The sequence below is a fragment of the Prionailurus viverrinus genome, chromosome A3, assembly GCF_022837055.1.
Source record: "Prionailurus viverrinus isolate Anna chromosome A3, UM_Priviv_1.0, whole genome shotgun sequence".
Lineage (NCBI taxonomy): Eukaryota > Metazoa > Chordata > Mammalia > Carnivora > Felidae > Prionailurus > Prionailurus viverrinus.
Window position 1 is genome coordinate 28272676 of NC_062563.1, and position 70830 is coordinate 28343505.

The following is a 70830-nucleotide window of genomic DNA, read 5'->3' on the forward strand; positions in this document are numbered from 1 at the left end:
TTTCAGATTCCCAGGAATATGTCAGATTTTCACAGCCATCTGTGGACAGTCCATTCTCCAGTTTGTCCTTTTGGTTAGCCCATGGAAGCCTATTGTTTTCTGCCAAATGTTATTTACCACCTCAGGCTGCCCCAAGGTTAAACAATTGCCTCTGAATGGTTTTGACAAATGGCCCCAGGGGAAAAACTTTTTGCACTGGGTGAGCTCCAGGTCATGTCAAATAAAGATAGCCTTGCAAGTGAGGTATTCCAGGGAACCACCCGACAGGCCAAATAATGACAGTTCTCTGGGAATGAGGCTTTCAAGGAGCTACAACCCTATTTGTCACCTCTGGTGACAATCCTTTGCATACCAAGCACCTCTGGTGGCAAATCCAGGCTGCTGGATTCTAAGTCTGTCATGGAGTTGGTGAGGGGCTGGGGGGTGGGAAGGGGATAACTCAAGTTAAAATGCCACAAAGGTCACTATTCCGAACAAGGTTAAGCCCTGTTCTTTAAATAAATGCTCCCTCGATTGATGCACGCTTTTGATTAATTCCAAGAATTCTGAAAACATTGATTCTGACCATTTTTGCGCATTTTGTCATTGCTTTTATAGAAGAAAGAATTTTCCGGGTGCCTGAGTGGCTCAGTTGGTTAAGCATCCAACTTCAGCTCGGGTCATGACCTCACGGTTCATGGGTTCGAGCCCCACATTGGGCTTTCTGCTGACAGCTCAGAGCCTGGAACCCGCTTCCGATTCTAGGTCTCCCTCTCTCTCTGCCCCTCCCCAGCTCGCACTCTGTCTCTCTCCGTCCCTTAAAAATAAATAAGCATTAACAAGGGGCGCCTGGGTGGCGCAGTCGGTTAAGCGTCCAACTTCAGCCAGGTCACCATCTCGCACTCCGTGAGTTCGAGCCCCGCGTCAGGCTCTGGGCTGATGGCTCAGAGCCTGGAGCCTGTTTCCGATTCTGTGTCTCCCTCTCTCTCTGCCCCTCCCCCGTTCATGCTCTGTCTCTCTCTGTCCCAAAAATAAATAAACGTTGAAAAAAAAATTAAAAAAAAAAAAAAGCATTAACAAAAAAAAATTTTTTTAATGAAAACATTTTTTCAAAAGAAAAGAATTTTCAGAAGGCTGACACTACCATTTTTACTTTTCTAAACCTTTTGCAGATATCGCCTAATATATTTTTGGCCACAACTACAAGGCAGGTATTGTTACCATCATTACTATTATCTGACAGATGAGGAATCTGAGGCGCAGAGGGGTGACGTGACTTGCTCAAGGTCACAGAGCCAAAAAACTGGAGAAGCCAGGATTCGTACGTAGAGACGAACTCCAGGGCTGGCATGCCCTCTAGGCTCTTTGGTCTCCCCAGGCTTGAAAAAGGAGCACTGGAATCAGAGAGTCTGAATCCAAGTCCCAGCTTTGCTGTTATCCCATTGTGTGACCCTGGGTGCACCAGTGCCTTGCCCTCTGCCTCAGTTTCCCCATATATAAAATTGAGCAGTTGGCTGTTATCTCCTATTCCTGCTCAAGATTTTGAATTTGTTCAGAACCTGGAGTGCCCACCAGACACTCCCCCATGAAGTTATGACCCTTGGATGGGGGCCAGGTCTGGGCACCCCCCCCCCCCGCCCCCCATAGAGACTGTTCCCTGCACCAGAGCTCATCCCTGGTGGGTCAGCTGTCACACACAGCTCTGGCCCAGCCCAGTTGCCCGGAGGCTTTAGGTGACTCCAGAGTAGGCTTTGTCTGCTGGGGCTGTCACTGATGATAGGACCCCTTATCAGCTGTATTGTGGAGCTAGGTCACTAATTCTCCTTCTGGCTCCTAGTCTGAGCCTCCCAAGGCCAAGGAGGGCCAGGCTTGGAAGGGGTGGCCCTTGCCTCACCCCACTCTTCCCCTTCTTCTCCTCCCACCTCAACCACCATCCCCACCAAAGCCTGCAGGAACCAGACTCTGAGTTTCAGGCCACAGGATAAAGAGCTTTCTTTAAAAAGATTTTTTTTTTTTTTTTGGTCCAAGACTTTTCCTAATATTTGGTATCAGGTGACCCTTCTGACCTCAACTCTCACTTCTCCCTTCCCTTCCAAAGCTCTGGACACACACATGGTAGGCACACCCCTACCCCAGGGCCTTTGCACCCGCTGTTCCACCTGTCTGGGACTTCCACCTGGCTCTCTTCCTCACCTCCTTCAGGTCTTGGCTCAAATGGCCCTTGTCAGTGAGACCTTCCACGTCCTCCCTAGGTAAAATATGCCTGCCTCACTCCTACCACCCCTTTCTCCTCCTCATTTCACTTGTTTCCTTAGGACAGACAATTTTGTTACATAAGCCAATAAATTGCTTTCTTTGCCCAAACCGGTTTGAGTTGCGTTTTCCTTCCTTTGCATACCAAGCATCCTAAGCATTGCATCCCCTCGGGAGACTTAACGGCCAAACCCTCTGAAGCCAGGGGCCCCTCCCTTAGTTCCCCCAAAGGACTTGACACAGAGCTGGGTGCATGGGAGGCCCTGACCCAAAGAAGGGCAACCTGCCTTGAACTGCGGTGCCACAGGGATTCTCCAAGATGACGGCTGTGTGCAGGACGACAGCTAGGCCGTGGGCAAAGGGAAAATATTGATTCAGATGAGCTGGCCTGGGCCTCATCCTTCCCATTCTCGCCAACCTGGGTTTGACCCAGCAATTGGGAAACATCTTTTTTTCTTTTCTTTTTTTTTTTTCCCTTTGTTCAAGTCCAGCCAGGGCCGGCCCTTTCTACCAGGCTTGTGAGCAAGGTGGAAAATATGGTGGTTCTGGACAGGCTGAGGTTTGCGTGCTGGAGGCTGGACTCCCTGGCAGTCAGTCTCCCCGACTGCCATACCCGCGACACCTGCTCACCAGGCCACTTACCACAGTTGTTCTGGCCTGGCCGGCTGGGCAGCCACGGAGCGCCCCACAGAGCAGAGGGACCAGGAGATGTCATTCAGAAGTCGGCTGACCCAACCCACCTGGGGAGATGGGCTGATGAGGCCAGAGAGGGAAGGAGACCTGCCTAAGGTCACACAGGCATTCGACAGAATCGCTGGGCTTGTGAGACCAGACCGACCTGGGTCTTAACCCAGTTTAGGCTCCCTGGGCAAGCGCCACCACCTTTGTGAGCCTTGGTCTCTCATCGGAGGTTATAATGGTCTCTCCCTCTCCTGTATCGAGTTGTGGGGCGGATGACAGGAAGAGACACACAACATGGGGCCTGGTCCACACCGGGTGGGGGGCCCTCATCTACACACTTGACACCACCAGCTTGTGTCGTCTTCACAACAACCCTGGGAGGCCAGACAGTTAGTGACCCCATTTTACAGATGAGGACACTGATCCCAGGAGAGCTGAGAAGCCCTGGACTTGCCAGGATGAGAATCTGGGCCTGGAATCTCTGGAATCAACATGGGCCGTAGAGAAAAGAACACCCTTCCGCTGTCTGATTCTGGCCCTGTTCATTGTCTTTGAGCTATTCTGTACCTCTTTGGTAAGTAACTGATAGGTATGCAAACTCCATCTTTTAGAATTCCTCCCCCCACCCCTGCTTTTGTGGAGAAACTAGCTTTGTCTCCGTTTTTTCCAGATGAATTTGTGCCTTTTTCACTTTTTCTTCGAACCGGTCATAACATCTGTCTGATTCCCCCGTTTAACAAGGCAAATAAAATCTTTAACACGTGTTCGCGTCTAGATTTGTAAGAGAATCATGATTTTACCTTTTTGTATGAGAATCATGATTTTGCCTTGCTCTGAAAAATGACCCCTTAACAGGGTCGTAGAAATCGATGCCAGATCCTTCTGGCAGTGGTCCTGTAACTCAGCCTCCCCATCGCCCCTTGCTTACCTCCAGTGCTCAGGACTCAGCGATTCTATGTGTATTTTCTAGATGATCTTCATACGGGATGCCACGTATCACCGTTCAGTTTACACATGAGGAAACAAGGGTTTAGAGGCCGAGCAACTTAGCCCAGGTGACACAGCTAAAGCCAGCACTGTCTTCCTCTGAAGCTGTGCGTGGATGTGTGTGTCCTGCCTCCTTGACTAGGTTGTGAATCGGCTGCAGGTGGCGTCCAAAGAATGCATTTGGAAATGGCCTAGTGGGGGAGGGGGGTCCAGGTGGTGCTGTGGTTAACGAGCAGGTTCCAGAGGCCCCGGTAGGTTGCTCAACCTCAACGGAGTGAAGCTACATTGTTAACAGTTGGTGGTGTCTTTGACCCCTCCAAATCCTGAAGAATGATCCAGGCCTATGGAGTGGCCCGCCCATTTCCACCCCTTCCCCTATCTCCCCGCCGAGAAACGTGCCCAAAGTCAAACCACTTGTAAGTGATAGAAAGGCCTTGAACTTCAGAAGGCTGACGTTGCAACGCTGCGGTCTTCAACACTTGGACATAAACCCAAGTTTGTGCTTTTCAGCTGTGTGACCCTGGGCCAGTTATTTAACCCCTGTGAGCTCCTCAACCTCTCACAAAGTCGTTCAGAAAATGGAACCCGGAGAACGTAAGCCCAGTGCCAGACACATGGTAAATCCTCCGTAAATAGAAGCTGCTTTCCAAGGCCCCATTACCTCCAATAAGGAGCCACTGCTTGGGAGCCCCTGCCATGTGCCAGGTGCTGTGGGAGGCACTTGAGCGACATCATCTCCAGGAATCTTCTTGACAACCCTGCCGGACACACCATTATAATCCTTATTTAACAATTTGATAAGTCACCTGCCCCAAGTTGCACAGAGACTAAGCGCTGGACGGAGACGTAAACCCAGGTTGCCTGCCTCCAAGCCCTAGACGCTTTTCCACTCTAGGCATGTGTTCATTTTTGAAATGTTTATTTGTTTTTGAAAGAGAGTGCGACGCCCGACTGAGTCCAAGCATGGGAGAGGCAGGGAGAGAGAGAGGGAGACCCCGAATCCAAAGCAGGCTCCAGGCTCTGAGCTGTCAGCACGGGGCCTGATGCGGGGCTCGAACTCACGAACCATGTGATCATGGCCTGAGCTGAAGTCAGATGCTTAACTGACTGAGCCACCCAGGTGCCCCTTGTTCATTCATTCAATAATTCAACAAGTATTTATCGGGAACCTACAATATATGCCAAGCACTGTTGTAGTAGCTAGAGGGGCAGCAATGAACCGAACAGACACAATCCCAGTGCTCACGAAGCTGATGTCCTAGTTAGGGGAGCAACAGGCAAAACTTCTGGCTTTTCAAGGTGAGGCTGGTCACCCATGCCACCTGCCAGGCCAGGTGGGGCAAGTGTCTGATGCAATTTTGGGGCCAGGGCTAGACTTGGCTGAGATGGGGGGCAGGGGAAAGGATCAGGACTAAGTCATTGAAAAGATGGGTATATGAAGATGTCTGCTGAGGGAAGCGGAGGATTCTGGGAGGAGAATGGTCTCAGAAGGGGCAGAGCAGACCCTCTGGGACCACTGGGACTGGAGTTTCCTGAGGACTGTCTCCCCTTGGGGTCAACAACACAGAGTTACAAGCAGGTATTTCCATAAGTGATGATTCTGACTGCACTGAGGACACAGCCTGCTGTGGGGTCCCCAGTCTAGGGCTCCCCTGAACCTTCCAGCACAGGACAAGGGAGATCTGCACCTCACCCTGTACAGCTGCCCTGGGTGGGCACTTGGGTGGGCCCGGGCGCCCTCTTGTGGCTTCTCTTGTCTCTGCAGGGACCCCGTGCGTCCCTGCGTTTGGAGGGGCTTCCCATGCTTAGACCATTTCTCTGTCCCCAGCCTATACCTTAATGGGGCACCTGGGTGGCTCAGTCGGTTGGGCATCCGATTTTGGCTCAGGGCATGATCTCGCGGTTCGTGAGTTCGAGCCCCGCATCGAGTTCTGCGCTGACAGCTCAGAGCCTGGAGCCTGCTTCGGATTCTGTGTCTCCCTCTCCCTCTGCCCCTTCCCCGCTCACGCTCTGTCTCTCAAAAATGAATAAACGTTAAAAAAAATTTTTAACGAGACTAAATAAGACAATACTGGACAATTTGTCTGTTAAAGCCTCTCTCCTATCCCCATCCTGCCTGCCATTTTTCAGAATGACTTGCCAGCAACATTCCGGGTTAGATTCAGCCAATGGGAGGCAGCGGAAGCACCTTATTGCTTCTCCAGTAGCAGCGGATTCAGTTTCAGTTCAGTTTTGCAGCCACCTTTGCAGATTTTTCTCTGAATACTGCCTCAGGACAAGAGGCAGCTGTGATCATTGCTGGTGCTCTCCTGCACTTCCTGCAACTTCCAGACTCTCTGAAAGCTGGAGGCAACTTTCCCTAATCTTTATATTCCAACCCATCCAGCGGGTTCCAATACTGAATATTATTAATCTGGGAGGGCTTCTTGGAGGAGGTGAGGGTGTTGGAATGATGCTAGGCCACAAAAGCAGAAGGCTTCCAGTGTTGAATAATTCCACCGCAGTGCCCATTTGGGCCCTGCCCTTCAGCTCACCTCTTCACAGTTTCCAGGGAGACAGTTTCCAGGGAGCTTGGAATCCTCATATTGATGTCACTTGGTAACCAGGAGCTGGTGGCTGCAGCCACCTCTCACGTTCTTTCCATCATCCTGGGCCCTCATCTCTGGCATGGGCTCTGCACGGCCCAGGTAGCGGGGGCCCAGCTGGGGAAGCACCTTCTCCCTGCTTCCCTTCTCAGCCAATCACAGTCCTCACAGGGACCACCGAGACTCTTGTTGATGGCGGTAAGTCCACAGAAAGTGCCAGATGGACCAGGGGCGGGGCACCCTCAACCTCCAGACCCAGAGGATCCTCCCGTTTGTTCTCATCCATGGAGTACCCTGGGGTTCAGCGTGGATGGAACATAGTCCTGGCCCGAAGGGCTCCCAGCCTAGTGCAAGAGACAGAGCGTACCTCATTGTTGCAACACGCAGATATTAACTAACATCTGTTACATGCTGCCGGCTGGGCCGCAGACTAGCAAAGGTGTGGCTCATCCTTGCGTGGGGAGGATAGCAGATGCCGTGGTATCCAACTCACTCCTTAGCAGTCACCTCTAAGCACCAAAGGCTACTTCCTCTAAACTCTGCAGTTCTCTACCTGAAGGCTTTTCATGCCCCCAGAAGCGGCCCTCAACCGCAGGGAGTGAGTGAAAAAAAATCAATTTAATTCTCTCACCCTCCTTTGGGACAAGTCTAGGATGTGTGTCTCCCAGAGAAGCTGGACGGGACGGAGCTCAGGTGCCCAGAGGTAAAGGGCTCCAACACCTAACACCTCCTGGCCACTTCCCAGTCTCTTATCCCCACCCTTTTGCTGCTATTTCCTGGAAGCAGCTCCCAAATAAGCCATTCAAATCCCTGTCTCAGGTTGGCTTCTGAGGGAACCCAGACTGGCACAGGGAGGATGATTTATTACAGGGAAACAAAGTTCTGCGAAACTCGCGTTATACCTAATCGTATGCAAAGCAGTGGCTGACCCAAGGGATGGGTAGGGGAGCTGTCTGCCCGGGTACAAGCAATGAGGGGGGCTGTTGTCTGTAAAAAAGTTAAAAGCAGTAATTTAGCTGACCAAAGGCCCGTCTGCTTTTTATTATCACTATAAACCGGCCATTATAATAAGCTTCAATGATAAAATTCTCCTCCCCCGTGAGACTGATGGCTCTTGCTGTCCCATGTCCCCTCCTTGGCACCCCACTGATGCCAACTGCACTGAGGACAGAGAAATTGATTGTGGGCCGAGGAGATGGGGGAAGGCCTCAGGCAGGAGGCAGCATCGATGCCCTAAGCACACAGCACTACCTGCATTTCACACCTCCATGCTTTGCATATGCCATTCCCTTTTACTGGGACGCCTTTTGTGCCTCAGTTCTCTCCCAATCGTCCATTATGATGCAGTGCAGTTGGGTATCTCCTCCTCCAAGAAGCCCTCCCTGACCCCCAGCCTGAATTAGATTGCCTCCTCTGGGCTTGCACAGACCTCCAAGTGCCCCTATGTCATGGCAGTCTTCACACTGGGTTACCTTTGTGAGTTTTTTGTTTTTTGTTTTTTGTTTTTTAATCACCAGACTGTGGGCTCCAAAGTGTCAGGAACTACAGCCTGTTCATCTGGGGCCTGGCTTACAGTTGACACTTAGGAATGGGTCTGCCCCTGGGGTACCTCTGTGCAGTCCGCGGTCTGCATCCCCATCCATGGCAACACAGCCTATGGAGGTTTAGTGAACGAATGAATGGGTGCATGGGTGGAATTTTCAATAACCGGGGAAGACATTTATTTTTTTTTTATTAAAAAAAAATTTTTTTTTAACATTTATTTATTTTTGAGACAGAGAGAGACACAGCATGAACGGGGGAGGGGCAGAGAGAGAGAGAGAGAGAGAGACACAGAATCGGAAGCAGGCTCCAGGCTCTGAGCCATCAGCCCAGAGCCCGATGCGGGGCTCGAACTCGCGGACCGCGAGATCGTGACCTGAGCTGAAGTCGGACGTTCAACCGACTGAGCCACCCAGGTGCCCCTTTGTCAGCATGTTTAAATTTTTTTTTTCAACGTTTTTTTATTTTTGGGACAGAGAGACAGAGCATGAACGGGGGAGGGGCAGAGAGAGAGGGAGCCACAGAATCGGAAAAAGGCTCCAGGCTCTGAGCCATCAGCGCAGAGCCCGACGCGGGGCTCGAACTCGCGGACCACGAGATCGTGACCTGAGCTGAAGTCGGACGCTTAACCGACTGAGCCACCCAGGCGCCCCCCGGGGAAGACATTTAAAGCAGAAGAGACAGAGCAAGTAAAAGCAGGGAGGCTTGAAAAGTGCAGAGCTTCTCAGTGGAAGGGGTGAACGGTCTTAGGCCGCAGGCAACATAGCTCAGGAGTCCATCACCTTCAGCACCACCCACGGTGCGGTCAACATACCTGCAATCTACCTCAGACACTTAGCTGGAATCCCTGCCGATGGGGTTCGAGAATCTGGGTGTCCCAGAGAAATCCTGGGAACAAAAACATGTGGAGTGGCATGGGGCCAGCTAACAAAGTGAGGGGTGAACAAAAAGGTGAGACCGGCCCCATTAAGTTGAGCCCACACCAATAATTCATTCACGTAGCATTCATTCATCCATTCATTCATTCAATTAGTGTGTATTAAGCCAGGAAGGCACTCAGATATACCTGTGCACAAGACAGATATGATCTCTGCTCCCTTTTTCACGGTCTAGTGGGAAGAGAGTCATGAAATTAACAAGCAAGCAAATAAATACCTGATATAAGGTCAGGTTATGATTAACACTTTGCAGGAAAGAAAGCAGGGTAAGGAAGGGACTAAAGAACAGAAGACATGGGGTGCCTGGGTGGTTCAGTCTGTGAAGTTTCTGACTCTAGATTTTGGCTCAGGTCATGATCTCATGGTTCGTAGGATTGAGCCCTGCGTGGGGCTCAGCACGGACAATGCGCAGCCTGCTTGGGGTTCTCGGTCTCCCTCTCTCTCTGCCCCTCCCTCACTCGCACGCACACGTGCACCCTCCTGCTGTCTCTCTCAAAATAAATAAACTTTAAAAAAAAAATAGAAGAGGTTATCTTGGATGTAGCGTCAGGGAAGCCAGGGAAGTGAGAGAAAGAGTCACTTAAAATGAAGGAGCAAACCACGCAGATGTTTGAGGAAAGAACATTCCGGGCAGAGAGAGCAGCACATGCAAAGACCTGGAGAACAGAACGTGTGGGAGAGGAAACCTGGTTAGGTAGCTACTGCAGTAGTCCAAGTATGGGATGCTAGAAGATCAGATCGGGGTGTAGACCGTGGAGGCGGTAGGAAGTGGTCAGATTCAGAATACATTTTGAGGGTAAAGTTGACTAGCTTTGCTTTTGAATCAGATGTGGGTGTGAGAGGATGGAAGTCAACGTTATTGTAGCCAAGAGTGCAGGGAATGAGAAGAGAGTTAGAGGGGATGATGTCAGAGAGAGGTATGGGGTGTGTGTGTGGGGGGGGGGGGCGCAGACCATATGCAGGTTTCCAGAGATCATAGGGAGGACATGACTCTCCCTGAGTGTGTTAGGAGCCCTGGGAGAGTTTTAAGCAGAGGAGGAATGTGACTTGGCGTGTGTCCTAACAGAATCTCCAGTTGCAGAGTGTAGAACAGACTTTGGGAGACAAGAGATGAACTCGGGCAGTTCAGAGGTTGGTGCAGACATCCAAGTCAGAGGTGATGGTGGCTTGCTATAGGGTGCTGACTAGAATGGGAAAACTGAATTTACTTGAGCAAAAACAGTAAGCGGATTTCGAGAATCTTGTTGAAGAAATAGCAGGTGGCAAAAATCATAGAGGCGCAACTGCATCTTCTTGGAGGAAGCGGCTTCAATTCTCTGGGCTGGTTTTGTCATCTGCAAAACGGGGACGATAATGGAACACACCTCACAGAGTTGTCAATAAGGTGATGTAGAGGGGCGCCTGGGTGGCGCAGTCGGTTGAGCGTCCGACTTTAGCCAGGTCACGATCTCGCACTCCGTGAGTTCGAGCCCCGCGTCGGGCTCTGGGCTGATGGCTCGGAGTCTGGAGCCTGTTTCCGATTCTGTGTCTCCCTCTCTCTCTGCCCCTCCCCCGTTCATGCTTTGTCTCTCTCTGTCCCCCCAAAAAAATAAATAAAACGTTGAAAAAAAAATTAAAAAAAAAATAGGGTGATGTAGAGGTTTGGGCACAGGATCCAGCACACAATAAACATTTAATAAACTTTATCCTGGGAGCCAGACTGCTGGGTCCCGGGACCATCTCTGCCCCCTCATTGTCTGGCTGAGTCATCTCGGGTCAAAATCACCCCTCTGTAAAACGGGGCTACCGTTAACGCTAACTGTATAGGGTTGGGTCGTGACGCTTAAATTAATGAATACACGTAAGGCATTTAGAATAATGGGGCACGTAGCAAGCATTGCATAAGTGCCAACTATTATTATTAATATATTTTATTTATTTTTTTTTTTTAAATTTTTTTTTTTTTCAACGTTTATTTATTTTTGGGACAGAGAGAGACAGAGCATGAACGGGCGAGGGGCAGAGAGAGAGGGAGACACAGAATCAGAAACAGGCTCCAGGCTCTGAGCCATCAGCCCAGAGCCTGACGCGGGGCTCGAACTCCCGGACCGCGAGATCGTGACCTGGCTGAAGTCGGACGCTTAACTGACTACGCCACCCAGGCGCCCCTATTATTAATATATTTTAGTCATATTTCATAAACTCTTCCTCCACCAGCATATGCCCACCCTATTCTGAGGATGGGAAGTCGGTGGCTCAGAACAAGGTAGCCTCTCCTCGAGGACCTAACCTAGGATCCCGCGTGTGTGGCGATCTCTCCAACTCCCTGGAGAAAGGAGATTCCTGTTTTAAAGGACCGCGCCCCGCCCCGCCCCGCCCCGCCCCGCCCCGCCCCGCCCCTCCTGCGAGCTGCATGGCGGAACGTTTAAGCGCTGCGCTCGGGTTTCCAGTCGGCGCGCTGGCGCAACGGGTCAGGCGCTTGGAGTTACTTCCGGCGGCCGTGTTCGGCCCTCGGGCGTCTCCATTTTGGCCGCAAGTGGGGCTAGGCCAGGGCGGGCGGAGCAGCGGAGCGGAGCCCTCCGCGCTCTCAGGGCCGAGTCGGCTTACGGCACTCCCTCCCTTCCTTCCTCCCTCCGCCTGCAGAAGCCGGGGGAGCGCATGGCGGGCTTGGAGGTACTGTTCGCGTCGGCGGCGCCGGCCATCACTTGCGCGCAGGACGCTCTCGTCTGTTTCTTGCACTGGGAGGTGGTGACGCACGGCTACTACGGCTTGGGAGTCGGCGACCAGGTACTCCAGAGAGGCAGCCCGGGGTCAGGGTGGTGGTGGTATGGTGGTGGATCCAAGGTCCGGAGTTCTGGTCCAGAGCTCCTGGCCCTCCCCCCGCCGGAGTCCGGGCCTTGGGGCTCCTGGAACCTTCGGTATAGACAGCGGGTCGAGGAGCTCCTCTGCTATCCCAGCCCAGCGCCCCTGAACACAGCTGGGACAACATGATTTTGGAACCCAAGGACCAGAAGCTCGCTTCAGCATAGCCTGGCAGTCTCCCAGGCCAGGATCGTGTGGACCTGACGCCGAGACAGGGACGTAGCTCCCCTGAGCACTCCTCACCTGCCTGAACTCCGCCAAGCTCCTTCCCTCATAGCGGCGGGGGTGGGGGGGGGGTGCTGTTCCTAATATTGCACTCGAACCTCCACCAGATATCTGAGTCCGAGCACGTTTATGGGGGCCCAGAGAACACACACACCCTTACCGTTTTACTGAAGGGTCCCGTGCAGTCTGCTCACCGCTGTCATCCCCAGCTCAGGTTCTGGGAAACAGCCCCCCCCCCCCCCCCACAGGTACACACCTGCACCCTGCATGTGAGGGCCAGGTAAGGTTACCTCCTCAACAGCTGCCCTACAGGGTCAGCCCCTCCTGCTCGCAGGTCCTCTGACTGCCTCTCCGAACTGGGGGCCTTGCCCTCACACCCAAAGAGCCCCGGGATTGCTGGGCCCAAGCGCCTGCATAATTCTTTGCTGGAGCCTTTGTTCATCTTCTCTGCCTCTGCTTTGTGGCTTTCACCCTCCACATCAGCTTCCTGGTGAGAACTGGGCTTGGCCCCCTTCCTGCCCCTTCAGTTCGGCAGAGAAAATATTCTCCCAGCCTCACTCCCCACATACACGTAGGATTCCAAGCCTGCCCCTTCCTGTCACCGTTCTTCTCACCCTCGGAACCTGCATCAGCTCTGGGGAGCGGGGCACCTCACCCCTTGCATCTCTTATGGTGAGATTTTTAACCTTCTTCTCATTTTTCACTGCTTCAGTTCTCAAACTCCCTAATCCTGAGTGTCTCAGGTATACACTTAGCATCTCGGGTTTTCCTGTCCTGACACAGAGCTTCAGGGATCCCTCCTTAAATGCAGTTTGCACATCCTGAGCACCGAGAGGCAGGCACTCCCTTCCACTCCCTGCTGCCCCATTCCACCGTCCTGAGCAGTGAGCCAGACCGCTGCCCCATCTCACACTTCGCACCCACCACCGGGAGTCAGATTAGAAGTACAAGAACTGTCATGGATGTCTGGCTTTTCTTATCCTCCTAGACTTCAAGTATCCCATGGGGACCCCAGATACACACTTAGCAGCTCCATCCCTGCTCCCTTCCAGGCTCACACATACTTCGTCCCTCATGTGGCATCTAGGACTGGAGGTACGGCTGGAAAAGAAGGGGCAGCCTCACACACACACACACACACACACACACACACACACACACACACACTTGGAAGCAGAAACCATGTTTTCCTCCCAGATAGCTCAGTTCTGGGCCTTTCGGTCCATCGTGCACTTCACTTCCCTTGCCTTTCAGCATTCAGGCCTTGGGACCGGGTAGAGATGGCGCCCCGAAGTGTCAGTCTCCCCCCTTCTGGTGCATAGCGGCCCCAAGAGAAGCTGTTGCCTCACTTGCCTCACGTCACCTTTCTGATCTTGAATGGCTCTTCCACTTGCCCAGTCATGTCACCTCAGCGTGGCCTGGGAAGTCCAGGCAGCTGCTGTACAGGATGGTGCCGAATGCAGTGGGATTGGAGAGCAGAGGGGGAGGAACACTTACTTGGTCTGGTCCTGTCCTTGGGGCTCCTCGGTGGGCCTTCTGTTTCCCTGACCCCTCGCCCTGTCCTTCAGCTCTAACAGGTCTGCCCTACTCTCTGCCCCTCCTCATGGACCTCACCTGGTTTACTTCCAGCTAGCCACTTCTGGTCTGACAGTCAGAATCTGTCCCCCCAGAACAGGAACTTGTTACAGAGGGCCTGTGTGACTCCCTTCTCCCCATTTCACAGGGACGTATCAACACAGCAGATCAGCTCCCAGCATCGTCCCTTCACACACCCGTCCACAGCTCTGAATTGCTTTGACAGCTTAGGGACATCAGTTCCTATAGGTCATTGCCTCCTTCGGCATCCTCCCCTTGCCGAATTTTCAGGTGAACTGTGCAGAAAGAATGCGATCTCATTCTAATACTGGTTTAAAGAACAGAAAAGGTCCTTCACTGATTCCTAAAGGTCCATCTAATTCCACTGTGTTCATGGTGCCACGTGTTGAGTTCATACAGGCCAGAAAAAGCTGCCAGCCCCAGATATCTTACGGAAGGCCAGGGAGGGTGGGGAGGAAGGTTTGAAAGGCACTGCCCACTGTCCATGTGTCCCCCGCCCCAGTGCTAAGTCCTGCGTGCCTTCTGGGGATGGGTGTTTGTATTGCACACTGGTGTGTCTGCTTCTGTGCCCTTTGTCACAAGTGCTGCTAAAGCTCACATTGCACTTCCCCTTCTCTAACTGCTGCTTGAGTCAGCGTCCCCTGGAGCAGAAGGCCTGAGGAGAGGCATCTTTCCTATCAGTTTATTTAAAAGAGGGTTTAATTGTCTGCCTTGAGACCAGCAGACTCAGCTGAGACCAACAGTGTTTGCCATGCCTGGAGGATGTTCATGTTGCCTCTCCAGCCACCTCCTGCTCCCCACCCTTCTAAGGGTGATAAGAGAGAGGAAGGTCCTGGAAGTATGTGCCTGATCGTTTAGCATATTGACAGTTAAATACAAAGTTGTCTGCTTTTCTCTTTGGTTTTATCTCCTCTTGTTCAGGGAAATTGCACATGTAAAACTTGGTTAGAGTGAGGCCATTGGCTTCAATAAAAATTGACTGTTTGAATTTGGAGCACTTCCTCGAAGTGAGTGCCGCTCCTCCTAAGAGCTTTACAGAGGTGTCAGGTGGGTCAGGTAGCAAGGGGTTAGAGATGGCCATAGGTAGAAGTCAGAGAATCTTGTTTCCTGTTGGAGGAATCTAAAGATTTTGACCATAGAGAGAAAATGCCCAAGATGACGTTTGTGTTTCTTTGGGTGGATTTTAGCCCAGAGACCCTGGGATGAACTCATGGTCACTGAAGAATGCTTAGGATTTTGCCTAAGTGGACAACTATCTTTACTTTCTAGGGGCCAGTCTGGTGGACCTGGCTGGGAAAAATCTCCACCCATAGACCAACCAGGAGCACTGAAGCCCAAACCCAGCTGTGCACCTGACTTACTGTGACCTTGGGCCCTTCCCAGCCCCTCTCAGCCCTTAAAAGTTTCACCTGAGGGTGTTAAACTGTATAACCATATACTTTGGCTACTTTCCAGCTGCAGCTTTCTGGGGGGCCCGATACTGATGTCAGTGTCTAGAAGACAGTTGAATGCCATGTTTGGCCTGATTATCACCAGGGCCAGTCCCTCTTGGTCCCACCTGTTTTTCCCATTATCAGGGCAGTCCTTGGGCTGGTACCATCAGTTCCCCGGCAGTGAGAGACATAGGAGAGTGAGCCTAATGAATTATCTATACTCCGAGGAAGAATTCTGGTGGGTTAAACGCCGTAGGTGGTGGATATAAACATAAATTCAGAGGCCTCTGACAGAACAAAAACGAGGCATGTTGTCAAATTCTTGGCTTCCAAAGTAAACCTTAAATCCACGGCACTAAACCTATTAACAGGAAATCTACCCGGTTGGATGTGGGGGATTGTTTCTGTTCATCACTTAGTGGATTGTTTTGATTCGTTTCACTTGCGGTTTTTGTCACTCTCGTTTCTTTGCTTCAGGCCTGTGAGTTTCCTTGTCATCCAGCCAGCTTTTAAACCATGCCAGTTGCAACATCTTAAATTGTATTGGGGACCACTTCCCCCTTTGGATTCCTGAGCAACAAGGGTGACCAAAGAGGAGAGGCCCACAATTCTCGGCCTTTGACCTCCCATTGTCCTTGGTGTGTGTAAGGGCTGCGGTGCCCATTTTTGTGTTTTGCTGTTGTTTTTCATCTTTGGTCCAGCTTCTCCCAACATACTCTCCTGAGTACAGAGCTTCCCACTCAGTCCACTTGCTTGTGTTTAGCCACATAAATAGGTATCCATGAAAAAAGTATATAGAGTGTTTTTGTGTGTTTTAAAAATTTTTTACATGAGTGATGCCTAGCTGTAAATCACATTTTTTCTTAATTTTTAAGAAAAGTTTAAGTTGTATTTTTGACTAATATCTGTATGATGCTACAATTTGATCTAGTTTGTTTCTTGTAACTCCTATATAGTATTCCACTGTGAGCATATCTTTTCATTTCACCTCCACTTTGGTGCTCATGACAAGGTTGTGACGAAGATCCCTTGTCATGACCCCTGTGCTTTTGTGCACAGGGTTTCTTCCAGGAAGAGAGGTTTGGGGTCATAGGGTGTCAGCTTACCTAATTGCACCAAATACTGCCAGATTGCTTTCCAGAGGGGTTGTAGGAATGTAAAGGGCCACCAGCGGTGTCTGAAGGTTCACATTCTCCCCACACCCACATGAACACCCGGCAAAGAAAAAAAAAAAAGAAAAAAAAAAAAAAGAAAAATGGATAATACCCGTCTGATGGTTGTAACCTGGAATCTCGTTATTTCCACCTGTCCTTCTCTGGATGCTAGTCAAGTTTTTAACGGCCCTTTATGTACTGTTATCTGCCGTTATCTTTTGCTTGTTCATATCTTTGGCCAAATTTTCAAGTGGGTTCCTAATTTTTATTGTTCATTTTCCAGGCATTCCCTTAACGTGCTAGTTATTAATCCTTTTTCATTTGTAGCCATGGCAGAGTGGCTGCCTGTTAGTGTTGCAGTGTCTGTTGTTGAGCAGAAGCTTTAAATTTGGAACAGTCTCAAAGACAGTACTTTTTCTCATTTATGGATCTCAAGAAATCTTTCCCCACCTGTAAATCACTCTATTACTGTAGAAATAGTTTAGGGCTGTCTGAGTGGCTCAGTTTGGTTAAGTGTCTGGCTTTTGATTTTGGCTCAGGTCCTGATTTCACGGTTTCTGAGATCGAGCCCCGGGTCGGGCTCAGCGCTGACAGTATGGAGCCTGCTTGGGATTCTCCCTCAGCCCCTTCCCGCTGCTCGCCATGTGCATATATATGAGTGAGAACTCTCTTCCTCTCGAAATAAACATTTAAGGAAAAAGAAAGCTTGGGGACACCTGGGTGGTTCAGTAGGTTAGGCATCCAACTCTTGATTTCAGCTCAGGTCGTGATCTCACAACTCATGAGCTCGAGCCCCATGTTGGGCTCTGTGCTGACAGCGCGGGGCCTGCTTGGGGTTCTCTGTCTCCCTCTCTCTGTCTGCCCCTCCCCTGCTTGTGCTGTCTTTGTCTCAAAAATAAATAAACTTGAAAAAAAAGAAAAACTTGATCTTTAAAAAAATAGTGTAGAAACTGCTTCTCAAACTTTAATGTGTAAAAGGAAAGTCCTAGAGTTATTTAAAAAGAAAAAGAAGACATCACAACTCACAGTGATGCGTTTTTACACACACCAGCTTGGCAAAAATTTTTAAATTGGACAGTGACGGGGTTGCTGACCACGTGGAATACAAGAACTCCTATGTTGTTGGTGGAAGTGTGAAATCAGTACCTCTTTGGAAAACAGTTTGACTTTATGTCATAAATTAGAAGTTCTTTCCTCATACGCACTCTGTGGAAGTTCACTACGTGCGTGCTAGGACGTGTGTACACAGATGTTCATAGCAGCCTCATTTATAACAGCCAGCCTGTACACAGTCCAAATATGCATCCCCACCGAATGCGTACCTTGCGGCGTGTTCACGCAGCGCCACACTGTATGTAGCTGTGAACTTCACGGCAGCGGGGTGCTGTATAATGGATCGTATGTGGTTAAACACTCTGCAACAGATGAATCTCAACAGTATCAAACGACCACCACAGTAGCCTGGACGAGAGTGCACTAGAATCTTTATTTTTAGGTAACGTTTTGGTGCTCCTGTTACAGATGGTCCAGGTTCTGAGCTTTGAAAACTGCTGCCTTAGAATTTCATAGTATCCCTTCAGAAGATTGGCTGATTCTTGGGGAGGGAGGTGGAGAGGACATCATTAGTAAACCCGAGGCTACGGATTCTGGACAGGTTCCAGTACTGTGTCACAAAGGCAGGCAGCTACAAGGCAGAAAGCACTAGAGCAGGAGCCCAGAGATAGATCCCAGACCTCTGACTTGGGCCTTTTGTTTCTGTTGACCTCCATGTCCTTAACCTGTGAAATGAGGGAGTGGGATTAGATTATCTGTGAAGTCCTTCCTCGCTCTGTGCTCTGAGGTCGTCATCTCCTCTCAACCCTGGTGTCTTCTCAGCCGGGTCCCAATGATAAGAAATCAGAACTGCTCCCAGCCGAATGGAACAGCAATAAAGACCTGTATGTCCTCCGGTATGAGTCGAAGGATGGGTCCAGAAAGCTCCTTGTGAAGGCTGTCACCGTGGAGAACAGCGTGATCATCAATGTGCTGGTGAGTCTCGGGGACATGTTGGTATCTGCTGGTGGGAGCACACGTTGTGATCACCTTTGTGTAGCTCATTTAACAGTACAGATCAAAGGCCTTAAATGTTTGTGAGGCCTTTATCCAAGGGATCCTACTTTTGGAACTGAGGCAAGAATCCTCAATATAAAAAAGCTTTGTGTTCAAAGATATTCACCTTCTGGTTTTATCAAGGGAGGGACTTTTCCATTACTGGGGAATGATTATGTAAATTAGGATAAATCCGTTCACTGACAACAGAGGAGGAAAATGCTTATTGTAGGCCCAGAGGACGACTATTCTTTGGATAAGCCTAGCTCTCTGCTATCCTGGAGCCCTTACGTTTCTTATTTCCAGGGATGGAAGAAACTTCCCCTCCACTGTGGGCCACCTCACCCGCACCCTCCTCTCTGCCTTTAGCCCCTGCTAACTCCCTCCCGTTTTTCACTTCCTCAAAAAGTACAGTCCTGACTACCTACTCTCACCTGCCAGAAAAATCTAAATTATGCCTCTCTACTTCATCATTTTATTTCCTTGCCTGGTACCTACCACAGTTTGTAATTAGGTATTTAGTGTTTGTATTCTGCCACTGGACTGTGCACCACAGGGGCAGTGAACTCTTGTTAAGTATGTCCTGGTTGTCTCTGCGTGCTCATAGAAAAGTACCATGCAGTCTACATACATTCCCATGTAAAGATATACTTTATTTGTTTTAACTACGAGGTAGTCTCTAATAACCATAACGTATTTATCCCTTTCTGTTTTGATGAACATTTAGATCTTGTATCAGACAGAGTTCTTAGTAAAAAAATAACAAAATTGCCTTAGGTTAGTTTAAACAGATTGGGTTTATTAAAAGAGGTGGAATAGTTCACTGAATTATTAGAAAGGCTAGAGAAACAGGTTCAAGGCTGGGCTTTCAAGACAGTCCCTCAAAACCAGGCCGTAGAAACCACTGCTGCTGCTGCCGCTCCAGGCATTAGGTGCCAGCTGATGCTACAGGCCCTCGGCACCTTCTCGTGAGCCACTGGTGTCTCTGTGCCTCCTCTCTTTAGCAAGATGTCTGCCCCTGGCTTTTCCATGTTGCTGCCTCCAAGTCAGAGACGTGCATCCATTTGGCACCTCAATTACATGCCTGTGCCCAAGCTACAAAAGAGCCTGGAAAGTAGGTTTATTGGGCTCTGCCCTAGAAAGGCAATATTCCTAAATCAGAGAAGCCCCCTCTGCATTGGAAGTATTTCGCGTATTACAGACATCCCTGGTATGTTTCTTTGCTCATGTATATTTCCTTAAACTGAGTATTTAATTGTTGTTCTCCACCCACCCACCCATTAGCCCAGAAATCTCCCCAGTCTTTCGTTTTCTGTTTTCATTTTTCTAGGAATGTGGCTCACAGCAGGTATCAGATTTGACACTGAACTTGGATGATTATGTCGATTCAGAACACCTGGGTGACTTCCACAGGTACTTCTAAGTGATGGCTTTTCCCTGGGAAAAAGACGAGAGAAACAATGGAATAGGGCAGAGAAGTCGAGAGAGTCAAGAAAGGTTAATAGAATGGTCTTTGTCTCCTGGGCACAGTCACTTCTCAGTTCTCTTTTCTGTTTTTAATTTATTTTAAGAGAAGATTCACATGGGAAGTGCCACGTGAAGTAAAGTGATGTAATCAAGCGTCCACAAGTGCTACAGTGGCCACAGGGGAGCGGTGGGGTCAGTCAGAAGAGGGTCCTGGAGAAAAGGTGCACCTAATTCGATCTCCGCTTCCAACTTTGTTTTGTTTTGAATGGACTTTATTTTTTAGCGCAGTTTTAGGCTCACAGTGAACGAGCGCAAAGAGTTGCCATGAACACCTCCCCCTCCAACCACCCCCACACGGCCTCCTTCACCGTCAGCGTCCTGCACCAGAGTGCTCCATTTGTTATATGGAAGAACCTCCATCAATACACATCCTCACCCGGACTCCATAGTTGACCTGCAGGTTCACTACGGGGAATGTTGGAGTATGTTTGCTTCTCTAAGAAACTGCCGTGCTCTCTTCCATGGTGGCAGTACCATTTCGCATTCCCACCAGCAACGTATGAGAATCCCTGTTGCTCCACAGCCTTGTAAGCGTTTGGTGGTGTCGGTTTTGCAGATTTGGCCATTCTTTTTAAAAAAATTTTTTTTTTTTTTAACGTTTTATTTATTTTTGAGGCAGAGAGAGACAGAGCATGAACAGGGGAGGGGCAGAGAGAGAGGGAGACACAGAATCGGAAGCAGGCTCCAGGCTCTGAGCCATCAGCCCAGAGCCCGACGCGGGGCTCCAAGTCACAGACCGCGAGATTGTGACCTGAGCTGAAGTCAGACGCTCAACCGACTGAGCCACCCAGGCGCCCCCAGATTTGGCCATTCTGATAAGTGTATGCTGGTATCTTGTAATTTACAGTTCCCAAGTGACACATGATGCCGAGCATCTTTCCATATGCTTTCTTGCCGCCTGCACATCTTCTTTGGTGAGGTGTTCATTTGGGTCTTTGGCCCATTTTTTCATTGTTCTGTTCTCTTACTATTGAGTTGTAAGAGTGCTTTGTGTATTTGGGGTACAGTCTTTTATCATATGTGAGTTTTGCAAATATCTTCTCCCGGTCTGGCTTATTTTCTCATTCTCCTAACGTTTTATTTTGAAATTTGCTACCCCACAGAAAGGATGGTTTGTAAAAATATTACAGTGAACGCTCGCATACCTGTCATCTCTATTGACCAGTTTTTAACGTGTCGCCACATTTGCTTAGTTTTGCTGTGTGCTGTTCTGTCCTTGAACCACCTGAGAATTATTTCCACACTTTGTGAACCTTCACCCCTAAGCTCAAGCAGTATCTCCGTATTCATCAAGGGCACCTCCTATATAGCCTTAACACAGTTATCACGCTCAGGAAATGAAACGTAGATATGTGACTGTCCTTTAATACACAGTCTGTTGATATTTCTGCGGTCATCCTGGCGGTATCCTTTTTAACTAGTCTTTTGGCTCTTTGGGGGTTTTTTCTTACCCAACCAGACATCACATATTGCATTTATTTTCCTGGCTCTTTAATTACTTTTAATCCAGAACAGTTTCCTAGATGTTTATTTTCCATGGTTTTGGTATTTTTGAAGACTTGAGGTCAGTTGTTGTGTAGGAGGTTCAGATTGTTTCCTCGTGATCAGGTTTATTAGGTTATTTCCTCCTCATTTGATTCCGGTTGAACATTTTTGACAAGAGCACCCCATAGGTGAGGCTGTGCTCTCAGGGTGTTTGCATCAGGCATAGACGTCTGTCTTGTTGACTTGGTTCATTTTGATGACTTGGTTAGGACAGCGTCTGCCAGCTCTTTCTATAGTGAAGGCATCTGTTTTCCTTTGTGTTTCATAAGCGATCTGCGGGATTATGGTAGCAGACCATACTGTCTCTTACCCGGTAGTTTTGGCATCTGTGGATGATTCTCGCCTGAGTCAGTTACTACAGTGATGTTTGTAAGGCAGTAATTTTCTACTCTAATCATTCTAACTACATTTATCAGCATTTTTTATAAAAAAGAGTTTTCTATTCTCCCTGTCCCCTTTATTTTTATTTCTTTTAAATACCAGTGTAGACAATGGATTCTTTTTTATTCTAAGTTATGGTCCATTTCTATCATTCTTTGGATGCTTCACTTGTTCCAGAGTTGACCAGTGGGAACCCTTTCAAGCTGCCTCTTTGTCCTTTTGACATGTCCCCGTCACTCTTAGAGCGTTGCACACTTTCTGGCACAATAAAATATTCCCGCCTTCCCTTGTAATTTCCTTGCCCCTGCCTTGTAATCAGCCGGTTTTCTAGGGAGCCATGATTTCTGTTAGTGGGGAATCGTATTTAACAACCAAAATCTGGGCCCTGAATGTGCTCATTAATACAAGGATACTATTGCTTCCAGGCCCTGTAGATTAGAATAGAGCTTGAAAGCTTTTTCCTTAAAGTCTTTTCTTAAATTTTAAACTGATGCTTTCGTTTTTAATCTAACACCAAGGGATTCTTAACTTTCTTATTCCGTACTTGTATCTCCTTCTGTGGCGTGGACCCTGATTTCAACAGCATCAGCATATTTACTCATTTGTTTGATCCTGAAGTACACACATAGTTTCTGAACTGCGACGTCAGTGCCAACGAAGAACAAATCAACCAAGTAAAGTTCCAAGTATAATTTCTTTCCAATTCTTTTGTCCTTCAACTGTGTCCCACTGAGGATGTTATAGTCAGAGTATTGTGTTCAAAATGTACTTAGATTAATGCTGCTTTCTCCTTAAGTGTAATGACATTGTCTGTTACATAGTCAGGCCCAGTTATTTCCACTTTATTCCATTTTAGGGACTTTGTTGCCATCCTGATCAGCCTCCTTGGTTAGAGGAAGCCCGGCATCACCGTAAATTCACAGTCACCAGAACTGCCTAGAAACCCTGTTGTGTTGGTTTTTTTTAGTGTTTGTTTATTTTTGAGACATACACACACACACACACACACACACACACACACACACACACACTGACCGGGGGAGGGGCAGAGAGACAGAGGGAGACACAGAATCAGAAGCAGGCTCCAGGCCCTGAGCTGTCAGCACAGAGCCCAACACGAGCTGTCACGAACTGTGAGATCATGACCTGAGCCGAAGTCGGACGCTTAACCAAGCCACCCAGGCACTCCTGTGTTGTATTTTATTATATCTAACCCCCTCCACTCCTCTCAGACTTCCAAATCACCTGCCTCCATCATTGTCTCTGCCCCCTTCCATGTGGCCCTTACGTGAGGAGATGCCTACTTCTGTTCCTGCTTACCACCTTTCAGTCGATTTCCCACCCAGTAGTCGGACCAGCCTTTTAAAACAGATAATAAGATTGTGGCTAAAACGCTTGCTTGAAATCCTTCAGTGGTACCATTTCACTCATGTTAGGACGGCTACTGTCAAAAAACAAAACAAAACAAAACACAGAACCCAAGTGTTGGCCAGGATGTGGAGCAGTTGGAATGCTTGTGCACCATTGGTGGAAACATAAAATGGTGCAGCCACTATGGAAAACAGTGTTGTGGTTCCTCACAAAATTAAGTTACCATGGGGTCCAGCAATTCTACTTCTGGGTATAACCAGTAAGATTGAAAGCAGTGTCCAGAATAGATATTTGCACACACATGTTCATAGAAGCATTTATTATACCAGCAGAAGTTGGAAGCCACGTAGGTATCCGTGAATACCTAGAACAGATGCATGGATAAACAAAATGTAGCGTATACATACAATGTGGTCGGTGACTACATTTGTTCAGCTTTAAGAAGGAAGGAGAAGCTGACACATGCTGCAACGTGGAATAACCTCAAGGGCCTTATGCGGAGCAAAATAAGCCACCCACAGGCAGACAGACACTTGGTATGATTCCGCTGAGATGAGGTGCCTATAGTAGTCACATTCATAGAGACAGAAAGTCAAATCGTGGCTGCCACGGGCTGGGAACGTGGAGAATGGGGAGTTACTGTTTAATGGGGACAGAGTTTCAGTTTTGCAAGATTTCTGAAGACGGACAGTGGAGGCGATTGCACAATAACCTGAATACACCACTGAACTGTATGCTTAAAGATGGTTACGAGGGTAAATTTTGTATGTATTTTCTCACAGTTAAAAATTCTTGTTAATCTGAAAGATACCTGAAACCCTTCAGCGAATGTCGGTTGCTCTTAGAATAAAGAACAAACTCCTTGAGGAGGCCTAAAGCGTAACCCCGTCCTGGACCACTTTGCCCCTAGTTCCTGTGTCTCAGCCTCCATGCCCTGCTTCCTCTCCCTTCTGCAGAGCTCTTCCCTGTGCCTAGAATACTCTCCCCAGCTCCCCATGCAGCCAACTCCTGTTCTCCCTTCAGTTCCCATTGAAGAGTTCTTCAGAGAAGCCTCTCCTGCTCCCCACCACATTTGAGCTTTCGAAACACCCTTTTCAGCATTTACTAAGTGGGTGTTCTATGATCAGGGTCACTCTCCCCCACCGGCTGTGATCCCCTTGAGGGCAGGGCCCGGGTCTGTTTCGCGTATAGTGGAGTGTGGCGTGGAAGAGAGAGGCGAGGCCAGCCCAGAGCTGCTGTTGTGGGCGCTGCCCGCTCCGTGACCCCCACGCTCCTAACGTGGGTAAGGGAAGGACTGGGAGTCTTCCTCTTGATTCTTCAATCTGGAATTCTGTCGTGGGAGAAGGTGGAAGAACCCAGGTACCGTACGAGGCTGCGCATGCTCATTGCAGCTTTTAGCCCTGAGCGGTGCTGAGAGAAAAAGTGACCGTGTCTCCATTTCTTTTTTGTGAATACGTTTTTGTTGTTGGGGCTTTGTGTTGGGGGAGTATTTTGTTTTTTGTTTACCGTGAAATGAGGGACCAACAGTACTACCTCGCGGCGTCGTGAGAACAAAACAAGATGTCAGCACAGAGTGTTCGGTGCTGGGTGCAGCAGCTCTTAGACATGCAAAGGGGAAAAATCTGATCACTGGGAATCATCTCCATGGAAACTGAGGCTCTGTGAGCTGGCGTGTGGATCTGCCTCTTAATCATAAGGCTCTCTCCCTCTCTGCTCTGTCTTATTGCCAGCGACACTGAAGTGCCTGCTTCTAGTCACCTTCCCCCACCGGGCCCTCCTCTTTCGGTCTTCATGGCATGTCTTGTCCACTCTGGGTGGGGACTTGTGCCCCTTGGTGAGCAATCTCTGATTTGCTAAGGGGTCCGAACCTGTTCCTTACTGCCAAGCCTCTTCTCTTTCCACTCCTTCAGGATGACAGGCCACAGGCTGTCTTTTGCTGCTACCAAAATGGCAGTGCTACTAAGGCTTAGAAATTGTGCAGAACTTCTTCAGTACTTGGCAGTTTTTAAATCAGACCTGAGCTCTACAGGTAAACACACACCCTCCAGAGGGAGATCGTAGGCCTTCCGGCCGGCCGTATCACACACAACCTCATCTGATTGAAAGGAAAGGGGACTTAGATTTATCCCTTCCACCCAGCTTGCTCAGGGAAGCAGCAAGGTCCCCATAATTCTAGGTTTTGAGCAAAACCCTGTTCTTTATAGGGATGTAGAGACCACAGGCCCACAGATCTCCCAAGGCCTTGTAGGTGTTAAGACTTTTGAGCCACGGAACTCTTCTTCGAGCACAGTGTTCTTTAGGATTGACATATTAAACTAGTTAAAGTAAAATTGCTCCGATGGAAAGGGTAGGGGCAGGAAGTGAAGATCCCTGGGTCCCATCCACTTGGCTTTCTGTCTTGCTCTCCTTGGGCCCCCTTCTGTGCGAGAGAAAACTCGAAATTGCTGGTCTAGTTTAATATTCTCTGTTCTTCTTATGGTTATAAATATTAATTAAACCTTTTATTTTGAGATAATTATAGTCTTGTAAGAAATAATACAGACATTTTTTCGTATCCTTTGTACGTTTTACCTCAGTGATAACATTGTACAAAACCTTACTGGATACTACAGCCAGGATGTTGACATTGATATAATGATACAAAGCCTTTCTATCACCGTAATGGTCCCTTTTGATGCCCTATGTGGCCACCCCACTCCCTCCCCATCCCTAACTCCCTGGCAACTGCCATTTATTCTCTGTTTCTAAAATTTTCTCATTTTCAAAAATGTCCTATACATGGAATCATACAGTATGTAAGCTTATGGGATTGGCTGTTCTCAGCGTAGTGCTCTTGTCATCCCTCTGAGTTGTTGCATGCATTGATAGCGTGTTCCTGTGTAAAGCTGAGTGGCACTTCGCCGCATGGGCATGCAACAGTTTGTGTAACTACTCACTCCTTGAAGGATATCTCATTGTTTCCATTGTTGCACTATTACAAATGAAGGTACTAAGGATGTTCCCGTGCAGGCTTCTGTGTGGACGTGATTCTCCCTTCCCTGTGATAAATGCTCAAGAGCACGATAGTAGTTGCATGTTTAGTTTTTTAAGAAACTGCCGAATGATTTTCTACGGTGTCTGTACCATTTTATGTGTCTACTGCCGGTGTGTGAGTAATAAGGTTTCCCCGCACCTTCACCAGCATCCGGTGTGGTCACTCTTTCATTTTAGTTATTCTGACACGTAGTGATATCTCATCGTGGTTTTACTTTATATTTCCCTAATGGTTAACAATGAGCATCTTTCCATGTGTATCTGCCGTCTGTGTGTCTTTTTTGGCAAAATGTCTGTTCGTGTCTTTTGCCCATTTTGTTTGGATTGGTTGGGTGGGTTTTTTTTGTTTTGGTTTTTTTAATTGTTGCTGATTTGAGAGTTTTTATTTATTTATTTTTTAATTTTTTTTTCAACGTTTATTTATTTTTGGGACAGAGAGAGACAGAGCATGAACGGGGGAGGGGCAGAGAGAGAGGGAGACACAGAATCGGAAACAGGCTCCAGGCTCTGAGCCATCAGCCCAGAGCCTGACGCGGGGCTCAAACTCACAGACCGCGAGATCGTGACCTGGCTGAAGTCGGACGCTTAACCGACTGCGCCATCCAGGCGCCCCGAGAGTTTTTATATTTTTTAGATGCAAGTCCTTTCCGAGATAGTAGCTTATAAATGTTTTCTACCAGCCTGTAGTTTGTTTCTTCATTCTCTTAACAGGGCCTTTCACAAAGCGGACCTTTTTAATTTTGATAATACTTATTTTATCAATTTTATGGGTCGTGTTTTTGGTGTCGAGAACGCTTTGCAAACTACCTCTAGCTCCCCAAGATTTTCTGTGTTTTTCTTTTTTAATGATTTTATAATAACATCTTTGATTTGTTTTTTTAATTTTTTTTTTCATGGTTTTTTTTTTTTTTTTTTTTTTTTTTTTTTGAGAGACAGAAGGAGGCAGATCGTGAGTCAGGGAGAAGCAGAGAGAGAGAGGGAGACACAGAATCCGAAGCAGGCTCCAGGCTCTGAGCGGTCAGCACAGAGCCCGACGCGGGGCTCAAACTCTCGGACCATGAGATCATGACCTGAGCCGAAGTCGGACGCTCAACTGACTGAGCCACCCAGGCATCCCTCCTATGTTTTTTTCTAAACATTTTATAGTTTCATGTTTTAGAATTAAGTCTGCGGTCGGTTTTAAGTTAATTTTTGTATAAGGTATGAAGTTCAGACGGGGGCTCATTTTCTTGCCTGTGGATGTCCAGTTACTCCAGCACCATTTGTTCTTCCTTCACTGGATTTGCTTTTACAGCTTTTTTCGAGAAGCGATCGTCTCTGTTTATGTGGGTCTATTTTGGGGTTTTCTATTTTTTCCCATTGATCTTTGTGTGTGTCCCTCTGCCAGTATCAAACAGTTTTGATTAATGTAGCTACATAGTAGACCTTAACATTGAGTAGAAATGATTTCTCTCACCGACTTTTTCTTGTCAAGATAAGGTCTTAGCTATTCTGGGGTCTGTGCCTTTCTGTACAGATTTTGGAATAAGCTTGTTTATGTCTATGGAAACCTTGCTGGGATTTTGATAGGGGTGGCATTAAACCTATAATGAGGAAAATCGACATTTTTACCATGAACATGGTGTATCTCCATTATTTAGGTCCTACTTGATTTCTTTCATCATCATTTTTTGTAATTTTCAGCAGATCTTATTAAACATGCTTTTGCTATTTCTTCTCTGCAGGAGAGGAGTGATTGTAAATGGCGTTCTGCTCTTAGTTTGATTTTCAAATATTTGTTATTGGTGTATAGAAATGCAGTTTATTTTTGTAGATCATTTATATGCAGTCACCTTGGTGAACTCAGTGTTCTTGGAGTTTTTTTGAGGATTTCTTGGTAACGTCAAGATAGACTATCATGTCATGTGCAAATAGGGGCAGTTTTATTCTTTGCTTTATTCTGTGCTTTTTCTTTCCTTTTTCTTATTTATTTATTGCCTTATTGCAATATGTTATTTAAGAGTGGTGAGAGAGAACATCCTTGCCATAGTCCCAGTCTCGGAGGCAAAGTGTTCAGTCTTTCACTATTATTATTATTATTATTTTTAATTCTACCTTTATTTACTAGATCTGTAATAAATACTTCTGAAAACTCATGTAGTTAATGTATATAAAGGACTTAGAACAGTACCTGCCACATAGTAAATAATCGGTAAATATTAGTTGTTACATCATTATTACTCCACTCATATGACCAGCCTTCTTCCAAAACTCAGTATTTAAGGTCCAGAGAACATACTGCCTAGGGATATATACCTATAGGCGTATATCCATATAGGAATGGAATCCATATCTGCCTATTCAGTGGCTTCCCAGTAAAAGAGAAACTTAATTTGTAAGACTTTTTTTTTTTTTTTTTTTTTTACCTCTATTCCCATTCCAGTAAGCCAAAAGGGGATAGAAAGCCATAGTGTAGCTTTTCTTCCCTCCTTCCCTAAGTCTCTCCCTCCCACTTAGCTTCAGAAATACCCTCCAATCAACTCAAGTCTAGTATGTTGTTAACTGTAGGTTTTCGTAGGTATTTAAAAAAATTTTTTTTTAATGTTTATTTATTTTTGAGAGAGAGAGCGTGAGCAGGGAAGATGCAGAGAGAGAGACAAAATGTGAGAGTGGGGGGGGGGGGTAGAGAGAGAGAGGGAGACACAGAAACCAATGCAGGCTCCCGGCTGTGAGCTGTCAGCACAGTGCCCAGCGTGGGGCTTGAACTCATGAACCATGACATCAAGACCTGAGCCAAAGTCAGATGCTTAACCGACTGAGCCACCCAGGCGCCCTGTAGGTATTTTTTATGAAGCTCAAGAGGTTCCTCTCTTTTCCTAGTTTGTTGAAAGTTTTTCTCATGAGTGGATTTACATGTTGGATTTTGTCTGATGCATTTTCTGCTTCAATTGATAGGATCGTGCGATTTGTCTTAGCTTACTGATATGGTAGGGATTCGTGAATACTGAACCATCCTTGCATACCAACAGTAAATCCTTGGCATATGATTCTTTTTATATATTTTTAATTCAACTTGTTAGTGTTTTCTTGAGCATTTGTGCATCCCAGTTCATGGGAAATACAGGTCTGTAGTTTTTGTTTTTTGTACTCTCTTTGGTTTTGATATGAGGCAATACTGGCCTCATAAAATGAGTTGGGAAATATTTCTTCATCTTATGTTTTCTGGAAATAACTGTAAATTGGTGTTAATTCTTCTTTAAACGTTTGGTGGCATTCTCCACTGAAATCATCTGGGTCTGGAGATTTGTTTTGGGTGCTTAGGTATGAATTTTGTTACTAGAATAGAACTATTTAGATTATCTATTTTATTTTGGCGGAGTGGTTAGATTGTGGTTTTTGATGACTTGGTCTGCTCTGAGTTGTTGAAGTAAGTTGTTTTTAGTTCTCTTATGACCCTTTCAGTGGCAACAGATGTGTTTTAATAGCCCATGTCGCTCTCGATATTGGTGATTTGTGTCTTCTCTCTTTTTGTGTTTGCCAATTTTGCTAGAAGTTTGTCAATTTTATTCATTCTTTGGATGAACTAGTTTTTTTATTGATTTTTCTCTATTATTTTCCTGTTTTCTCTTTCATTGATTTTTATTCTTTATTATTTCCTTACTTCGGCTTGCTTCAGGCCTAATTTGCTCTTTTTCTGTGTTCTTGAGGTCAGAATTGTGATTATCAATTTCTTTCCTCTTTTCCAGTGTTTTTAGTGCTAAGAAGTTTTTTTTTTAATTTTTTGTTAATGTTTATTTACTTTTTGAGAGAGACACACACACACACACACACACACACACACACACACACAGCGTGAGCAGGGGAGGGGCAGAGAGAGAGAGAGACACACACAGAATCTGAAGCAGGCTCCAGGCTCCAAGCTGGGACTCAAATTCATAAACCGCGAGCTCGTGACCTGAGCCGAAGTTGGATGCTTAACCGACTGAGCCGCCCAGGCGCCCCCTTTTTTTTTTTTTAAGTTTTTTTATTTTGAGAGAGAGCAAGAACACACGTGAGCAGAAGAGGGTCAGAGAGAGAGGGGAAGAGAGAAAATCCCTAGCAGCCTCTACTCTGTCAGTGTGGAGCCCAACATGAGGGGCTCGATCTCACGAACCCTGAGTTCATGACCAGAGCAAAATCAAGAGTAGGACACTTAACCACCCAACTGCCCCTAATAGGTTGTACTTTTATTTTTATTAAGTGCTTTATAGTTTTTTTTCATGTCTTCCTCTTTGATCTGTGGATTATCTAGAATCATATTGCTTAATTTCCATGTATTACAGGTTTCTTTCCGTTTTGATGTTTAGTGTGAATCTGTATGGTCAGAGAACATACTCTTTATGACTTTAGTTTTTTAAAGTTTATAAGATTTGTTTTTTGATCCAGGATATGGCTCATTTTAAAACATCGAATTTTTAGAAACTCTGGAGCACTGCCCACTCGTCACTACCTCTGTCTGCCTCAGCACCTCAGCTACAACTTACAATTCTTGTCTGTCACAGGCAGAGAAAAGAGACCCAGAGCAGCCTTCCAAGAACCCCTGAGTTAATGACAGGACTGGACCTTGAGCCCTCAGAGCCCTCCCTACCTGGACCAGGAACCTGGTTCATACTCCCCGAGGAGGCTTGGTCGTCCGTGACCCTTCCCATGACACATGATGAACACACAATGAGGCTGAGGGTGGGGTTGGGCAGGTAAAGAGGAGTAGCCAGTCCAGGCCCTGCGCCCGTACACCCTCACCTTTCTAATGGGGTGGTAAACGAGGAGGGGCAACTCAGATGCCTGAGAAGCTTAGGCCCAAACCTCGGAAACAACACCGGGCTGTTGCCCCCCTCACACAGGTCCGCCGGGCGGCCCGTTCCCACCCTTATAAACAGCCCAAGCGCAAAGCTAAGAGCCGTCGGGGCCGCCATTGCCGCCGACGTCGCCGCTGCCAGAATAGTGTGTGTGGGGTTGCCGGCCAGGTGCAAGCAGCTGATAGCTCGTCTCCTTCCTGCAGGACCTACAAGAACAGCGAGGAACTTCGGTCTCGCATCGTGTCTGGGATCATCACACCTATCCATGAGCACTGGGACAAGGCTAGTGTGAGCAGTCCCCACCGGGAGTTTCCCCCTGCCACTGCCAGAGAGGTGGACCCCCTTCGGATTCACCCACAGCACCCTCACACGAGCCGGCAGCCTCCCTGGTAAGTACAGAGCCCCCATCGGGCAGCCCATGCTTCTGCAGGGCTCTGGCCATTAACCCTCCTGCCACCTGACTCCCTCTCTGACCTCCATGCATCTTCAACAAATTGTCAGAGTCTTGGCAGATGGAGAAAGAAAGTGGAGACGTCAATGGAGCGGTGACTTCTTGTACTGCTCCTAGTCACCCTAACTCCTCAGGTTCTCCAGGATGCAGTGACCTGGGCCAGGCGTTTCAGGGAATGTAGGGATGCAGAAGTACTTGCCCAGAGGGGATGTAAGCCCAGTGTCTTGCTTGTTTCATTTCATCCATTGTAGTTGCCTAAACCTCTTTGACAACTTCAGAAGTTTTCCAAAATGCCATGGGGTATGAGCATGTCACATCCAAGATCTTAGCAGGTTACGATGGCAGCATTTAGGACAGGAGACTTGTTGGGCACCTGGGTGACTCGGTTAAGTGTCCAACTTCAGCTCAGGTCATGATCTCACGGTTCATGGGTTTGGGCCCCTTGTCAGGCTCTGTGCTGACAGCTCGAAGCCTGGAGCCTGGTTTGGATTCTGTGTCTCCCTCTCTCTCTGCCCCTCCCCTGCTCACAGTCTGCCTCAAGATACCTCTCTCTCTCTCTCTCTCTCTCTCTCTCTCAAAAATAAATAAACTTAAAAAAAAAAAAAGACAGGAGACTTGTGCTCTGAGGTAGGAGACAGGAACCAGGAGGAGACCTTAGTCTCTGGCTGAGACAGCACTTGCCAATTTAGGCTCCACAGTGTGGTAGTAATGGGGGGTTGGGGAGTTCACTGTGGAGACAATAGTAAGCACTCAGTAAGTGTTAACTGCCATTGATATTTTATCCTATTTTGCAGTTCTGTATCTTTCATTAATTAAAAAATGGGAAAGTGAATCGTTAGGATAAGTAATAATTGGTACATCCCTTAGGCACTCTTCAGAAATCCTGGGGAAGTGTGAATAATAAAAAGTAGTTGAAGGGTTTGGCAGCTTGTCTGATCTAACCTCCTTATTTTATAGATAGGAACAGAGATAAGATGGCCTGCCTAAGGTCACCAGCCACTAATAAAGAGGCAGGGCCAGGGCTATGGCTCAGATATCATCCCAGTGCAGTGCTCTGTGTGTGATGCTCCCAGAAAACAGTGACAAGATTTCAGAACAAGCCCCGGACAACAATCAAGGGCAGAGAGGGCAGGAATTTTTACAACTTAAGTAGGTAGTAATTCTCAGCTCTCTCAGACTCACTGCCCATTTCAAACAAATATTCTGTGAAATCTCCTTTACTTCTCTTGAACTGAAATTCATAGGTAAAAATGGCGCCTGGGCAGCTCAGTCGGTTAAGCATCTGACTCTTACTCTCGGCTCAGGTCATGATCTCACGGTTTGTGGGTTTGAGCTCCATGTTGAGCTCTGCCCTGACATCGTGGAGCCTGCTTGGGATTCTGTTTCTCCTCTCTGCCACTCCCCTGCTCGCTCTCTCTCTCTCTCCCTCTCAAAATAAATAAACTTTAAAAAAAAAAAAGATTCTTGGGGCACGTGGTTAAGCATCCGACTCTTGCTTTCAGTTCAGGTCATGATCTCTTAGTTCGTGAGTTCAAGCCCTGCATTGGGCTCTGTGCTGACAGTGCAGAGCCTACTTGGGGTTCTCTCTCCCTCTCTGCCCCTTCCCTGCTCATGCGTGCACGCTCGCTCTCTCTCTCTCTTTCAAAAGTAAATAAGTTAAAAAAAAAAGATTCTAAAATAAAAAAATTCATAGCTAATCTAACTGAATGCATACTTCAAAAGGAATCAGTATAAAGTTCTAACTGTAATATAAATGAGAAGCAAAAAGAAAGTAATTAATAATAAGGTAATGTATATTTGATCATGTAGATGCCTGAACACCATTACAGTGGAAAATGTAGTCAGACATTTGCACTTGTGTGTGGAGTTATCTTGAATTTGACAGTAACAGAAGCTGACATATACAGATGCATTGTAGCAAAACTCAGACTGTATTGCTGTTTTGCTATTACAGACTATTGCTGTTACATGATTTTTCTGAAATGCTGCACAGCTCTTAGGAGAATGGCAAACAGAATAGTAGATGGACAGTGTCTCCTATATAAAATGGTCTCAGACTCCGGTGATTTGTAACAAGACTTTCAAAAGTTGTGTGGGATGCAGGTGATTCTTACAATGTAGAATTTGTTATGTAGAACGCGCAGTCTGCCTTAAGTACCATAAGTCCCCTCCAACCACTATGGCAAACAGAAATTCTCCCAAGGCTTCCGCAACAACACCTGGAGGCTCCCCCACCCTAACTGGGAGTCAGACCTCGAATTTATAATTGGGAAGATAAAATTTCCTAGCCTTGGAAGAACTGAAGGAATCCAAAATCACCATGTTGCAACTTCTCCTGAAATAATGTACGTAGGCACAAATGGTCAATGTTTGCTAAAACCCTCAGTAAAAGGTGGATGGGGAACTTTACAATGAATAGATCAGGCTGGGGGCACCTGAGCCCGTAGATGAGTCTTAGCACTAAAAGTGGGATAGCCAGACATGAAGTGTCTTCTAATGTGATGCAGTAGTAAGTGCATCGCAGCCTGTACCCGGATCTAACTCCCAGTTTAATTGAAGCCTGATGGATAGAAGAGCAAGTTAAACAGGCCAGACACATGAGGATACGTGTGTCGCAGCCCAAACTGGAACATGAAAATTTTTTACAGGATAAAAAATTGCCAAATAAATGAATAGCATGGAAAAGGGAGAGTGAGGCTGTTACTAAAAGAGTTATATCAACTAAATACAGTGTTGGACTTTGTTTGGATCTTGATTCAGACAAACTAATTCTGTGAGGCCCTGATACCAAAACCAAAGACCACAAGAAAACTACAAACCAGTATCCCTTTTGAATATAGATTTTAAAATCCTCCACAAGATACTAGCAAAACAAATCTAGCAACATAAAAGGAGGATTATATACCGTGACCAAATGAAATTTATCCCAGAAATGGTTGGTTTAACATATGAAAAAAAGTTCATGTAATATACCATATTAATAGAACAAAGGCTAAAAACCACATGTTCATCTCAATAGGCAGAAAAAAGCATTTGACAAAATCCAACACCCTTTCATGATAAAAGCATTGAGCAATTGAAGGAGTTTCTTTTTTTTTTTTTTTTTTTTTAATTTTTTTTCAACGTTTATTTATTTTTGGGACAGAGAGAGACAGAGCATGAACGGGGGAGGGGCAGAGAGAGAGGGAGACACAGAATCGGAAACAGGCTCCAGGCTCTGAGCCATCAGCCCAGAGCCTGACGCGGGGCTCGAACTCACGGACCGCGAGATCGTGACCTGGCTGAAGTCGGACGCTTAACCGACTGCGCCATCCAGGCGCCCCTGGAGTTTCTTAACTCAATAAATGGCATCTGCAAAAAGCCCACGGCTAACATATTACTTAATGGAGAAAGATTGTTTGCTTTCCCCCTAAGATTAGGAACAAGACAAGAATGTCTACTCTTGTCACTTTTATATAACATCATATTTGAGATTCTAGCCAGGAGAGTCACTCAATAAAAAGAAAAAGTATCTAGATTAAAAAGGAAGAAGTGAAGCAAACTTTGTTTGCCAATGACATGAGATCTCATATATAGAAAATTCTAAGGAATTGTCTAAAAAAACTTTTTTTTGAGAGAAAGTGTGTACAAGCGAGTGGGGGAGGGGCATGGGGGGGGGAGAGAATCCTAAGCAGTCTCCATGCCTAGCACAGAGCTTGCTCTCAGGACTGTGAGATCGTGACCTGAGCTGAAATCAAGAGTTGGATGCTTAACCGACTGAGCCACCCAGGCACCCCTAAAAACACTTTTAAAATAAGCAGGTTCAGCAGTGTGACAGGATACACAGTCAAAAAACAAAATCAGTTGTATTTCTGTATATTAGCAATGAACAATCTGAAAATTAAGGAAATCCCATTTATAATGACCCCCAAAAGAAAAAATACTTAATAAATTTAACGGGGGCGCTTGGGTGGCTCCGTCAGTTAAGCGTCCAACTTTGGCTCAGGTCATGATCTCATGGTCTGTGGGTTGGAGCCCCGCGTTGGGCTCTGTGCTGACAGCTCAGAACTTGGAGCCTGCTTCAGATTCTGTGCCTCCCTCTCTCTCTGCTCCTCCCCTGCTCGTGCTCTGTCTCTCTCTGTCTCAAAAACAAATGAATGAATGAATGAATGAATGAATGAATGAATGAATGAACGAATGAACAAATAAATAAAATAAGATAAAATATAAAATAAAATAAAAAATAAAATCAGCTGCCAAGTGCTTTCCCCCTTAGAAACAAGGCAAAGAGACCCTGTCTCACCACTCTTACTCAGCATAGTACTGAAAGTTTTGCCACCACATTAAGAATTAAAAGGGATGCAGATAAGACAGGAAGAAATAAAACAGTTTATATTTGTGATGACATACTAGTCTACATGGAAAAATCCTACAGAATCTACCTAATCATAATAATAATAATAATAATAGTGTTTAGCAAGGATACCAGCTCAGGGCTCAGAATGAATGTGAGCTGGTAGTTCCAATTGGATCACAGATTTAAATGTGAAGCTTAATACTACAACACTTTTAGAAGAACTCACAGGAGAAAATCTTTAGGATCTGGGGCTTGTTGAAGAGTTCTTAGGGCACTAAAAGCATAGTCTGTAACAGAAAAAAGTTGACAAATTGGACTTCATCAACATTAAAAACTTTTGCTCTGGGAAAGACCCTGTTAAGAGAATGAGAACGTTAACTACAGCTTAGGGGAAAATGTTTGCAAACCACACATGTGACAGAGCAGTCCTATCTCTAAGGATCCAGAACACTCAAGACTCGACCGGTTAAAAAACCATCCAATTAGAAAATGGGACGAGGATATGAAAACATACCACACTGAGAAGGATAAACAGATAGATGGCAGATAGCACATGAAAAGGTGTTCGCCATCATTAGCCATTAGGGAAATGCAAATTAAACAACATGATCCTTCACACCTAGAATAGCTAAAATTAGAAATAGCAGTGATACCAAATGCTGGAGAGGGTGCAGAGAAACTGAATCTCTTCTGCATTGCTGGTGGGAATGTAAAATGGTACGGCCACTCGAGAACATTGTTTGGCTGTTTCTTTAAGAACTAAACAAACACTAGTAAGATCTAGGAATTGCATTCCTGGGTGTTTATCTTAGAGGACCGAAAATTATGCCCACGCAAAAGCCTGTACGCAGATGTTCATAGCAGCTTTGTTTGTAATAGCCAAAAACAGAAACAGCCCAAATGTCCCTCACTTGGTGAGTGGTTAAGCACCCTGTGGCACTGCTCGTGGAATACTATCTGCAATATAAAGGAGCGAACTGTTGATGCACATAATATTTAGGATGGAGCTCAGGGTCATTGTGCTGGGTGAAAAAAAAAATTCCAAAAGGTCACACACTGTATGATTCCATTTATAGAACATTTTCGAAATGATAGTATTCTAGACATTCTAAACAGATTAGTGGTTGCCAGAGATTAGGAATGGGGGCTGAGGCAGGCTGTTGGGTATGATTAGAAAGGCAGGGGAGGTAGCATGGGGGAGCTTTGTGGTGGTATAACTTGGAGAAAACCGGGTGAAGGTACTCGGGATTCCTCCGCACTATTTTTCCAACTTCCTGTGACTCTTTAATTATTTAAAGATAAAAAGTATTTAAAAATTTACAGCGTGCCTAGGTGGCTCAGTTAGTTAAGCATCTGACTTTGGCTCAGGTCATGATCTTGCAGCTCGCGTGTTCGAGCCCTGCATTGGGCTCTGTGCTCACAGCTCAGAGCCTGGAGCTGGCTTCGGATTCTCCATCTCTCTGCCCCTCCCCTGCTTACGTTCTGTCTGTCTTTCTCTCTCTTTCAAAAACTAAACATTTAAAACAAATTTGTAAAATTTTTACCTTTAGGGGTACCTGGGTGGCTCAGTCAGTTAAGCATCTGATTTTGGCTCAGGTCATGATTTCATGGTTCGTGGGTTCGAGCCCTGCGTCGGACTCTGTGCTGACAGCTCAGAGCCTAGAGCTTGCTTAAGATTCTGTGTCTCCCTCTCTCTGCCCCTCCCCTGCTCATGCTCTGTCTCAAATAAATAAATGTTTAAAAAAATGTTTTTAATTAAGAAGTATTTAAAACTTTAGATGCTGAGGGGCCACTTAGGTTCTTAAATCCTGGTATTTCTTGAGCTCACTAGGTGGGAAGCTCTGGATCTAGCCCCAGGTGCTTCATGAAGACCAGTGATGCCATCTGCGCCTGCTGTCATCACGGGGAGGGACAGGGTGCTAGGGAGCACATAGGTAGAGGAGCCGGAACCACACTTGGTGTTAAGGGAAGGCTTCCCCTAAGGCGGGTTCCTAAAGAATGAGGAGGGTAGGAAGGTGTTCCAGCATGAAGGCTTGTCCTGTGCAGAGCCCTGGAAGGATCGGAAGTGATTAGAGACAGGTGCGATGGGGGTGGAGGTGACAGGGCAGAAGGCTGACCCTCATTGTTCCTGCATACCACTCTTAGCGCCTGCCACTGGGTCCCCTCTTTTCCACCCCCCACCCCCCCACTCCCCATATCAAGGAGAGAGTATTGAATGGCAGGCAGGAGCAGAGGCCTTGGAGGTGGGTCTAACTCTGCTTCTGCTTTCCCCACTACACCCTTTGGTTTCAGTGCGTGTCATCAGTTTGTACCAATTCAGTGTAGTCAGTGCACCCTGAGTATGGAGGAAAACCCATCGCCTTGCCCTCCCTCCATTAGGTCTTTCTCAAGCAAACCTGTCTCCCAGGACTAGCACACTGAACTTGAGAGGCCTGAGAAAATTGAAACTTAAAAGCTTAAGTTATGGGAAACTGAAACCTAACCAAGCTTAACCAGCTTGTTCCGCTTCTGTATAATTGCTTGGCGCGCCCATGTATTCCTGATCAATCATTATTGCCTGGCACATCCGTATATTCTTGATCAACCATTGTTACTTGGCACATCCGTGTACTCCTGATCAATCATTGTTGCTTGGCACATCCACGTATTCCTGATCAATCATTGTGATACCCGTACCCCCGGTTGTGGTCTGACCTGAAGGCAGGAACCAATCGAATACTGTTAAGTGTCCAACTTTAAACACCAACCAATCGTAGCTCTGTAACTGTGGAAAATTCCTGATTTCCCCATGACTTGTTTGTACCTGTCTATAAAAGGGGTGTAAAAACCTCTCTCAGGGCCTCTTGGCGTCACTGGCAACGGGGGCGCAGAGGTCCAGGTTCGAACCTGCAATAAATGACCCTTGCTGCTTAGCTTTGACTCTGGACTCCGGTGGTTCGTTTTGGGGGTCTCTTAGACTCTGGGCGTTTCAAACTGGATGAGATGGTTGGAGAGGAGGTGGAGTGTTTAGGGAGGCTTTTTGCCGGCCACGCACCCCCCTCTACCCCCGCTCCTCACCAGCCCCCTTCCTCTATCAGCACAGATGTCTGTAATGACACCGATTCCTTCGTTGAGCCCCCTTCGACTCCAGGTTGCCGGGCAACCAGCTCTCACACTTTCACCTTTTTGTTTTTCCCTCAGATGCTGGATTTGGGGTGGGGCCTTAGGGCAGGAAGGCCTGAAAGAGCCCCGGAGCCTCCCATCTGGCTGCTGCGGGGTGTTAATTAGCCCATCAGTGAACAGCGAGGCTCCTGCCTCTGAGCAGGAAATGGCAGCCTCTGCCCCCTTCCCACAGGACACAGTCCTGTGTCTCACTGCTTGCCTTCCACACCCCCATCTAAGTCTGTCCCATCCCTGGAAACTTCTAAACCAAACCAAAATAGGGTGTCTGTCCTAGCGTGGAAGGAGATTTGAGTGTGTGGGGACGTGTAGCTAGCGCTTGTCAAAGGATGCTGAGTCTGCCAGTTTGGTGCTGGCTGCTTCTAGGCCAGGGATGTACGTGGCGAGGACATTCCCTTGTGATGGAGACTCAATAGCAGAAAGTAGGTCTGTCCTACTCCTGACATCTCTAGGGAAGAGTTACTGAGAACAGCCCATCTGTAAGGGAAGGGTTGTGTGTGTGTGTGTGTGTGTGTGTGTGTGTTTATCTAAGCCTAACTTTTGTTGTTGTTGTCTTACAATTCTAACCCATTTCCCTTTGCCCCATCTGTCTTCAGTCAGACCGTATGCCCCAAATCCTACTCGCTGTTTTGAAAAACCAGTTTTTCCTATGCTTATCTGGCTTCACTAAAAATAAATCCTCAGATCTAAAGCTCTTGTCTTTCAAAATTCATTTTCAGTCCCAGTCTGTGTCTTTGCATATTTTTAATGTTTCTGATATTTTGTGTCGTGCATTTCCTTTTTAAAGTTTCATAATCTGTTTACTAAAGTGCCAAACATCTCTTTTTTAGTATCTGATATTATATTTTGCGGATATGCTGTAGTCTTGCCTAACCTCCATGGAGTATTTTAAGCATGTTCAGTTTTTCATCTTAAATAGTAAAGTTCTGTGCATCTGCATAGAGTTTTTTCCTTTTACTTCGTTGAGTTATATTTTCCATGCTGGCAGAGCTCAACATTTTTTAGTCTCAGAAACTCTCTTGAACTCTGAATTATTGAGAAAGAATTATTAAATTCTGAATTATTAAAGAGTTCTTATTTATCAACCAATATTTACCATATTAGAAATTAAAACTGAAATTTTACAAATACATATTTATTCATTCACTTAAAAAATAACAATGGACGCCTAGGTGGCTCAGTCAGTTGAGCATCCAACTTCGGCTTGGGTCATGATCTCGTGGGTTCGAGCCCCACGTCGGGCTCTGTGCTGACTGACATCTCAGAGCCTGGAGCCTGCTTTGGATTCATATTCTCTCTCTCTCTCTCTCTCTCTCTTAAATATAAAAAATTAAAAGTTTTTAAAAAACAGTAATAAACCCATTATATATTAACACAAATAACACATTTTTACAAAAATACTATTTTCCCCCAAACACAGAAATTGCACGAGAAGAATGATTTGTTTCACTTTGCTGCAGACCTATTTATCGTTAGGTATGGAAGATAAGTAGGTTCTCACTTCTGCTTCTGCATTTAGTCTGCAGGCAGTAATGTTTTTGTTGAGTCTTACCCTAATAGTTATAAGAAAAGAGAAGACTGGCTTAATAATGTTTTCAAATAATTGTGGATATTCTTATTTGCATTACACCAAAACTTGACAAGTGATAGTTTCTTGAAGGGTTAATTGTAGTGTGGAATCTGAATACCTAACAGCGAAGGTACGTTCTTGTACATTATTACGTTAAAATCCACTGGTCTGTCATGTCCTTTGGGTGGATCTTTTACCCGTGTATGATATTGGAAGATCATGTATCGATCATTTGGAAAATATTGGTTCACTGAGTTAATGCAGATCCGCTAAATGCTGACTCATTATCCAGTATCAAAAAAGTCACATTCATCAATATTACTATTCTCATCACCATCAGGACTGGGAAGCCATCAAGCTACTGATGAATACAAATTTTCAAATCGTTAATTTTCACCCAAAAGCTTCAATTTTATCATTGGCAACAGTGTCAGTTATTTGTCTTGTAGTAACAGGCCCACATTGTTTTGAGAAAATGTCTACTAGGTAGCCCAAGTCTGAATAATCATGGTTTGTCTGTCAGTCATTCTTTCAAGTTAAAATGGTTTTCCGTGAAAAAATGGCTAGTTGAGCTAGCAACTTAACTGTGAAAGTATTGGTAAGTGCCATTGTACTTCTTTATGTAGAAGTGCTCTATGCCTGTTTCCCATTTCATCACAGAGAATACCAAGAAGAGGTGTATTCAAAGATGGGAATTTTAGAACACTGAGTAATTTTTTACTGCTTCATCAAGGACATTCTAAAGTGACTCGAGAGTTATGCAGCAGGTGACTGGTGAGGGAGGGTACACCCGACTGCTAGTTTAGTGTCCCTGCTTTGATTCATACTAAGGAATCAGTGATTTCTCTCACCGCTGCTTTTGTACCGTCAGTGCAAATGTCAACACGGTGAAGAAAGCAAATAGCTTCTAAGATGAAATAGCTTTGATCTCATGGACCCCCTGAAATGAAAGAGTTTCAGGGACCCCTAGAGTTCTGTGGAGAACATTTTGAATCCTTTCTTTTTCTTTTTTTAAAATGTTTACAAGCTCTTTTAGATATTCCCTTTTTTTGAAGAGTCTTTCAGATCTCTTACCCATTTTTATATTCGGTTGTCTTATCTTTTTATGATTTGTAGGCATTGTTTGTGTATTCTGGATTTAAGTCCTTGGTCAGATACATGTATTGCAAATATTTTCCCTCTGTGGTTTGCCTTTGCACTCTATCAGCGGTGTTTTTTAAATTAAAGTATTCTTAATTTTTATGTAATCTAGCTTATCATTGCTTTCCCTTTATGTTTGATGTTCTTTTTGATGTTTGAGAAATCTTTGCCCTACCCCACAGTCATGGAAGATTTCTCATATATTTTTCTAGGAGCTCTGTTGTTTTACCTTTTATATTTAGATCTATAACCCATTTGAAATTAATTTTATGCATGGTACAAGATAGATTGATGTCTTACTATATTGAATCCAGTTGGTACAGCACCATATTCCAAAAATATTTATCCTCTACCTATGTCACCTTAATAATTAAATTTTCAATTTTTATTAGTCATGAAACTATTTCCTTTTTTTTTTTTTTTTTTTTTTTTAGTGTACATATTTAGTTTGAGAGAGAGAGAGCGCACAAGCAGGAGAGGGGCAGAGAAAGAGGGAGAGAGAATCCCAACGCAGGGCTCAGACTCACCAACTATGAGATCATGACCGGAGCTGAAATCAAGAGTCAGATGCTTAATCGACTGAGCCACCCAGGCGGCACCCCTGTTATTCCGTATTCTTAAAATTTGCCCTCATTGTCTTTCCTCTTAGAGGCAAATAATCTTGATCTCTTTGGTTTTTCTCGTGTATGGCAAAGCTAATTCAATAATAATTATTCAATCACTGCTTGTTGAGTGCCAATTCTTGTAAGCCACAAGCTAGGCGGTTCATCCATATGCGCGTATTTTATTCTCTCAACCCCATGAGATGGGCAAGGGCTCTCCTCATTTTACAAGTAAGGAAACTGAGGTTCATGTATAAGTAATTTGATCACAACCAGTAAAAAGCAGTTGTGATACAATAATAGAATATTGGCTACCACTTCTTGAACTTTTTATTATGTACCAGGTGTTACACTCTTGTAAACATCCTCGTGTGACACCTACAACAACCTCGAGAAATACTGTTGTCGTACTTTACAGGAGAGAAAGCTAAGGTGTAGGGATTTCATGACCTACCCCAAGTCACACAGCCATTAGATGGTGAAGCCAGAATTTGAACGTGGGTCTAACTCTAAAGCCTTTGCTTTTGCCTTCTTACAATCTCTCGTTCCCAAGTAAGTCTGTTTAAGTGTTGCTTATGTGTCAAGCACTGTACTGGGCACTGGGAATACGTGGTGAGGTGTGGACCCAGCCTTGAAGGAGTTCACAGTTGATCCCCCGCTGATTGCCCTGTTCATTCCAGATCATAAGTCCTTTAAAAACAATGACAAGTATTTTCTGAGGTCTGCTAAAGCACAGAGAAGGGTGATTATTCTGAATAATATTCTGAAGGATTGAGTGGTACAAGATAGAAGGAAAGGCTTCACAGAGATAATGCCTGATGAGCTAAATTCTGTAGGACTAATCAAAATTCTGTGATATTGAAAGTAATTGGCATGTATGGCTGAGGGGACAGTGGGTTTAAATGAGGCTCTGAAATCACCTCATGCGTGTGTATGTTGGGGCAAGGGAGGGAGTGAGGGCATTATATTTGCACTGGCATGTGAAAGGAGAGTAGGTGAATGTGAGAACCACATCACAAGGGGCCCCATGTGCTAAGGAGCTAGATTTGATCCTGGGTAATGGGAACCATCAAAACATTTGGGACAGAAAGCAGTCTGCTTGGGACCCCATGAACCACTGACTTTTTTCTGTGGAGGAATCCCGGTTAGGTTCTGACAACTAACGTGGTTAATATTTAGCAAGTCTTTACTGTGTGCCAAGCAGTTACATTTAAGTGTAAAATACAGTCTCTTAATCCTAACGAGAATGAGATAGATGCTTCTATTCCCATTTTATAGAAAAGAAAACTGATGCACAGAGAGGTTAATTAACTTAGCCAAACCAACATAGCTCATAAACGTTGGAGCAAGATTCAGCCCTTAGTATTTCCTCCTTTTTTTTTTTTAATGTTTTTTAATGTTTATTCATTATTGAGAGATAGAGACTGAGCATGAGCAGGGGAGGGACAGAGAGGGGGGAGACACAGAATCCAAAGCAGGCCGAGCCGTCAGCACAGAGCCCGACACGGGGCTCGAACTCACAGACCGTGAGATCATGACCCAAGCCGAAGTTGGATGCCCAGCTGACTGAGCCACCCAGGCGCCCCTAGTATTTCCTCCTTGTAACACATGTATCAGCAATCGTTTCAAAAGAAATGATCGTTTTGGATTGTTCTGAGAATAAAGAGAAAGTGGTGTGGTTGGAATTCAGTAAACTTGGGGGTGGAGAATAGATCGGTGATGACACTGTGGGGGTGAGCAAAGGCCAGGGCATGAGGAGTCTTGGGGGCAAGATCAAAAGCAGTAGGGATCCCTGGGAGGGACTTCATACTGTTTATGTTTTATTTTTGAATCACTCTGGCTCCTTTGTGGAGAATGGAGTATAAAGGTCCAAGAGCAGAAACAGGAAGATGGCGCCAGGAGCTGACACGGGCACCCAGGGAACAAACAACGGTGGTGGTGGGGTGAATGGTGGCAGAGACGAGGCAGATGATCTGGGGTATGTTTGGAAGTATACCTGATAGGACTTGCTGATGGGTTGGTTTAATGAAGGAGAGACAGATCCAGGATGATGCAAGGCTTTTGTGTTTCTTAGCCTGAGTCATCCCTAACTTGGGGCTACCATAGCTAACACCTCAGTGAACATACTTTGAAACTTAGAGCACATCTCTGAATGTTTCCTTAGCATCTGTCGCTGGAAGGAGAACCAAACAATTGTATTCGTTGGCATTCCCACCGTATTTTGATGCTGTTTCCCTATCCTTGCCATGTTGCTGGAGTTGGTCTCCTTTTTATTTTAAATTGTTTAGAAAAGCATCACCCCCGTAACATTTGTGAGCTAACTGAACCCAGATTTAGTTCCTTGTTTTTGTAGGACTTGAGCTCCCCATTCCTCATTGGCTGTTGGCTGAGGGCCTCTCAGCTCCTTAAGATTCCCTACGTCTCTTCTCACACGGCCCCCTCCATCTTCAAAGCCAGCGATAGTATGTCAAGTCCTTCTCATGTTTTGACTCTCCCCTTCCACCTTCTCTTCTGCTGCCAGCTAGAGAAAGTTTTCTGCTTTTTAGGGCCCATGTAAGTAGATTAGCCCATTCATATAATCTCCCCTTTTTGAAGTCAACTGTGCAGTATTACCTAAAACAATTGCAGGAGTGATTTGTCATCACATCACAGGTTCTGGGGATTAGATGGTGTGGAATATTGAGAGGGGGCCATTTCTAGAAATGTTACCTACCATAGTCTACCGTCTGGCCTCCCAAATGCAAAATATATTTCCCCTCCCCTCCCCATCGCCTTCGGGGTAACGTGTACCCATTACTACATCAGCTGAGTGTAAAATCTTACCTGAATATCATCAGCTTGCAGAACTCCAATCTCACCTTCTGAATCCTCCAAGTCAGGTGCAGTTCAGGCTTCTGAGCACAACTCCTGTCTGTTGATCAGAGAAGCAGGTTGTCCCCATCATACAGTGGTGGGACAGGCAGAGGGTAACATTTACCGATTTCTTTCTTTTTTTTAAGTTTGTTATTTTTTGAGAGAGCACATGCAGGAGTGGGGGAGGGGCAGAGAGAGAGGGAAAGAGAGAATCCCAAGCAGGCTCCGCGCTGTTAGTGAACCGTGAGCTCACGACCTGAACGGAAATCAAGAGTAGAATGCTTAACCAAGTGAGCCCCCGGGTGCCCCCCCAGTGAACTGATTTCTGACAGAAAAAAAACATGTGCACAGAAGTCACCAATTACACCATCATTTATAGTTACACCTACCAGAAGCAATACCAATACATACAGTAGAAGGTCAAGTAAATTTTAAAAATTTGCTTCACTTGAGTGATTATTACTTGGTCATTAAAAATGTCAATAGCAAAGACAACTTGGGAAATACAGGACATAAGTGGAGGAAAACAGTGGGATCTAAAATGATAGCATTATAATTTTATAAAAGCATGCTTATGAAAATAGACTAGAAAAGAATAGCAAAAAGAATCATGTTAGATTATGGTGACATCTTTCTTACAATTTTTAAATTTATGCATATCTGTTTCTTTTTTTCTTCTAAAAATATTTGTTTTCCTAGCCCAGATGCGATACTTCCCACCCACCCTCCATTCCCAGTTCACCTTTGAACTCACAGGATATCCTCAGCAGGGGGAAAAGAGAAGGTTTAGTGCTCTGCTTGCTCAGAGCATTGTAACTGCTGCCATACGTGTATATGCACACACACTCTTGTCTACTGTCCTCAGCATCTCCATGTGCCCAGTCCTAAATTTCTACGCTTAGCAGAACACAGTAAATAATCCTAGGCTACCAGAATTTCCCAGCTGAACTTGTACCCTGGCAGTCTTAGTCATTGGTGTTCCCCAGACTAGCAAAGTCCAGTCACGTTTCACTCAGCTTGTGAAACATACAGAATCTCAAGTCCCACTCGTGATCTTCTGGATTAAAACCTGCCCTTTTCTTGCACTGCTGGTGGGAATGCAAGCTGGTGCAGCCACTCCAGAAAACAGTGTGGAGGTTCCTCAAAAAATTAAAAATAGAACTGCTCTACGACCCAGTAATAGCACTACTAGGAATTCATCCCAAAGGTACAGGAGTGCTGATTCATAGGGGCACATGTACCCCAGTGTTTATAGCAGCACTTTCAACAATAGCCAAATTTTGGAAAGAGCCTAAATGCCCACCCACTGATGAATGATAAAGATGTGTTTATATATACAATGGAATACTGCTTGACAATGAGAAAGAATGAAATCTTGCCATTTGCAACAACGTGGATGGAACTGGAGAGTATTATGCTGAGTGAAATAAGTCAGTCAGAGAAAGACAGATATCATATGTTTTCACTCATATGTGGAATTTGAGAAACTTAACAGAAGACCATGGGGGAAGGGAACGGAAAAGAATAGTTTCAAACAGAGATGGAGGCAAACCATAAGATGCTCTTAAATACACAGAACAAACTGAGGGTTGATGGGGGGGCATGAGAGAGGGGAAAATGGGTGATGGGCATTGAGGAGGGCACTTGCTGGGATGAACATTTGTTATTGTATGTCAGTGATGAATCACGGGAATCTACTCCCGAAACCAAGAGTACACTGTATATGCTGTATGTTAGCTAACTTGACAATAAAGTATATTTAAAAAAAAAAAAAAAAAAAAAAAACCTGCCCTTAGCCAGATCCCCCACTGATGCATCTGCACATCACAGTTTGAGTAGAACTGGGTGGTCCAAACAATGCTTGGCAGCACATACGTGGTACAGCACTGGACAGCACTGCAAAGGCTTTGAAAACAACTGACATTGAAACCAGAACTTGGATCCTGAAGCCAGCTATGTTGATTGCCTGCTAAAATAGAAATATCAGGATTCTTCAGAGCCTCCAGGATACAATTCTAAATTACTGGGCATACAAAGCACCAAGAAAACTTCAACTCACACAACTCACAAAAAGGTAACAGGTGCCAGCACCGAGATGACACAGATGTTGGGATTATCTTGACAAAGACAGAAAGCAGCTATTACAAAAATGCTGCAAGAAGTGAGGGCAGACTGTCTTGAACTGAACAGAGCAGCAGGTCTCAGCAAAGAAATAGCAGGTATGAAGAAGAACCAAATGGAAATTTTAGAATTGAAAAGTAAAATAATCAAAACAAGCTCACTGGATGAAGGCATATCAGAATGGAAATAACAGAAGAAAGAGTAAACTTGAAGACCGAGCAATAGAAATTATCTTGTCTGAACACAGATTGAAAAATTAAGTTTCAGGGATTTGTGGGACAATTATAAAAGGTCTAACATAGGGGCAATCAGAGTCTTAAGAGAGGAGAAAGAAGACAGTACAGAAAAATTATTCGAAGAAAATAAGGGCTGAAAACTCCCCAGATTTGGCAAAAGACATTTTGGGCAAAAAACCCACAAATTCAAAAAGCTCAGCAAACCCTAAATGGATAAACCCAAGAAAGTCCATGTGCAGACATATAATCAAACTGCCAAGAACTAAAAATGAAGAAAAAAAAAAAAAACCATGAAAGCACCTAGGGAAAAACAATGACTTGCCTATAGAAGAATAAGAACGTGAACAATTGTGGATTTCTCATTAGAAATCATGGAGACCAGGAAGAGGTGGACAGATGTTCTCAAAGTATGAAGAAAAAAGAATTGTCAACCCAGAATTCTGTATCCAGCAAATATTTCACTTTATTTCTGAAGGATATTAAGAGTTCTTAGTGAAAGGAAACTAAGAATTCATAGTCAACAGCTCTTCTCAAAAGGAATTGCTAAAGGAAGTTCTTCAGACAGAAGGGAAATGATACCAGATGGAAACTTGGAACATCAGGAATGAAGGAAGAGCAATAGAAATGGTAAATGTCTAGGTAAATAGAACTGTTCTCTTGAATTCTCTAAAATGTGTTTTACAGTTGAAAGCAAAAATGACACATTTCACTTTATGTCAGTATAATAGGGAGCAACTATAACATAGAGGAGAATGAATGGACCTGCATATGCCTTCTACGGTCTCTGCCTTCTACTTGAAATGGTAAAATACTGTTTCAAAGTAGACTGAAGAGGTTCAGTCTGTATATTTGATCCCTCAAGCAACCACTTGGAAAAAACTCTAAGAAGAGATCGAGTAAAAAACACTAAAATTGAATAAAAAGAAAGAGGAAACAGAGGAATGAAAAACAGAGGGAACATTTGGAAAACGAATAATAAATGGTAGTAGCTATAAATCTAAACCTATCACATAAAATCACATTAAATGTAAATGGTCTCAACACATCAGTTTGAGCATGGATGGGTTTTGATGTTGGGCAGACCCAGGATGAATACTGTATTGGCCACTTACTACCTATGTGGCTTTGTTTAAGAAACCTTGCTTCTGAGCCTGTTTCCTCATCTGTAAAATAAGAATAAAAATCATACGTACTCAGAGGGCTGCAGAGGGCTGAAATATGATAATGTATATAAGGCGCTCAGTGCATCCACCTGTTAAAAAAGGAGAGATACATATTTGCTCTCTATGCATAGTATTTTTGGAAGGACATACAAGAAGCTGGTATCTTAGTTGTCTTGTAGGAAGACCTGGTAGGCTGGGGAACAAGGGTGAAAGGGAGAATTTTTGCTTTTGTGGGCCCACAATCTTTTATGTACAATTCTGATATCAAGGGAGCTCTGAGGGGCACCTGGGTGGCTCAGTCCGTTGAGCGTCCAGCTCTTGATTTCGGCTCAGATCATGATCCCAGGGATCGAGTGGGATTGAGTCCCATGTTGGACTCTGCGCTGAGCATGGACCTTGACATATATTCTCTCTCCCTCTGTCTCTGTCTCTCTCTCTCTCTGTCTCTCTCTCTCTCCCCCCCTCCTCTCTCTCCCTCTCTCTCCGTCCTTCCCTCCCTCCCTCCCCCTCCCTCCCTCTCCCTTCCTCTCCCCCTTCCTCTCCCTTCCTCTCCCCCTTCCTCTCCCTTCCTCTCCCCTCCTCTCCCCCTTCCTCTCCCCCCCTCTCCCCCTTCCTCTCCCATAAGATTGGTGTCAAACCCTGTCCTGAAGTGGCATGAAGCTCCTCATACATTCATTTATCCCACTTACATGTGAATAGGCATTCGTTTTGCAGAAACATGAGGGTATTTGTTACAGCCCGGGTGCTGCTTGGGAGTGTTACACGATGGAAGTTAGGTACACCCATCTGACCTTTCTAAATCTGAAGAATTCTGAGTTCCAGGACACATCTAGCCTAAGATGATGGACTTGTGGGTCTTTTATCAGTCTTGAATTTTGAAACGGGTAGATGCATTACCTGTTGAGATTACATTTTCAAAATTAGTTTTTTTTAAAACTAAATTAGTACAGGGCAGGCTCTTGGTAAATAGCGGCGGTGGCTGTTACCCACTTCTTCCAGGCCTTGCCTGGCAGCATGTCTGTCTGTGCCCGCTGCGGCTGTGTCATCGTCAGCAGGCCCTGTGAGTGTTACTTCTTAGACTCCAGTCTTCTTAAAAGACTGAGGTGCAGAGGTTTGTGACAGACCCCTGCCAACCACCTAGATCATCCTCCACCCAGAGCACAGGGCCCGTCTTCTGCCCTCCAGTCCCGAGGCCTTTCCACGTCGCCAGACCGTGTAGCTGTTAGAGTGGTGTCAGCGGGATTTGTGTGCCCAAGAGAGGAGTGGGTGTCGTTTTTATCTAAGAGGAGAGGGGAGCACAGAAGGAGGAAATCGTGTGTGTTCGGGATCACCTTCAAATCCCTTCGGGGGGGCCCTGTTGGAGCCTGGATCATATGGTCATGTGGGCCTAGCCAGGCACTTTGGCCTACAACGTTAGTGTATAACACTCTACTTCAGCTGATTATCAGTTGAAGGAGGGGCTTGATTTCAGAGACCTTATACAAAAATCAGCTTTATTTTAATCCCTGTAGCCTCATTCAACGTATTCTGGACTGAGACTTTTTTTTTTTTTTTTTTTTTTTGAGGCATTCCCCTCAAAAGAACGGTCAAGAAGAAATTACAGCCAGGGGGACTTGCTGGACTGAGACTAATTTTTTTTTTTTTTTTTTTTTTAATGTTTAAGAGAGAGAAAGAGTGCAAGCAGAGGAGGGGCAGAGAGAGGGGGAGAGAACATCTTAAGCAGGCTCCACGCCTAGCATGGAGCCCAACATACGGCTCGATCCCACAACCCTGGGATCATGACCTCAGCTGAAATCAAGAGTCAGTCACTTAACCAACTGAGCCACCCAGGGGACCCAGGACTGAGACTATTTTAAAATGGGTTCTGAGCGTGTGCATAATAAATTCACAGAAATGTGCGTGCGTGTGTTGCAGCGAGATTGTGGTAAGTGTTGAGTCAAGGGATAGGCTGTGACAATTTCAAGTACACAAATGGTGGCCACGGGCCTGGCAGCTGCCTTTTCCAGTTTCTCTTCTCTGTTCCTTCTCCCTGCCCCGTCCCGTGCTCTGTGGCCCAGGAGAGAAAAGGAGAAAAGGCTATGTGTTGCAGGAGCTATAAGGTGCTGTTCTCCTAGGCATTTTTATAGCCATTAGAAGCCCCTTCTGTTTGCTGACCTGTAGTGGACCATTTCATGGAGATACACTCGGTGCTCTCCAGCACCCCTGTCCATCCACAGTGTGGCATGATGTTAACAGAGGCCACCAGCAAATTTGAACTAGGACTCGGGAACAGTCATCTACATCAGGAAAAATTCCTTCCCTTGGAAACCTAGCCACATCCACTTAAATCACAGTATCCTTTCCAGCATGATAGGTAGAACTGACTGAAGAAGCATCTCCTTTTGGATTTTTTCCCAGTTCTTTAATTAATGGCTTCTTACCTGTAAGTGTATATTAGCTGCTATTTACAAGGCTCTCCTGAGGTCTGGCAGGAACCCCCACCCCCTCCAGAACTGCAAGGTTTGTATTGCTTGCTAGGTCTCCAAGCAGGTTCCAAAGCACACTTTTGCAAATTTTTCGTATTTTTTGTTTTGTAGGAAAAAACCAGAAAAGCATAAAGAAAATCATCCCAGGAGTAACTGTCACTCTGTGCTTCTTTCAATTTTTATTTATACATACATGCCCCCGCACACATTTTTCACAGTTGATTCCCTGGGCTATTCCTAGGCTATCTCTTTTTCCCCCCCACAGTTAGCACTAGAGCATAAGCATTTTTTCACATCATTTTATTTTATTTTATTTTATTTTATTTTATTTTATTTTATTTTATTTTATCTTATCTTATCTTATCTTATCTTATTTTATTTTTAAACGTTTGTTTATTTTTGAGGGGGAGAGAGCAGAGAGAGAGGGGGACAGAGGATCCAAAGCGGGCTCTGCGCTGACAGCTGCAAACCTGATGAGGGGCTCAAACCCATAAACCGTGAGACATGACCTGAGCTGAAGTCAGACACTTAACTGACTGAGCCACCCAAGGCTCCCCTTTTCATATCATTTTGAAACCTCTGAGAACATTGTCTCCACAATTGCATTTAGGGATCCACCATAAAGTGCCTAACTGGTCCCTACTTAGGCCAATTCCAGTTCCCTTGATGAAAGTCTTTATGGTGATATTTTAATTTGAATTATGTATTGTTTAAGATAAATGCCTAGATAAGGAACTATTGGATCAAAGAGTATAAAGATACGTTAAGACTTTTGAAAGACACAGGTGTTTTGTATATATTAGACAGTACAGAATTGCTTTCCAGAAAGGATGCTCTCATTTATGCTCCTAGCTCATGCATTCCCAGTGAGAACAAAAGTGGGTTCTTGGTGTAGAGGTGAAAAAAATCTTAGAGGTTACAGTGGTTTGTGGCCCTCCAGTGGGCAGCGCATAAACAGGTACACGGTGTCTGTGGGATCGAAATGTCGTGGAGAGGCCATAATGTTCTGGCTGTGTGTTCACCCATCTTATTCCATCCCTGGAAGCTTTTAAGTCTTAGTCTTGGAGTTGGGTTTTGTTTTTAGGATATTTTCTAATCTGAAAGTTCTTGGTTCATGATACAAAGTTTAGAAACTTGAGAAAAGTGTAAATAAAATAAAATTTATCTTGAGGTTACTAACCACTGTCAGTACGTTTATTTTCTACAGTATTGAGGTCTCCTTGTTTTTAGCTTTGTGTTCAACTCTTTTCAATATTGCCTTTGTAATATATTAGTCTGTGCCAAAGACCACTTTGAAATATCCCTCGTGTTATGGTCTCATGCGGGGATTTCCCCTGTCCTCCATACCTGGGAGTGCATTTGTGACCCCACGGGCATTGGGTTCAATCCCTCGGGAGCCCAGGCACCTGGCTGCTATGGGACTTGTGGTAATTGTCCCTTGTTTGTTTCAGGTGTGATCCCCTGGGCCCGTTTGCTGTCGGGGGAGAGGATCTGGACCCCTTTGGGTGAGTCCTGCCAAGGAGGGGGCAGCAACACAACTTACTCTTGTGACTTTTCAGCCTCAGCTCACCTTCTAATCTTAGAGCTTTTCGTCAGCCTTGCTTTGGGGTGAAGGAGGCTGCTGGGGCTGAGCGGCTGAGAAGTCCCCGCCGCTGTTCCGCTCTGCCGTGCCTGCAGCAGTGAGGAAGAGCTCTGCTGGCGGGGTGGGGGAGGCGCCGAGCAAGCCAGCAGACAACTCCCCTGTCATTAGCTGACCCCGCTGGCCCTGGCGGAGGACAGCAGCCTCCCTTGGATGGAAGGGTTTCTCAGGTGCAGGCTGAGGAGCACGTGGTGGGCGACAGACTGAAGGGCAGTTCAGGGCTCCTCAGCAGTCACCTCACTTGCTCAGGGGAGTCTGATCCCCAGTAGACTGTGTGTGTGGTTTCTGTCGTGCACCCAACAAAGTCACTACAGCCTAGCCAGGCCCTGTCTTCTCTGAATGCTTCCGGGTAGATTTCAACCTGTGCTGCAAAGCGACCCCAACTTGAGCACCTCATTTTTAGATAGTGGGAAATCGCATGAGCCTGCAGTTGAGCTTGCACAGTGGCCGCAAAGTTTGGGGAACATCAGCTCACACATCCTGCTTTGAGCACAGGAGGTCAGGTGCATCTAACTCCATGAGGGACAGATGCTGTCAGGAGCCAGATTTGGGCAGTCCACGTGCAGTCCTAGATCACCCTGAGGCGCTCTCAGGAAACTGCAAGAAAGCCATCATCCGGAATTGTCCCAATCCCATTACTAGTCCTTAGACCTAAAATAGTGCCCTCCAGAACCTTATGATGGTTCTCCATTGACCTTGGCAAGTTCTGGCACCTGTTCTTGATCAAGTTGTCCCCCTTGGATGTAGAACATGGCAGGGATCTCAGTTTTGTGGGTTCGGGCAGCCTGGAAAGCTGAAAGGGCAGGCCGTACATGCCGGGAAAGGTGTGCTCTTGGTGTTCCTGTTCTTGTCCACTTCCTGCTGACTCTCAGGCAACCATCCATCAGTGTCTGCTTGAGCTCTCCAGAGTACACATCCCAGGCATTTTTAGTCCACTCACCTCCTTCGCCTCTCCTCCAGCAGCTCCTTGCCCCACCTGCTTACCCACCTTTTCTTCTTGCCTCAGGTGTCGGAGAGGTGGCATGATCGTGGATCCCCTGAGATCTGGCTTCCCGAGAGCACTCATTGACCCATCCTCGGGCCTCCCAAACCGTCTTCCTCCAGGCGCTGTGCCCCCAGGAGCACGCTTTGACCCCTTTGGACCCATTGGGACCAGCCCTTCTGGGTAGGTACTCACTCAGGCCCGCTGAGAAATAGGGCCTGATGGCAGCTCAGCTCAGCGTTACGGGAGCAAGCAGTCTGACTCTAGGTGCGGAGTCACCACTGGCTGCATCATCCCCCACTGCCGAGGGAGTGGAGCCTCCTCCGGGCCCCATGCTTGATGCCTCCCCAGAGCTCCCCAGCCCTCAGTGCCTCCCTTCCTCCAGCCCCCTCAGGGAGCACTCAGAGGAGGAGCTGCTCATACTCACTGAAGTTTAAGTCCGTGTCAGGACGCTGGATTCTAATAGCAACACTTAGGGGTACATATTACTGTCCATATTGCATAGATGCAGAAATCAAGACCCTGGAAGATGAATTAACTTACCCAGGGTGGGAGAGTCAGGATCATGGCTGTAGAGCGTGTGCGTTTCAACCCCACAGAGCACCATGTCGTTCTGGAGGGCAGGCTCCCTCTGCTGAGGCCCCGTCTGCCTGTGCGCCCCTGGCCCCGCCATCACTCCCAACTCACCAGCCCCTCTTTCCATTCCAGACCTAACCCAGACCATCTCCCCCCGCCGGGCTACGATGATATGTACCTGTGAAGGCCTCAAGAATGTAACATCCCAGCCTTCCCTCCACTCTCCTGGAGCTGCCGCCGCTGGCCCCGTCAGCAGCTGTGTTCTTGCGGTCTGGGGGCGAGGGACTCTGCCCATGTGTTTGCAGGCTGGCTGGGATTGCCTCCCCACCCCCTGTCAGAGCCAAGGCACCTGCTGCAGCTCTCCACCCGGCTGCGTATAGGTCCCAAAGAGCAGTCTGTGTGTCTCTCTCACCACCAGCTCCCGCACACTTCTCAAGGGACACTCCGGCAACATACACTCTCGGCCCGATGCAGTCGCAGCTGCAGCGCTATAAGAACAGAACGCATTTTGGATGTTATTATAAGAACCAAATGTCAATACAAAAATCATGCGGCCAGGCTCCCACTCTTCTTTTCTGCGCAGCTCCTTCCATTTCTGAGACTTTAGAGTTGAAATCTTTCTGGGGCCAAATGACTCTTTTCCTACCCAGGGCCTGTTCTTGCTTCTCAGACACCTTCCCTTCATAAATTGCTTTTGCAATGTGGCTACACAGACGAAAATGAGAGACTAGAAAGCCCCATAGGCCACAAGGAAGACTTTCACAGGGGCAGGCACGTTGCAGAGAGACCGCATCATGCGGAGAAGGGCAGAATCCTCCAGTTCTGCTTGCCCACACAGACCTGAAGGCTGATCTCATTTTTGCCACTAACTTACCGAGTTGACCCTAAGCAGGGCTCTCCCTTCCCAGGGCTTTCCTGCTGCCCTGGGAGGTGCCCTTCCTACTCTACAACATTCTGATGCCTGCCTCTGTGTGTGGCCACCTCTCGGAACTGGGCAAAGGAAAAGAATGAATTTTTGACGCTTTGTGTGGTGCTTACCTACAGGGTAACTCCGTGCCCCTTGGGGCCCACGCAAGAAAAGCACAGGAGCACGGGCTCCATCTGAGTGTGGTTTTGAACCCCCGTGGGAGCAGGGAGCCCAGCCTCTGGAAGCCAGTGGCTGGGGTGGATGGAGGAGCTAGTGAAGCAGGAAACAAGCCAGGAGGGCCTTTCACCCCCAGGGAGCCCCAGCCTCCAGAAGCCTGTGTCCTCTGTCCAGGCCCACCTGACCTCTGGTGTTCTCCGGATTCTTTTCAGCCCGAGGCCTGACAGACACGGTCAGTGATGAGCCCCCCCTGTGCTGGAGTGGAGAGAGCACCATAGAGCACCAGGCCCAGAGGCAAGAGATCAAGGCACTAGGCACTTTCCCTCCACAGCTAGCATTGCATCCATGGATGGGCCTTTCTGCTTCTCAGATCCTTGGGTTCTTTCTCCTAAATGAGGACACATTATTTATCTGTGGGCACAGGGTAGGCTACCAGAGCCTTCCTGAGGTGTCTGCTAATATGCTGTAGCCTGGAACTGCCTGAGAGGGGGTTAAGGGTACCCTCAGCTGGGGCTTGGGTGTGGAGGCCAGCATGAGCAGGCGCCCTGGCCATTTCTGGGAGACCCCATCTCAAGCACTGCTTTAGTGAAGACCACCTTGAAGCCTTTAGCCTTCTTCCTTAAGGGCCTACAAATGGGTGGAGTGTTTTTGTTTTAGAATTGGGTCATGCTGGCTACGGAAAGGACTTGGGGCAGTTTGGTCACATAAGCATCCTTCATTATAAAAGGAAGCATTAAAGGAACATCACAGTAGAAACCATCAGACGAGCAGGGAAGCAGATCACTTTTAGATCTGTGATTTAAGGAAAAGAGGATTCAAACAATAAATTTGGCACTTGGTTTTTCTAGTAGCAAAAGTTGAAAGGATAGTCCTATACATAATTGTTTTCTGAAAACAGAAACTTCAGTGATTCTCATCTGCAGAATCAGCCATTTTTTGCGTGGGTCTCCTTGTATCAAGGACACTGAGGAACATCGTGTCTTAGTTCTGTGGGGGGAAGTGAATGGGGCCTTCAGGAACTTCCACGTCACACTGTCAGTGTTTGTTGTAGTCTAGGCCACTTCCTCCTTCCAGCCAGGAGTAATCACCAGGCCGACCGGGAACGGTTCCAGGGTATGCCTTGTGGAAAGGTGGGATCCTTAACAATAAATATCAGCACTTAATAACCTGTTCCTTTTTTTAAAATTAAAAAAAAAACAAAAAAACAGCTTTATTGAGATATACCCACATGTACCCATGAAGTTTACCTTTTTCTTTTTTTTAATCTTTATTTTTGAGAGAGAGAGAGAGAGAGACAGGGCATGAGCAGGGGAGGGGCAGGGAGAGAGGGAGACACAGAATCCGAAGCAGGCTCCAGGCTCTGAGCTGTCAGCACAGAAACGTGGGGCTCAAACCCACGAACCGTGAGATCATGACCTGAGCCGAAGTCGGCTGCTTAACCGACAGAGCCACCCGGGCGCCCCACAGTTTACCTTTTAAAAGTGTGCAATTCAGTGGTTTTTACTATATTCACAGTGTTGTGCATCCATCACCACATCTAACTCCTGAACATTTTCGCCACCTCAAAAAAAAAAAAAAAAGGAACCCTGTACCTATTAACAGTCCCTCCCATTGCCCCGCTCCTGGCCTCAGGCAAGCACTAGTCTGTTTTCTCTCTAAAGATTTGCCTGTTCTGGACACTTCTCACAGGGACAGTCACACGGCACGTGGCCTTTTGTGTCTGCCTTCTTTTCACTGACATCTTCAAGGTTCCTCCATGTTGTAGCGTGTGTCACTGCTGCATTCCTTTTTCTGGCTGAAGAATGCCGCTGTGTGGACAGAAACCCCCGTTCTCTTTTTCTCTTTCTGTTTTTTTTAAATATAGTTTATTGTCAAGTTCACGCACATACGGTGCGTGAAGTGTGCTCTAGTTTTGGGGGTTCATCGCTCCCATACAACACCCAGTGCGTATCCCAACAAGTGCCCTCCTCGCTGCCCATCACCCGTTTTCCCCCCTCCCCCCATCAACCCTCGGCTTGTGCTCTATTGAAGAGTCTCTTACGTATACCCCTCTTTCCGTATCCACTTCTCAGTTAACGGACAGATGTCGGGTTGTTGCCACTTTTTGTGCTGCCGTGGACGTTTGTGTACAGGTCTTTGCGTAGACCTAGGGTTTCATTCCTCCTGGGTATATGCCCAGGAGTGGGATTGCTGGATCGCATCATAATCGTGTAACTTTTTGAAGAACTGCTAGACTTTTCCAAACTGGCCGCACCACTTTACGTTCCCACCAGCAGGGTGCGAAGCTTCTCGTTTTTTCCACATCCTCGCCAGTGCCTGTCAGTCTTCCTGCATGTAGCCATCCTAGTAGGTGTGAGGTGTTTTTGGCTTAGCTGTAAGAAAAAGAACTTGACCTGGGCTGAGCGAGAGAGACCAGAACCAGTCACCTCAGGGGAGCAGACGACGGCTTTGGTCATCGCCACCTTGGGGTGACCATGGCTGGTGAGCCACAAAGGGATTGGGTTTGAGTTGGGAAGTTCTGGTCAGGATGCGGTACAGGATGGGTCCGGCCTAGAGGGGAGTTTCCAAGTCTGGTGCAGTTCATGGCACCACTCTTGCTTGGTTTGAAATTTCTGTGTTTGCCCGATGGCTTACAAGGAGAATAAAAGTTGGATTCCAAATCCTCATCTTCTGGTGGCAGGCCATTGACCACTTGTACTGTCTTTCGCAACCCCCACAGCCCCATCTTCTCTTCCTTGCCTTGTTTCCTTCCCAGTTCCTGTAGCTGGCTGTGATTCCCTTTGCTTCTGTCTACTCCGTGTCCTGTGTCTGCGTTGTTGGCCAGGGTACAGAGGAGTACCACAGCCACCCTTCCCCAGCTTGCTCGAGCCTCGCGGTCTCCTGAGGCGCTTGCTCAAAGTACACAGTATGTCCTGGCCCCAACCCACACCTTTATCCAGATCTCCAGGGTCGGGCTTTTAAATCTGTTGGTCATGGGTTCCTCAGATTCGTATGATCACGTAAGTTTGAGAACTCTCCAGGAGGGAAGACTAGATCCTTGCTACTCAAACCAGCTGCACCAGCAGCATCACGTGGGAACTTGCGAGAAATGCAGAGTCCCGGGCCCTACCCCAGACTTGGTAAATGAGGATCTGCATTTTAACAAATTCACCGGGTGATTCATGTGCACGTTAAACGTTTGAGACACTCTTTGTACGCTCTTTGTGTCTTTTCCTTTTACCTGGCCGTCAGGTGCAAAGAATTCAGCCAGTCTTCTTAGTTCGTGACACACTATGACTAAGGCACGCAAGAATTCCCTCGTTTTGTTTGTCAGGTTTTACCCCCGATACCAACTCCGTTCCCTTGCTCCCATGGGTCACTCACATGTGTTTCACATATGTTTCTAAAACTGCATGTACCCTTGTAAAATGGCATATATCTTCAAGTCATAATAACCACAATAAGGTAGTATCCTCATTGTCTAGGCCAGAAAAAGAGGGTTTGGGAAGGTCCAGTAAGCTTGGCGTCCTCAAAGCCAAGCAGGAGTCTAAGAATCAGGCTGGCATGGATGTGAGTCACAGACTTCCCTCTGCCGGTGCGTGGCTTTATCTGCAAAATGCACATTACCTGTACCTCCAGGACTGTTACAAGGTCCGACCAAATAGTGTGTCTTAACAAACACACAGTTGGAGCTCAGGAGGCCATATGGATAGATAAGGCCTCATGAGGGCTCAAGGATGGGGCTGTCCTCCAGTGCACGCAACAAGCACTTATCCGGTGCCCGTGGCGTGCTTGGCTTTTCCTAGCCACCACTCTAGCCACCCCCAAGGTAAACACTGTTGGCACTGGTTGAGGTGCTAGGCTTGCCCCTCTAGGGATGGCAGAACCGTGATGGGAACCTGGGTCGGCCTGGTTCTAAAGCCAGTGCTCTTCTCGTAGAACTGCCTTCCCCAGGTCCCCATGCCCTCTCCAGGGAAAGAGCATGGGTCTCTGTGCAAAACCCATTCCTGAAGCTGGAAAATCAAGTCAGGACTTGTATGAGAAAGGAACAATGCAGCACAATCCCGGGGATGTTCTAAGACTCCCAAGTCTGCGATGTGTATCTCGTGTTCCTGAGCACGTCCACCTACAGGCCACAGGGCCCAGAGCGCCCAGGTTAGGAGCGCCAGAAGTTACCCAACCCGACCCCCATTTCAGAGGAAGAAACAAGCCTGTGAAGCCCCTCTGTGAGCGTGAGCTCCTAAGAGGCCTCGCCAGGCCCCAGAGATGGGCTTGGAGTCTGCACAGGGCTGTCCCCTGGCCCCAAGTGATGCTCACCTCTACCTTCCAAGTTGAGTAGGATAGAAGCTACTCTCCTCATTAAGCGGTTGAAAAAGCAGGTCTGGAGCAGTTGAGTGACTTTCCCAAGGCCTCACAGACCACAGAAATCGTAGCGCCACTAAAAACTGCCCCCAAACAGTCATGTTGGTCCCCGAGACAAAAGATGAATCTCCTTCCCTTTCACCCTCTCCCCTCAGCTGGTCTGAGCGATGGAGGAAGGTACGGTCCAGGTTCAGCACCCTGGTCAGCACCAACCTTCTCTGCCGCTGCCTTTGGGCCAGGGTAGCCCGCATGGTGTCTGCTGCTCTCCAATCCAGGATGGCCCACTCTTGGGGCAGGCAGGCAGGCATCCCTAAGAGAAAAGGACCTGGACTTGGGTGTCCTGCCTCCAAGACACAGCCCCGCCCTGCCCCTCTTCTTCAGTTAGAATCACAGGACCGCAGTTTCATCCTGTAGGCTGCTTGGTTCCCAGGACAGAAATTCAAGTGAGAAGCCTATGCCTATGAAGAAGAGAAAGACAAGCAGGGGCCCTGAGCCATGATGATCCTGGGCAAGTCCTACCCCCCTATGGCTTTCCCCACCTGTAAAATGGGGCTAAAGGTGGAGCTATCTCCAAGATCTTGTCCAGCTGTGAGATTCCATGATTCTAAGTGGGCCATGGGCCTGGCCGAGTTCAGTACTCCCCCACCTGCCCTCTGCCTCCTCCCCACAGAGCTCCCCAACACATTTAAACCACAGGCCTCGAAGTGGCAGCCCACGGCCCAGATCTGCCCCCACACAAGCTCTGGCCTGCATGTTATTAAACTTAATACGAGGCATGATGGCATACTACTAAATCTGAGTCTTGACTCTGCTGTGTACCAGCCTGTGTGGCAGCGGACAAGTCACTTAACCTCAGCTTCCCCATCTGTAAAACGGAAGTAATGATAGCACCTACTTTGCAAGGTGTCGTGAGGTTTAAATGAGCTACTAGTTGTAAATGCTTAGAAGAGCACCTGGCAGAGAGACCATCATGAGATGTCACTTACAAACAGAATGACCCGTGTGTGTAATGCGTAAGTGGTTCATTGACATGTACAGACACAAAGAGTTTTCTCTCATTCAGCTGGCCTCTGTCAGTGCCCCCTTTCTCATCTGTGCGTCATGGCCCAAGCAAGAACTCATCCCTTTGATTCTCCAGCTTGGTCCAGTCCCAGCTAGAACTTTCCAACTCACATCCAGTTCCAGGAGGTCTCCACTGACCTCTCTTGGACCTTTTGCTGCTCCTCTGTGGCAGGGCAAAGGAGAAGGAAAACAGCAAATTTATCTCTTCGCTGGCAGTGATGGGGATGGGGTGGGGGGAGGTACTCTTGCTCTGATTCACACTGGCTGGCTTGGGCGGGCTTTTTGATGCCGGGGTCCCCAGTAGACAGCAGGTGTAATTTTGTGGGGTGCCAGGAGCTTTGTCCTGGACCCTCAGAGAGAGTGGGGGCTTATCTAGTCCACCAGAGGCTCACAGCCCAGTTGCTTCTTGAGTTACCGTTCGGGCCGCACAGCCACCTGTGCCCCAGCAGCTCCAGCCTCCTCTCACTTCCGTGCACAAACACTTGGGGCCCCTCGAGCCACGGGGTCCTCCATGTGCCTAGAGTTCAGGGCCTCAGAACGCCAGGAGGGAAGGCAGCGCTGCCCTTCATCCTCCCTGATCCCCAGCACCGCTGTCCCTTCAAGCCAGCACAGGCCACGTCTGTGGCCTCCCACATCAGAAATTCTCCAGTCAGAAACAGACCTCATCCCCTTGTTCACAAATACCCCAGAGTTCCAGGGGACGCATTTCGAGCCCTCTCTAGAGTACTCTCCTTAGGTTTTTCATCTATTCGGTGCCGTATCTCCAAACCCTAGCAGAGAATTGGGGCGCAAATCTGTTGAAAGACTGAACGAAGGATCCTCGGGTGGCCAGCGCTCAGGTGGTCTGCAGGCCTTGCCCTTCAAACCTCCAGCCAAGAGGCAGAGGTCTGTCCACTTCTGGAGGACGCAGCCATCTGAGTGACTGGGCAGGGGCGAGGGGCGGATATCTGGGCCCCGCAGTTGGCATCTTACCAGACACTTCCGTGGCCTCAGTTTTGGCCTGTGACAGAAATGTGACATTTCCCAGGCCGTGGGATAATCCCCATCGGCATCCTTTTACCCACAATGTCCAGATGTCCAGCTGCTCGTGGAAAATCAGGAGCTCTGGCGAGCGTGAGCCCCTCCACCACAGGGCACTGGGCAGCCAGAGCTGAAGCAAGCACCCCTTTAATCCTGCCCTGGCTGTCCACAGCCACCTGCTTCCCTCGTGAATGTGACCCGCTGAGCCCTGCAGGCATGTGCACCGGGCCCTGCGTTCATTTTTGGTGGGAGAGGGTGGGGACTCTCAGGAGGAAGATCAGATGGCTAACAGGTGAGTTTGGAATAGTGACAACTCGCCTGTGGGCCCCTAACCCCCAGGAGTGGCTTCACTGAAAGGAGATGTGGACACAGAGAAAGGAGTCAAAGAGGAGAACAGGGAGGTTGGAGGAAGAGAAGAGCTGGGAGTGGGAAGGACATGGCCCTTCCTGAATGCCCTTGACACTGAGTCAGTATTGGCCTCCAGGGAAGAGGTTGGCATGGCAGCCCCTCCTTCCCCTACCCTCCCTGCTCCCCCCGGGGCCGGCTTTCCTACCAGAAGATCCTTCTACTCCTGAACCTCCCCTTAGGCCCAGGAGAGCAGCAGCCTCCACCTCGAGGTCATGTCCTCTGGCTACAGCTGGAGACCACAGTCCCACGGACTGGCCTCCCCAGTGCCAGTGTTGTCCCTATAATACATCTGCCATCAGAAGGGTCTTCCTGCCACACACATCTGACGGTTGGCAGTGAGCTCTCACCATGTCCCAGACCCCGTGCTATGCCCTATACCAGTGTGAACCCAGAGTCCTCTTAACGACCTTGTGAGTGGAGGACTGCGGTCATCCCCACGAAGACACACCTGCCCGCCAGCGTGCCTCGTCTCAACACCCCAGCGTAGACCCTACAGACCCTCCCCCCACACCCCCCTCCCCGCTAAACCCTGGGCTTTCTATGCCACTGAGCCCCTGATCATGCTGTTCCCCTGCCCAGTATACCCTTCCTGCTCCCCGCATCAGATAACTCTCCTCATGTCAGACGCTGCCTCACTGTTTACGATTCCTACTAGTCATCATCAAAAGGCTTCCAGGAGGGCCTTTCCTGACCCCCAACTCAGTCAGATACTTTCTCTGCACACTCACACGCATAGCCTGATGTGCACTGTCCTGTTGCCCCAGGCATTCTGTGACTAACTTAGGGGCAGGGGCTGTGTGTTCCTGCAGTGCCTTGCCCAGGGAAGAGTGCTGATTAGATGTGAGTGAATGAATGAATGAATGAATGGGAATAGCTAATAGTATTGAGTAATTATGGAGTGCCAGGCACCGGGCTAAGTGCTTTACAGGTATCTCATTCACTGCTGACCATGCCTTCCCGGGGAAGGTGCTGTTATTAGCATCCCTGGTCTACAGATGAGGAAACAGAGACTCAGGGACATTAGGCATCTACCAGGCATCCAGGCAGTCAGACTCCAAAGCCAGTTCCCATTTACTCTTACCTGATGGACCATCCTCAGTCGGCCCCCTCCAAGAGCCCCCCCCCCCCCCACCGCCGTCTCAGACCTCTGAAATTTGAGTAGGGACAAAGCTCAGAAGTGCTTGGCCTCCTGGGAGAAGGAGGGCAGTAATCCTGCCACCTGGGGCACCATTCAGATATCCTGGGGCTTCTCATTTGCTCGTGGATGACCTGACCCAGGAAGAGGAATGACCTGGGGAAGAGGGTCTTTGGGCCAAAGACCAGAAGATACAGAGGGCCAGGCTCTGGCGATTGGGACATTGGCTCTCCTTAAAGAATGGGGGTTGGAAGCTGGGGGAGTCTCTTGATTCAATCCTACCCAACTCTACTATGCTCCATCCCTAACGATACCCAACAACCTGACCAGTAACCTAACATACCTTCCCTAACAAGGAGCTCCCTACCACTCCAACTGGGACAAGGTCTCAGCAAGCGTCTCCTCCCCTCAGGTGAAACTTAACCTCCTTGGGGACATCAAGGGGAGTCTACTCTCTCCCAGAGAAACCAACAGGCCCCGATGGAAGGCATCTCGGTTTTACCAGTGCCGCCAACACCCTACTTTTCTCCCAGACAGAACGCCAGCTCCTGGGGCTTCTTCATAATGCCTCCCTTCTTCCTCCCTCCTCCTGCCCCTCCAAAGCTCTCCAGACATAGGGTAACATGCTCTTAACTTCAGAATGCCCTCCGCTCGTGTTTCCTGATCTCCCGAGTCACCAGACAAGGCAGAGTGGAAAGGTTTCCAATTTCATTCTGGAGGACCAGAGGGGTGGAGCGATATGCCCATGGCCCATAGGTTAGGGGTGACTTCAGGACCTTGGCTCACCTGGTTCCCAGCCAGGACCACACAGTCCCCTCCCAAAATGCCAGGTGGAAACACCGTGTGGACATCTCTCCTCCCCACCCAAGCAGGAGAGGGAGCAGGAAGGATAGAGATACCAGCATAACCTGGAGAGGGAGAACCTGACTGTGGCTATGAGGTTAGCTTCCTGGGAACGGCAAGGCCTGTGTGGCTTCTGGAGAAAGAGAAAACATTATCAATAATCCAGTGGTTGCTTTGGCTTGGAGCTGCTTCAAAAGAGTAGGTGTCCTTGGCTTCTGAGCGAGGTCAGACAAGAGAAAGGGGTGTGTGTGTGTGTGTGTGTGTGTGTGTGTGTGTGATGTCCCTGCCTAGGTATGTGCCCCTGTACATGTGCATGTGTATGTGTGGGTGTGTACATGTAATGAGGAGGGCATTTTTAAAAAGAATCCCAGAGAAGGTGATGCTTATTCTCAAGGAAGAGAGGTAGATAATGGTGGAACCTCCCAGCAGCAAGCACTTTCAGCCTGGGGTCATCCCAGGGGTCAGTGAACAGTTGTGATGATAGGCACGGGGGGCTTCAGAGGTCCAGGCCCGGCCACTCAAGGTTCTTGAGTAAGAGAGAATCAGGCTGGTGTATCACAGGCTCCTAAATACCCAGCATATGCCCCCCCCCCCCACCAAGACTAGCTGGAATCTGTCTCCAACAAGACTGGGGGGGGGAAGAAGGGTCTTCCTCCATCAGAGAAACCCCTCCCCCTCCCCCACATAAAGCAGTAAGTACCAAGGCCCTGAGAGCAGAAGGCAAACGGATTCCCAAGCTCCAATGTCAGGTCCCAGAGACAAAACACACTCCACACTTCCAGCCCTGGGATCTTCTGCATGACTGTTGCCCACCCCTAGAGGGGGCTCCGGGAGGTGAGGCAGGGGCTAGGGGGTCTCCAGGACCCTGCACTGTTCGTCCAACAGTGAACACCTACTTTGTGTCACGCACAGTTCTAGCCCAGGGCCTACAAAATGCCAGCCCTCGTGTTGCTTGTGAGGGGGGAAGAGAGACGATAAGTATAAAACATGGCCTGCTGAGTGGTGATTAGCTCTGGAGAAAAAGCAGGAAAGGAAGAAAGAGAATGAGGTTGAGGTGGGGGAAGGGTGCAATTCAAAATTTTTTTTTAATGTTTTTATTTATTTTTGAGACAGAGAGAGACAGAGCATGAGCAGGGGAGGGGCAGAGAGAGAGGGAGACACAGGATCCGAAGCAGGCTCCAGGCTCTGAGCCGTCAGCACAGAGCCCGGCACGGGGCTCGAACTCAGACTGTGAGATCATGACCTGAGCTGAAGTCGGACAGTTAACTGACTGAGCCACCCAGGCGTCCCTGAAAGGGTGCGATTTTACATCAGCATCAGCAAAGGACTCGCTGACAAGGGGGTATTTGAATAAAGCCCCTAAGGAGGCGAGCAAGTGGGCCTTGCATGTATTAAGGTGAAATGCCTTCCTGGTAGAAGAAGCAGCAAGTGCAAAGGCCCTGAGGTGGGAGTGTGCCTTTCAGGCTTGAGGAACAGCACAAGGAGGCGAGTGTGGCTGGAGTGAGCAAAGAGGCAAGGTGTGAGAAATAAGGCCAGAGAGGCACAGGGGCCAGACTGCGATAGGATTTCATGGGCCACTGTGGGGAAGGGACACACATCTGGGGAGACCTGAATCTATGCAATTTCAGGGGCCATCCTTTAAAAAAAAATTACATATAAAACGTTGACTCTGGGCCTCGGAAGGTGCCTGGGGCAAGTGAGGGGCCTGGACAGTACACCTGACCAGAGGGAGACTTTTGGCTTTTGCCCAGAATGAGAAGGAAGCATAGGAGAGCTCTGAGCCGACGAATGACCTGACCCAATTAAATCTGTCTGGCCGCAGTGTGGAAGATGAACTGGGGGCAGAGGGCGGGCAGGAGAGAAATCGGAATACCGATGAGCAATGTGGACCAGGTAATTGCGGCCAAGGGGCGGGCACGAGCAGATTCCAAACACAGAACCAACCAGATGTGCTCATGGGTAGGATGAGAGGTGTGAGAGGCGGCGGGCAGAAGGGCAGCCCCAAGGTCTTAGGCCTAATCTACTTACCCCCAACTGAGGTGGGGAAGGAGTGATCTTAGTGACTGGACCTCCTACCTCTCCCCCTTCACAGATAACACAATACTCAGAGACGTGGAGTGGCTGGCCCAAGGTCACACAGCCAGTGAATGGCAGAGCCTGGATTCAGACCCAGGGCTTCTCAACTCCAAAGTGGATAACCAACACACTAGGGGAGCAAGGTTTGGGGGCCCTGGTGGCATGTCAGGTGGGAAAGGCAGTTCCTAGAAGTGAGGCACATCCTAGGGACCACGGGGCTCCCTGGGACCGCTTCACAGCCACCCCCCAACAAAGCCTGCAAAGAAGGTTCCTGGCACCCTGTGCCACGTGCCTCCCCGATTCCTTCCTAAACCTGTTTCTGACCCACCGGCTGGCAGATCTGAGCCGCACTCTTGGGGAAATGTTTTTGGCTCTCCGGTTTTCTTAATTCACTGACAAGGTAATGACGGCCTCGATCCATTTATACACATTTTCTAAAGGAGTTTCTGCATTAGGATGCAAAGCAGGCTTCTCTGGCTTGGAGAAAACCTGAGATTCCCAGGATATGATCTTCCAACAGATTTAGCCCCTAAATCAATTCACTGCATTTACACTGATAGGAACTGAGGGTCCCAGATGCCTCCACTCAACAGGTGAGACTCAAATGAGCCCCCCACTGTCCCAGTAATCTATACGGCTTGGACCAGTATTTTTATTATTATCACTATGGATTTGAAAGGCCTTAACCCATCCTTTGGGATGTCCAACTTGACTGTAGTTTACAGAGAGCATTCACTTCTTCCTTGGAACGAGGTGGGGCGGCAGGGTGGGGGTGGGGGGGAGTGGAAATTGACACATCAGGGAAGCCCTGACTTGTGAATCTTTCACCAGCTAGAGGCTTTGTTCTTTTCAAACCACACCCCTTCGACACCAGGAACAGAGCCCAGCGGGCCAAGCTGAACAGCCCTTGTCCCCTCCAGTCCTCCCCCAGCCCTCTGCTCCTGGCAAAACCTGCCAGCAGGAGCAGATATTTGATCTGTCGTAGAGGCTGTGCTGTTACATTTCCCAGATGTTCGGCTCCCGGGACTGAAGGCTCAGGTTACGGCTAATCAGGGCTGCTCTAGCCTACAGACCCCATTCCCACCACACCCTCCCACCCCCAAGAGACAGTTGGGATCCAGGGCCCACGTGGCCAACTGAGATGGAGTGGGTAGGACCTGCCTGGGGTCAGGGGGCTCATGGAAATGACCCCTTTAGAGTCTTCACGTCAATGACCTAGAAGGCGTGTCCTCTCAAAGCCCTCTAGGGCCGGTCACACTGGGTGATGCCTCCCCCACCCCCGGGCCTCAAGCACCTGTATCTCCCCGCCCCCTAGAGCTCACTTCCTTTCCTCGTCAGTAGTTTAGAGTCTGGAGGGACTCTGCAGACACCCCACGAGAAAAACGGAACAAACAGTGGTCACTGCAGCTAGAGCTAGGCCACCAGAACATGCCTGATTTCTCCCCCAATACATTGGGGCTCACTTTACCGCTAAGGGGAAGAAGGGAGGTTACAAATTCAGCACTAAAAAAAATTTTTTTTTTTCTGCTCCCAGGATAAGGTCCGGGGCCAGAGACGTAACATTGAGAAGTGGGAGGTGACAGAAGCCCACATCCTGTCCACGGAAATACAACAAAGGCCTCTCACCCTTTCTTGTATGAAAGACCGCTCTTGTCCAGGCGTGCGCTGGACTTTGTAAAATGTGTGCAACGATCTGGTCGCTGCAGGTAATTCGATCCCCAGACCAAAATCGGGCTGTAGCAAACTTTGGACTTCAACCCAGCCTAACTAGGGGATTCGGGACCACGCGAGCGGCTAGATGTCGGACAGCGGTGGCCACCCAAGCCGGGCCAGAAAATGGCGGAGATTGGTGAGCAGCAGCCAGACACCCTCCTTTCCTGTATCTACTGGGCTCCCATTCCGAGGGCAGAACTGGAGGGGCCCCAGGGATCATGCAGCCCAACCCTCTCAATTCACAGTCAGGGGGACTGAGGCCTGGAGAGGGGATGGTCGCCTCGGTGTTGATTTCTCCTCTCCTCGGGAAGCCAGCTCCCAACAGATGGTCAGGGCTGAAAGGGGGGGGGGGGTCCCTCCGAGGTCGCCCAGCACCCGCACTTGGCTGATGAGGACAGCAGAGCTCCAGGAATTCCCCAAGGCATGAGAAACAGGATGGACAGCCTTTCAAAGGGCTCTCGATCCTTGGAAATGCCAAGAAACCTCATCCTCCCAGGGCAGCGGTTTCCAAACTTTTGTATTTTTAGCAGCAGAAGCTATCCTCCAAACAAACCTTATGCAAAACCTCAAGCTGCAAACACATCGGGCGGGGGGGGGGGGGCTGCTCTCACATGTGCAGCCTGGGCCCGGCCCCAGACTCCCCCCCACAGCACCCAAGACTGCTTCCGCAGGACCCTCCGTGGAGCTCAGTCTGCAACCCCAGGCTCTCGGGGGCCTTGTAGCCCTGAAGCTGAAGCAGCCAGACAGGGTGAGCTCTTACTTAAGACCCCTGGAGGGTGTGGCTGGTCTCTGAGACCTGGACAACTTCGTTCTCCACCAGAGCCTGGCCCCCGTCCCCATTGAGCTGTCTCATGCGCAGGTTAATGGAGCCATAGGTCTTCCTGGAGCCCCTGCCAGGGACGAAGGTGGGCCGGCGGTACAGCTCGCCCTTGCACAGGGAGACCATCAGCAGCACTGACAAGAGGATGCCACCCACTGTGAGCAGCCCCAGGCCCGCGATGATGCACTTGTCCAGGTGGGAGCCCAGGCGGGCATAGTACATCTCGAGTCGTTCCATCTCCCGCGCTGTCACCGTGTCAGGGTTGACGCGGGCCTCACGGGGGATGGCGTATGCAGTCACCACCAGGAGGATCCCACTCACCAGAAAAACCAGAGCAGAAACAAAGCCATAATCCACCGGGCGGCTCACGGGCTCCAGGCCTGGCCCCTCTTCTGAACGCAGGGATAGATCGTCCCGCTGGGATCGGGGTCGTGAGGGGACGCCCCCAGGGGGGCTGGGGGAGCTGCCCAGTCTGGTGTCCCCAGGGTTCTGGAAATGGGTCTCACGCTCCTCTGAGGAAAAGCAGGCATTCTCCACACCCTCCCTGGGTGGGCCCACCGGGCCCAGAGGGGCTGGTCTCCTTGGGATCTGGGGGCCATTGTGCAGTGTCTTCAGTTCCAGGCTGGGGGGAGATGCCATTGGGAAGGAGGGCCCCCGCTCATCCCTTGGCCCCTTGGCAGCTGGAAGAGAAAAGAAAAAGTCAGTTGAATTTAGCAGACCTCGACCAAGAGCCTGCTGGCGCCACGAGCAATGTGAGGGCGGTCCAGGCACAGTCCCTGGGGGAGCCTGCCAGACAGATGGGGGTGGGGTCTTAGACAGTGACCGAGTGGTGCCATCCAGTCCAGCCCGGGACCTTGTCCCCCACTGGCTGGCAGGTGGCTTTGGGCAATTTACTTACCCTCTCTGGGCCTCAGTTTCCCTAGTAAGTGGTAATATACCTCTACTCCCTACTCAATGGGACTGATGTAGGGCTTGAGATAATCCCTGTAAACTTCTCAGAACAGTAAGTATGAGCAGCAAGCTATCACTATCATTCAGATGGTGGCGATCAGGCTCAAATCCCAGCTTCGCCCCTTGAACTCGGGCAAGCGATGCGACCTCTTCAGACTCAATGTTCTCATCTGTTAAATGGGAATAAGCAAAACGCCTCCCTCCGAGGTCGAGGTGAGGATTTCGCAAAATAATGCAAGGCCCCAGCCAGTTCAACTAAGGGACACGGCTGTCGTGAAATGAGAATGGCCGGGGGCAGGGAGGAGGGGTGGAGAGGAGGAAGATGATGCACAGACAAAGAGGAGAAAGTCAGAGAAGCTTCTAAGGCTTGGTGGCATTTGAGCCAGACCTCAGAGAGTGAGTGGAAAATCCCCCGGCAGTGAGAGGGGATGAGGGCATTCTAGAGAGGGTGCCTCAGAGGCCAGCTGGGACCAGCTCTCGGACCATTTTTGGCTCATAGAGGTTTTGCTTTTTTCTTGTTTCTGGTCTGTTCATTTGTTTTTGAAGTAGTTGCCAGTATAGAAAAAGCAAAAGATTTTACATTTTATTTATTTATTTTTTTTAACGTTTATTTATTTTTGAGACAGAGAGAGACAGAGCATGAATGGGGGAGGGTCACAGAGAGAGGGAGACACAGAATCTGAAACAGGCTCCAGGCTCTGAGCTGTCAGCACAGAGCCCGACGCGGGGCTCGAACTCACGGACCATGAGATCATGACCTGAGCTGAAGTCGGACGCTTAACCCACCGAGCCACCCAGGCGCCCCAAGATTTTACATTTTAAACTTTGGGTTCCCGGCTTCTCTTGCAATAAGGGAAGAATCTGGCCCCCCCAGGCCCTCGTTCCCCGACAGCCACACTTAGCCGGAGTGGATGACGCATCCTCTCGGGCAGGTCCAGAGCCTGTCCCCCTCCAGGTCCTACCTCAGCCCCCTTCCCCACGCAGCAGACAGAACTCCTGATCCCACAGCGGAACTACTCTGTTCCGTGCACACACGGACACCCAGGGCCCCAGGCACACAGACCCGGGTCTCCACGCTGTATGGAGACCCCGCGGTATAGGGTGGCTCACA

At 47.8% G+C, this 70830-nt stretch overlaps 3 protein-coding genes across 4 annotated transcripts in view; 2 read left to right on the forward strand and 1 right to left on the reverse strand.

Moving 5' to 3' along the window:
* The first annotated feature begins 6527 nt into the window (after positions 1-6527).
* On the forward strand, positions 6528-54826 carry PSMF1 (proteasome inhibitor subunit 1). The gene is made up of 8 exons (XM_047853517.1): positions 6528-6683; positions 11588-11731; positions 18090-18242; positions 19633-19715; positions 31177-31362; positions 52521-52574; positions 53715-53873; positions 54399-54826. Exons 1-8 carry the CDS (start codon positions 6678-6680, stop codon positions 54448-54450), a joined length of 837 nt encoding a protein of 278 aa, XP_047709473.1. The 5' UTR covers positions 6528-6677; the 3' UTR covers positions 54451-54826.
* Positions 54827-68708: 13882 nt separating this feature from the next.
* TMEM74B (transmembrane protein 74B) overlaps positions 68709-70830 on the reverse strand; it is a 5304-nt gene continuing 3182 nt past the window's right edge. For both annotated transcript variants that reach the window (XM_047854360.1, XM_047854359.1), the window contains exon 2: positions 68709-69448. In XM_047854360.1, coding sequence (XP_047710316.1) covers positions 68709-69407 — 699 coding nt within the window. In that variant the 5' untranslated portion in view covers positions 69408-69448. The remainder of the gene's footprint in view (positions 69449-70830) is intronic.
* Positions 68865-70830, forward strand: part of CA3H20orf202 (chromosome A3 C20orf202 homolog) — a 23652-nt gene continuing 21686 nt past the window's right edge. Inside the window, exon 1 of the mRNA XM_047854361.1 lies at positions 68865-68963. The gene's annotated coding sequence lies outside the window, so the exon portion shown is untranslated. The remainder of the gene's footprint in view (positions 68964-70830) is intronic.

Coding starts and splice junctions, on each gene's coding strand:
- PSMF1 (XM_047853517.1), top strand. Junction 11,732..18,089: donor GCTTGGGAGTCGGCGACCAG/GTACTCCAGAGA, acceptor GTGTCTTCTCAG/CCGGGTCCCAATGATAAGAA. Junction 52,575..53,714: donor GAGGATCTGGACCCCTTTGG/GTGAGTCCTGCC, acceptor TTCTTGCCTCAG/GTGTCGGAGAGGTGGCATGA.